The sequence below is a fragment of the Lampetra fluviatilis genome, chromosome 32 (genome assembly GCF_964198595.1).
Source record: "Lampetra fluviatilis chromosome 32, kcLamFluv1.1, whole genome shotgun sequence".
NCBI classification, from domain to species: Eukaryota; Metazoa; Chordata; class Hyperoartia; order Petromyzontiformes; family Petromyzontidae; genus Lampetra; species Lampetra fluviatilis.
In genome coordinates, this window is record NC_136306.1 from 433,349 (window position 1) to 505,437 (window position 72,089).

At 53.8% G+C, this 72,089-nt stretch overlaps 1 protein-coding gene across 1 annotated transcript; it reads left to right on the forward strand.

The window, feature by feature from the left end:
• The first annotated feature begins 14,645 nt into the window (after nucleotides 1-14,645).
• LOC144943608 (dual specificity protein phosphatase 7-like) lies at nucleotides 14,646-37,473 on the forward strand. The gene is made up of 3 exons (XM_078871215.1): nucleotides 14,646-15,211; nucleotides 34,999-35,466; nucleotides 36,086-37,473. Exons 1-3 carry the CDS (start codon nucleotides 14,797-14,799, stop codon nucleotides 36,403-36,405), a joined length of 1,203 nt encoding a protein of 400 aa, XP_078727341.1. The 5' UTR covers nucleotides 14,646-14,796; the 3' UTR covers nucleotides 36,406-37,473.
• Nucleotides 37,474-72,089: the final 34,616 nt, after the last annotated feature.

The window sequence follows — 72,089 nt, forward strand, 5'->3', positions numbered from 1 at the left end:
AGTATCATGCTCCCAACGTAACCCTAGCTGGCTGACACTCTCTCGCTCTCTCAACAGGAGCCCGCACCGCACACTGTGCGTGGTGCCACCGCGCTTAACCAACGCTCACTCAAGCCCCCACTAGGGCTGGTACTACACCCCATGTCCGGGGTGTACGCACAACAATATACATCCCACCGTGGCCTCGCAAGCCTGGCACCACACAGTGACATTCCCAGTCACTACATCACCCCCTACTCCGTAGCACTCACACGTCCCGGCTGTCAAATTCCACTTAACGAAGCAACAACAAAATATATATACAACATAACACATGTGTGCTCCAACAATAACAAACAACCAATAAATACCCAAACCCACCTGTACAATTATACACTGGCTAATAATAAAAATAATGTAGAACAACAACAATAACAATCGCGACATGCACGGCCCCCACAATCAACATCTCCTACCCACAACGTGTAACAATGCTCGTGAGCCCAATGGCGAGCAGGATCAGCCAATTACTCGCTATGAATCACGCAAGCGCGACAACCAATGTCGGTGTGGGAGTGTGCAACGTGCGGGTCTTTGAGCGAGTCCACAATGCCAGGCCTCCAGGGGGGTTGGGCTCGTCCGCCCTGGATGACCCGGGGGAAATGAGCAATCGATCAGACGAAGCCGGCTCCTCATGAAGAGCAGTAGGCTGGACCATCCGACCTTCCATGTCCGGAGCACACGAGGCCGACACGAGCAGCCGTGTATGAGGCATCAATCGCGCAGCACCTGGGGACGGGACAGTAACACTCTCCTGAGGACCGGCATCAGCAGACACATGCCTCAGCTCGTCGAGTACATCCGACACTCGGCCCCTGCGATATGGAGATGAAACAAATTCACATGGCGCAATAAACAGCTTCAGACGAGAGGGGTGAACAAACCAACTTCGCTTACCAAGCCAAATTTGGACACATTGTGGACGCACGACCCGAACAACATCAACCGACCCCCTCTAGGGTTGCAGCAATTTAGGGGATGTGCCCACAGGCACATTCAGACAATGCAACCAGGCCCTGACGCCCGGCAACCAATCACACAGGGAAACACGAGCCCCATTCAGCTGCTCGTTAGCCAACGGTCTGGCTCGGCAGTTGACCCTGGAAGCTTCCCGCGCTTCGGAGAGCTTTTCAAGAGTGAAACGAACAGAATCTTAAATTTTTGACACTTTCACGGCCGGCGTGGCCTACAACTGTACGTCGATGGGAGGATCATATTCCCGTCCATACATCAAAAATAAGTCCCAATCCAGCTGTGACTCGCTGACCAGGTGACTCAACATGGAGGTCAGCATTCTATTCAGGCGTTCGACCATGCCATCCGTCTGCAGATGGTATGGTGACGTGCGCACCTTCTTTGTCCCCAACAAATCGCAAACCTCACGCAGCAGTTTCGAAGAAAATGTTTTACCTTGATCGGTCAAAAGGCGCTCGGGGGCACCCTTATCCAGGACATAGTCATTAAGGAATGCCTCGGTCACAGCTACAGCCGATTGATTCAGGAGCGGGCCAAGTCATAGGCCAGCATGAGAACTACTCAACGCCAACGAGCAAGTATTTGTTGCCTCGCGCAGAAGTTGGAAACGGACTGGGAATATCGAGGGCAACCAGCTCGTTGATTCGCGACACCTGAATGGATTGCAGCGATGGGCAACAAGATTTCACCAGTGGCTTCCACCGTGCACATTGTACACAACCTTTAAGCAAATTTTCAAGGTGCGAGCCCATGGCCGGCCAATAAAAATCCAATTTGAGCACGGCCAGCGTTTTTTGCACCCCCCAGATGCAACAGTCGTTTATGTGTAATGCGAGCGTAAATGGGGTTGCTGCTGGGCTCTGGCCCAATCACACGGCCCGGGGTATTGGGGGGCGGAGCCCGGTATGGGGGGCGTGTGGGAGGGGCCGCCGTTCACCTCGGCTCCAATGGGAAGCGAGGTGAATGGGGGTGGAGCCAGCAGGGCAGTATGGGAAGGCCGGATCTGATGATCCGGAAGGGGAGGTGTCAGGGTCACGTGGGGGAGAAAATATAAGTGGGAGCCCGGAAGATAATTGGGGTCAGTTGTTGGAGTGAAGAAGCGGGACCACGTTGGGTGGCCGCCGCACCATCAGCCACGTGGCTGATGGGGCTTCGGCACACCGTCGGCCAGCGGTGTGCGGAGCGGGGAGGAGCGGAGCGACTGACGGTAGAGCGCGTGCGGGGCGCGCGCAAGAAGGAGCTGACGGGAGAGTGCATGCGGGGTGCGCGCGAGGAGGAGCTAACGGAATAGCGTGCGCGGCACGCGAGAGGAGCGTGCGCGGCACGCGAGAGGAGCGTGCGCGGCACGCGAGAGGAGCGTGCGCGGCACGCGAGAGGAGCGTGCGCGGCACGCGAGAGGAGCGTGCGCGGCACGCGAGAGGAGCGTGCGCGGCACGCGAGAGGAGCGTGCGCGGCACGCGAGAGGAGCGTGCGCGGCACGCGAGAGGAGCGTGCGCGGCACGCGAGAGGAGCGTGCGCGGCACGCGAGAGGAGCGTGCGCGGCACGCGAGAGGAGCGTGCGCGGCACGCGAGAGGAGCGTGCGCGGCACGCGAGAGGAGCGTGCGCGGCACGCGAGAGGAGCGTGCGCGGCACGCGAGAGGAGCGTGCGCGGCACGCGAGAGGAGCGTGCGCGGCACGCGAGAGGAGCGTGCGCGGCACGCGAGAGGAGCGTGCGCGGCACGCGAGAGGAGCGTGCGCGGCACGCGAGAGGAGCGTGCGCGGCACGCGAGAGGAGCGTGCGCGGCACGCGAGAGGAGATGCTGGTCCCTTGTCAGGACCAGCGGAGTGTGAGGAAAAGTGTAGGAGCTGAGGAGGAAGCGCGTGCGAGACGACGCTGGTCCGCGGAGGAGAACAGCGGGGTGCGGAGAAAGAACTTGAATAAAAGACCAACGGAGACCAGCAATGCCTGACGGAGTCTTTTATTACATATGTATGGCCCAAACAACCTCTCCACGCAGAGTGGTAGGGACAACAATAGCGTACCGGTGTTATCCACCATCCCAGTGCATGAGCAGCCCGCCCCGCAGGACAACCAAGACGACATCACGTGTAGCCGCCTCACCGGCAGCCTCTCTGACTCACCGTCGTAATTTATGCAAGGACGCATCTTCTCCTGCAAGCGCCCCCACACCTCGTAGTCCAACCCGATTACCGCATCCCACGTGGCCGGGACGTCGCCTGACCTGCCCATCGTGTCCACGGCGGCCACAACGAGAGGGTGGGGAAGGTTGACTCAGCTGGTCTACAATGACCGGAACCCGAAAAGCCATGCACACCCGCCGCCCGCGGGCAATCGCGACAGGGCATCAGCATTTGTGTGACGAGAACCTTTGCGATACGTAACACGGAACGAAAAATCCTGCAGGATTTCAAGCCAGCGTGATAATTGGTCCGAGGGCTGATCCACACGCAGCACGTATTGGAGCGCTGCGTGGTCGGAGCACACCTCGAAATGTCTGCCATACAGATAAGGCCAGTATTGCTGCACATAAACCACAATGGCCAACAATTCCTGGCGCATAACGCATGATCACTGCTCGGCCGAAGACAGCACACTGCTCCAATAAGCGACCACGTGCTCCACGCCATTGACAACTTGAGATAATATCACTCCAATACCGGTATTACTGGCGTCCGTATCCAAAACGAATGGTAATGAAAAATTGGAATAACGCAGGAGAGGGGCGTGGACCAGCCCATCGCGAATAAAGTGGAACACGGCTTCCTCCTCCTCCCCCCAATGAAATGTTTGTCCCTTAGCAGTCAAGGCATGGAGAGGCTTAGCAATGGATGTGAAGCCGGTGACAAATCGGCGATAATACGAAGCAAAGCCGATAAAACTGCGCACCTCACTCGCCGAGGTGGGTGTCGGCCACGTGCGGAAACACGCGTCTTATCTGGGTCCATAGCGATACCTGATTCGTTCACTATGTGACCCAAATATCGAACCGATTTTTGGAGGAGGTGACACTTCTGTGGTTTAAATTTCAGGTCGGCCGTACACATCTTAAGGAAAACAGCCCGCAGGCGATCCAAATGTTCATCGAACGTACGACCGAAGACAATAACGTCGTCCAAATATATCAGGCACGAATCCCACTGGAGGCCCGCTAAAACCAGCTCCAGCAGACTCTGAAACGTGGCCGGCACGGAGTGGAGGCCCATAGGGAGCCAGTTAAACTCGAACAACCTTTGCGGCATACCAAAGGCTGTCTTGGGCTTGGAAGCCTCATTGAGCGGCAATTGCCAAAATCCCGATAGAAGGTCAAAGGTGGAAAAGAACCATGCTCCCACCAGGGCGTCCAGGGAATCGTCCATATGCGGCAAGGGGTATGCATCCACGACGGAAACCTTACTGAGCTTGCGGAAATCAACACAAACCCACAAGCTGCCGTCGTGCTTCTTGACAAGCACGATCGGGGCACCCCATAAACTGGTGGATGGTGAGATGATGTCCGCGGCCATTATCTCATCAACTGCCACACGAACGTGTTCCTTCTCGGCCGGACTCAAGCGGTAACGATTTTGCCGAATCGGGGCAGCATCGCCCATATCAATATTGTGGCTCAAAAGGGACGTGTGGCCAATATCAAATTTACCTTCACTAAAAATGTCAGAAAATTCATGCAAGAGAGCACGCAGCTTCCCCCTTTGTCACATAGATAAATCGCCGCACTCAGAGCAAAGTTTATCAATTTATCCCTCGTCCACATTCCAGAACCCGCGAGCCTGACCGCCGACCCCAACACTTCCCACCGCATGAAGCATGTGCCAACACGTTACCCTCCTGGATGACCGTTGTGTCCGGCCCGGCATTAAGAACCTGAATGAAAGGTTCTTGGTCCTGGGACACCATTGTCTGGGCTGCTACTAGCGACATACCACGATTAAGTTTCTTGGAGGGCCCCAAAATAACACCCTCATACACAGTGCGCACATTGAGCGGTTTTCGCAACCGGAGGGGCACTAACATTTGTGCACCTTGCGGAATCTGCACTGTTCGGCATGCAATAGCCTGCACCGTTGCGTTAGCAGAAGACATACGAGTCTGCGACGGAAGAAATGCCATACGCCGTCCCGACGGCAATTCCAGACAGCCCTGATCAAGACAAATCTTTAGGGGCATTTTGCCTAGAAAATCGGTCCCGAACAAACACGGGGCGGCTAGGGCCGTAGAAACCAAAACGTGCCCCGATAATTTGACATCGGCGATACGCAACTCAGCCGTAATCCGTCCGATTATTCCCAATGATCCGCCATTGGCGGTAAAACACGGAGCATCCACAGGTTCCAAAATACGACACCGGGGAGGTAAAATGTTATAGATAAGTTCAGAAATAATGGTCGAAGACGCGCCGGTATCAACGAGCATATGGATTTCCACTCCCTCAATAAACCCTAGCACGGCCGACGAACCCGCGGCCGTCGCGACCACTCGATGGGCCAGCTCCGACCACTGATCCGGTCAGAACGGGCGCGCGTCACGAACACGTCCCGACTCCCCCCGAACCCGCGCGACCCCGACCCAAACTGGACCCCCCCCAATGGGTGAAGTGAACACTGGGGCCGAGTGTGGTGTGCGTCGCGACTCGCCTTATGAAGCAGGGAGTCGTAGGAAGAAAGACTCCCCGGGGGCCGCAGTCGAGGAACCCGACAGCCCGACTGGACGTGCCCCGGCAGGCCGCAGTTGTAGCAGATGACCCGGCCACTCCTGGCCTGGGACGATGATGACCTCGCCCGTCGCCGGTCGTCAGCACCCCGATGGACGCCACCATGCTGGTGCAGCGAGCATGCAGGAGCAGGCTCAGTCTCCACGCAGGCCTCCGGTTCTGTGGAGGATGTGGCACACGCCACCAACACCATGTCGTGATGCAGGGTCTGCTGCGCCTGCAGGCACCTGGCGACTTGGAGTGAAGCACAGTATGGAGGTCTTTCGCCACTCCCAGTATCTTCTCGAGGACCAAGGCGTCAAGACTGTCGTGGTCCATTTTAGGGAACGCAGCCTTCGCTAGCGCCAAAAGCGCACTATGGTAGGCGAGAGATGACTCACCCTGCCCTTATGGCGAACTTTTGCTGGGTATTAAGTGGAGGTTCAAAAACAACCGCCATCTGGTCGAACGCCTGTGTGAGGGTGGATCTGTCAGATGGCGGGATGGGAGGAACGCCGCCAAGGCATCGTCGTCGAGGGTGGCGGGCAGCGCTTTCAGCGCCTCTGCCTCTGTCCATCCCGCCAAGTCGGCATTGGTGAGAAATCGCCGCTTAAACGCTACCCAATCGCCTCCAACAATGGCGAGGCGCCATGCACTCAGACGGCATTCTGCTCTGTTGGCAGTGCCTTCACTCCATTGTCAGCGACCGGGGGTGGAATCAGCTCTTCATCGTTTTCATTGTCCGACGCCCATGTACGAACTCTGCGACGTGTAGACATGACTGTCTACCGCTAGCTATTTCCTAGCAAGTTGGCCACTTCCGACACCAGTTGTAGTGAGTCCAACTGAGTCGCAGACGTCTTGGGAGCAACACGTTTTATTAAACTCTTAGCACAACATATTCCAAGCTATTAACAGAACATACTCTCGGGTGGTGACCACCCAACTAACCACACTATGGCGAAACTAGACACGGTTCCACTATCCTGGTCCGGACCACAAGCTGGGTCCCGGACTGCGTGGCTGGAGGCTTCTTCAAGCTTGACGTGGATCTCCTGCCTCTCCAACAGTAAGAACCCCCGAGCCCCTCCCAGAGCCCCCCTTATATCGGGCCGGGCTGGGGCTGGCTCCGCCTCTCGCCCCGCCCACCTTCTCGATCTCTCTCGTCCTTGCCCGAAGGCTCTCAAGAGTTCTTCTTGGACCATATGACCGCCCATTGGCCCCCTCCACCGTTGGCCCCCCTCCAGTATCATCCGGTCACATGTCCCCAGGTCAGCCAGAGTATCATGCCCCCAATGTAACCCTAGCTGGTTGACACTCTCGCTCTCTCAACGGGAGCCCGCACCACACATTGTGCATTGTGCGTGGTACCCGCTTAACCAGCGCTCACCCAAGCCCCCACTAGGGCTGGTACTAGACTCCGTGTCCGGGGTGTACACACAACAATATACATCCCACTGTGGCCTCGCAAGCCCGGCACCACACAGTGACATTCCCAGTCACGACACAATTTTAAGCAAATTTAGGGGTGCCGCAATGTGATTTGTCCTGGGAGGGTCGGCCAATCTCCTGGCACCGGGAAGCCACGGAACTTCCCACCTAGAGGCCCTTCGGATAAAAACCCATTGTGGCAGGTGATCCCCCACCGGGACACTACGTGTGTGTGTGCTGCGTGTGTGTGTGTGTTGCGTGTGTGTGTGTGCTCAGGGTGGGGGGCAGGGGGGAGTTGTGGTGCTTCTTAGGTTTTTTCGGTAAAGTCACGTAGGTAATTTTTTTTTTTTAAATAGTTCGACTTTTCTAATCGAAGCAACCAAACGTCCCTCTCTAAAACCATCGGCGGCAAGACCTCCCAGACTCTATGGTCTTCCCAATATCCATAAAGAAGGCACCCCGCTACGACCCATCGTGTCGACGATCAACTCTCCTACGTACAAACTGGCCCGGTTTCTATCAGATACTCTGCTTCCCTTCACAGGCAATACATCTTTGGCAGTACTCAATTCAACCCAATTAGTCTCTATGGTCAAGTACATGGTACTATCTCCTGATGATATCCTCGTCAGTTTTTATGTAGTATCTCTGTTTACCAAGGTCCCAGTACCTGGCACCCTAACAATAATTGAGGACTTGGTCCAGCATGGATTGAATTCGGATGTACCTGCGCTGGTTAGGCATTGCCTCACCAACACTTATTTTACCTGGAATGGCACCTTCTACAAACAGAATGAGGGTACCCCTATGGGCTCCCCCTTGTCACCAGTGATAGCCAACATGTTCATGGAAAAGTTTGAATCAGACGCCATCCAGACATCCACCCTGCGTCCTTCCCTGTGGAAGAGGTATGTGGATGACACTTTCGTCATTTGGCCACATGGCCTCCCAGCATTGAACCACTTCTTGGACCACATCAATTCCAGACACCCATCCATCAGATTCACCATGGATTTGGAGAAAGATGGTAAACTGCCATTCTTAGATATTCTGTTTGAGAGGAGACCTGACGGATCCTTGGGACATTCTGTCTACAGGAAAGCCACCCACACAGATTCCTACTTGAAACCCGATTCCCACCACCACCCATCTTAGAAGAATTCTCTCATCAAAACGCTATACCACAGAGCTCATGGCATTTCTGACCAACACCACCTGGCCAGTGAATTAAGACATGTACATCGGGCCCTCAGGATGAACGGATACTCTGACCGCACCATCCGCCAAGCTGTTTCTCCCACCATACAGAAACAGCCACATGAAACTCCGATCAAAACTATCACGTTACCATACATAGCAGGCGTGACCAAAAAGATCTCCAAAATTCTAAACAAACATAAGATTCAAGTCCGATTCAATACAGTACATAAAATCCGTGATCTAATTCCATCTGTGAAAGATGTCATTCCTGACTTACAATACCCTGGAGTCTACAAACTGAGTTGCAGTTGTGGTGATTGCTACATTGGAGAAACGAAACGTCATATCTCTGATCGTGTCCGCGAGCACAAGTCAGATCTGAAACACGGCAAAACTTATTCTTCCGCCGTTGCCGATCATTGCTACAACGCTGTGGGCTCTCATGAAATTGTTTTTTCCGAGACTAAGGTGCTCTGCAAGCCTCCTGGCTACCATCAAGGTTTGTACACGAGTCCATCCAAATATACAAACACAGACATAATTTCAACCGTGATGATGGGTACAAACTTAGTAATCATTGGAAAGATGTTATTAACCATGCAAAAAAGATTTAACTACACATATTTGGAGCATTCCTGGTAGCGATTTCAGCTGCATCACCTCTACATAACAATAGGCTCAGTCAACCATTCTACACAACAAAGACTCATTTCCTGGCAGCGATTTAAGCCGCACCACCTCTACATAATAATAGGCTCAGTCAACCATTCTACACAACAAAGACTCATTTCCTGGCAGCGATTTCAGCCGCATCATCTCTACATAACAAAAAGGCTCAGTCCCTTTTACACGCACCTCTACATCATCCGCACCTAGTTTACACAACAAAGGCTCATTCCTAACAGCGTGTTTCAGCCGCACCGAACCTCACAAAAATAATATTCAGGGCCTTCCTTGGCTCCTCCCACCCTCAACCAGTATATATATAAATACTGTTTCTTGGAATTTCTCTCACTTGATCCAGCTATCGTGCTGTGACGGTTCCACCTGAAGACGGAAGCTTGTGTTGCCTCTGAAACGTCGTGATTTTTATTTTATTTTTATTTTACTTTTATTAATTTTACATTTTCTTTTTTACCTACGTGACTTTACCGAAAAGAATATTATAAATATGTTTATGATTGAGAACCAAGAGGGTGCAAGGCTGCAGTACAGGTTTAGAACCACTGCTCTAAGGTGGCAGGCATCAAGCTCTGGACAACGCGTGTATATTTCTTCAAAACAACAAAGTTACGACACATTCAAGCAACTTCATTCACTGCAAGCAGCAAATAAAACTGAAGATCATGCGGGCGGAGCCGGGTGTAGCTGGTGTGCGTGTAGTCACTAGTGAGAAGTGGGTGTAGCTGGTGTGCGTGTTGTCACAAGCACGGAGTGCCGCACTGAAGTGTAAATTCGTGGCGGTGCACCTTTAGGCAAATGTTGCTCAACGTGGGGCAGATGAAGCCGCGCTGAGCGATGACTGCGTGCAAAGGAATTCGCAGAACGAGTTGACCTTAGATGTGTTGAGTCGAGTGCGACGGTTCATGTCACACATCTAGGGCGTGAGTCGCAAACACGGCGGCCCCTGGCTTTGGTGGAAAGTTTGATGGGTCGACGTTTTTGTCATTCCCCTTCTCTGTCGGTCTGTGCGATGGACAAGGGACGATCGTGTGAGCTGTGTAACGCGCCGACCCAACGACAACATTGGGGGCGCGGTCGGGGGTGTTCAACTCGGCACCATAATCTCACGGAGTAGAATCCCCACTGATAGAACGAAGCGATGCGGCGTCACCCAACCCATGAGTGTGTCTGCGCGTGTTGTGCGCGCTTCGTGGGCTAGTGGTAGGCGTTGCGGTGAGCGCCACCCCTGCTACCCGAGTTCGATTCCCACTCACAGCCAACATCAGTGGCGATTATCTGATCGTGATCAATTCAGCCTCAAATAAGTACCTGGTTTGTAAACATCGCCACGATGGAGACAAAGGCGGCCGGGCGTGGAGCTCACCACCCACCCCCCTTTTGTGCTGTTGTATCGGCCTACATAGGTGATGCTCGCTCACAGCACTTGTTAAGGCTATACAGGGGATCTTTGTCTTTGCACGTTGCCGATGTGGTCGATAAAGCGCGGAAAGCCTCGCACCCTGTGGGATGACTCGCGTGACTGAGATGCCAGCACAAGTGACGATGCGACGTGATAGCAAGCTGCGCTGCACTCATATGTGGGCCACGCCTGCGTCGGTGGGGAGTTCGCATGACACAATCTCTCGAGGCGTCCCAGATTGGCACTACTCAGGTTATCAACTCAGATTGAACGACGATGATTGGGTTCATCCCAGACTGGAATGTGTGCACGAAACCTTCAGACTCAAAACGTGAGTTATTGGAAGGCAATTTTAGGATTCGTAATAGATGTTTGGGCTAGGTCACGTATGAATCTGGCCAAATTGTTGTTGTAAAACCCTCCGCCACCTAACATAGCCAAACAAATTTTATTGTCGAGTGAGCAAGTATTTTAATGCGCCACTTATTATTGTTCCAGCTCACTGGTGAGTTGAGGAACAATTTTTACAGCCCAATTTAACGATTAAATGCGTGACTTGTTGATTTAAAATGCGCCAAGCATCATGACGACAATATCCAGTAAGTCAGAATTAAACTTTAACCCTCACCAATAACTCAAACTCCTTTTGATCCTTCAGACTGTGAGCCACGTGCCATTACCATGGGACTGTCCAGTCAAATTGGTTTTGCCACAATAGCAGAACCAATTTTGACAACACCGGGATGGTTTTGCAGTGGGAAAAATCTAGTCACGCCAATGCAATTGAAAGTTCGGGGCAAGAGATGAGTGAAACATCCACTGGACCTCTCGTGGGCAGCAATCAGGGCGGTGATGCGGCCCAGCGGTAGCTCGCTTGCCGCTTGCAGCAGAGGCTCGCGGATCGAGCCCTGTGGCCACCCTGGCTATTAAGGTGGCGAGATTTTAACTACTTCGCCTGGTATACAGGAGGTCGTGGGTTCGATCCCAACTCCCTGCTGTATATTTGGAGTATGCGTGTCTCTTTCCCCATGGTCGCGTGGCTTTTTCTACTGTTCTGGGTTTTCCCTCCAAATTTAGAATCAATGTCACGCGTTTAGAGTATTTGGCTGCTATAAATTTCCACACGATGATAAGCCACTTCGTTGAGCTATTATTTGTGGCCAGGTCGCTTCGGAAAAAGAGCGATATAGCTCAGTGGGCCTTACCATAATATCACGGTTTATAGTTTTATAGTTCCCAATGCATCCCAATGCACTGTCTGCATCACAGTGGGACATGATAGATTCCACGGCGCAAATGACTCAAATAGGCTTACGCATGGCAACATCGCGCCCTACTACCAGACTAAATATGTCTGTGAAACGTAGCGCCTTCGAAATAGCTCTGCACTACAATAATGGTGCGAATACCAAATGTAATAATTATCATTAATATTATGTTTGCACTACATAAGTAATGGTAATAATTATATTTTTTAGCGTCTATCATGCACGCATCATACTTGCCCACTTGGCTTACAATAATTTAACTGGTGTGAATTCTGCAAAATGTTATTGACAATGTAACATAGATGACATAAAGCTGCAGAGGTGTTTGATGACATCGAGAACATTAAGGACGTTACGACATGAGCAGGCGTCCGTGTCACCTTAGAGGAATTGTAGATTATTCTTTTTTAAATGGAACCTTTATTGATATACGCAGCACACTCCCATCACACTTCATATTCCACCCAGCGCAAAGAATCACCGTTGGATATTTCATTGCACTGCGTGTGGGAGAGAGCAGGTCAAGTGACCTCACTCGCCACGAGTGCAACCCACGCCGCGCTGCGCTCGCGTATTCCGTGGGCTGTGTACGTGCGCGGGCGCATGCCGGAGTGCTCGTGCCCGGGTGAATGTTTTGTCTCGGTGGAAATGAGGGATTCTGAGATCGGAAGCGAGAGCCTTCCGTCTAAAGATGGGTGGGGAGGGAAATGAGGGCTGCAGGAGGAGGGAGCCCTGACAGGAAGGAAGGCGGTAAGAGCTGCCGATTGACGGACTGTACAATATCTCGCTTCGCGCAGCCGTTCATTGACGATGCCATTGATTGCTTTGTGAGCTCGGCCCGGTAAACCCAGCCCCGTGATCCCTGCTGGATGATCCCAGTCCCGTGATCCCAGCCCCGTGATCCCAGCCCCGTGATCCCAGCCGTCAGCATAGGAAGCCAAAGAAGGCCATTCCCAGGGTACAGCATGACGAGTGCCCGGTTACAGCGATTTTGTGTCACAGGAAATTTCTGTTGAATCGGAGTGGACAGAAAACCGACGAGAAATTCGTTTTTCTAAGTAATTAAATACCAGTGTTGTGGGTTTTTTTGAAGATGCGATATTAATAAATAAAATGTTGTCAACAAGCCACCTTCAACATTATTAGGGGCACCGCACTGGCGAGATGTTAACTGCCTCGCTTGGTATACAGGAGGTCATGGGTTCGATTCCGACACTGAGCCCTGCTGTATATTTGGAGTTTGCGTGTCTCTCTCCCCGTGGTCGCGTGAATTTGTCTCCGGGTCCTCCGGTTTTTCCCTCCACATTTAGGAATATGCATTTAGAGCATTTGGCTGCTATACGTTTCCACATAATAAGCCACTTTATTGGGCTAACATTTGTGGTCAGGTCGCTTCTGAAAAAAACCTGTATAGGGGCCGTACATAAATGACGTCACGCGATTTTTGACGATTTTTGACCCTCCCTTCTTCGTCACACGGCGTCACAAAAAGTAAGACCCCCCTCAAATATGACGTCACAAAGCTCTGCCCCCCCCCAAAATAAAACATGTTTCAAATCGCTTTAAACTATTGTTATTGTAGTGCGTATTTAATGTGGCGCTGCACTCTGCTTTTGTAGGAGAAAATATTTATTAAAACGTATATTTAATTAAGTAGAACGTGTTGTCTATATTTATTTAAAGTTGCGCATCTTAATGTGACGTCACATTTCTCAATCCCCCCCCCCCCCATCGTCACAAATGTCTGACCCCCCCCCCCCTAGGTGCGTGACGTAATTTATGGACGGCCCCATAGCTAAGTGGGCCTTACCTGGTATAGAAATGCTAGCGTTGTATTTGTATGCTCACGTGTTTTTTCTCTCGTGCTGCTATTAGGTTATTCTAGTTTGTGTGTTACCTTTAACGGTCTACACACGCCACGATGATCCTTTAAAGCCACAGTGGCACCGTTTTACCTTCGGTGACCTCTGACCACTGCGCACGGGGGGGGGGGGGGTTACCAATGGAGGAGGCGCTGCAGACAGTGGATGTGGAAATTGCGTTCAGGAAGGGATCGCCAGAAACTTGAGCTGTGCAGAGGACATGGGTCTGCCGCTGTCTGAATCGCCTGCTCAACAAGTGCAGAGGATCACAGCCTGGGTGTAAAGCAGCAGCAGGAGACTCAGTGTGAATGTTCACGTGACAGACGTGAACACCGAGAGGGGGAGTTGGGGAACGAAGCAAGCAAAGGGGTCAACATTCCTGTCACCCTCGTATCAGTGCTGCCTACCTCATTGCAGACCAATTCAGGCCTTATTGGTCACCCCGTGCTCCTTATAAACTTCAACGTTCAGCCTACAAAGTCCCATCACAAGGGAGAATCGAAAATAAATACATAAAAATAATTGCCCGTATTGAAATGGCTGTACGCTGTATGGACCTGAACACTCAAGAATTGTATTCGCCTTAGCAAAAAAATGATAACATCTGGAAAATGAAGACAATCCTTGCATCGGCCACTGATAGACATAAGATAAATACACGGAGACAGAGACAAGACAGAGGCACAGAGACAAGACAGAACAAGACAGAGACACAGAGACAAGACACGGAGACGGAGAGAGTTCAATCACAACGACGACATCGACAGAACGTTGACGCACAGACTCCACGCAGCGCCGCCGCCGCCTCCTCTCACCCACGTCGAAGCCATGAATGGCTCAGCGTGGCTGCTCTTCCATTCTTAAAACGAGCTGAGCCCGCGAGGGGATGAGGATGGGCGAGGGGAGGTGGGGGGCTCCGTCATTGACTCGGACGCGACGTCAGCGGAGAAACAGCCGCTGCCACCCGCACTGCGAGGAGGAGGCGGTGGCGGAGCCTCCTCCTCCTGCGCGCCCATTGCTCGGCGCGGGGTGACGCGGGCGGAGGGAACGAGAGGAGAGCGGCGAGAGGAGGAGGAGGGGGGGTCGGTGAGTCGGTGAGTCGGGTGACGCGCCAAGCACCGCGCTCGCGGCACTCCACGTCGCAGTCGGTGGACCTCGGAGCGGCGGCACGGCACGGGGTGAGGTGCAGGAGGTGGAGTCACCGCGGCACCGCAGCACGGCTACTCGGGGAGACGCGGCAGAGGCGAGGATGTATGACGGGGGGGAGGAGGACGGACAGGCGGACGGGCGGAGGGAGGCGGGCGGCCGTGCCCGCTCCCCGGAGTGGCTGAGCCGCGGTTTGGAGCGCGGCGCGCCGCCGCTGCTGCTGCTCGACGTGCGCGCCCCGGAGGCGTTCCGCGAGGCGCGGGTGCGCGGCGCGCTCAGCCTCTGCGTGCCCCCGGGGCTCATGCTGCGCCGCCTGCGCAAGGGCTCTCTGCCCGTGCGCTCGCTCATCCCCGAGCAGCGCCACAAGGACGCGTTCGCCCGCCGCTGCAAGAGCCACGCGGTGCTCCTGTACGGGGCGGACAGCGGCGACTGTGGCGAGGACGGCGGCGGCGGCTCCGTGCTGGCGCTCATCCTGAGGCGCCTGCGCGAGGAGGGGTGCGAGGCGTCGTTCCTGCAGGGTGAGGGAGAAGCGATCTCGCACCTCCGCGCACTCGCCCCAGGGAGGTTTGCCGACACGCGCGCTCGGCTCGCCTGTGAAGCAGGGTGAAACAACAAACACAACTCACCCCCCCCCCCCCGTGACCGACGCGGCGTGAAGAGGCCCCTCATCCAGCGGTGGATAGACACGGTGCGGTGATGCGTCGTTAATCTACCGGTCCGTCAACTTGTCGATGCGTCGTGATGTTTATCTGCCCAGCGTTGGGGTATATCCGCGAGTGTGACTGCATTTGTCACATGCCGGGGTGCACGGCGTCCCGTGAACCCGGGCGGTCCCTGAGTGCGACTGCGAGTACGCTGGGTGGTGACTAGCGCAGTCTGCTCGTCTCACGCTGCTTGTCATCCGCGAGCAGCGTGGCTGTCTGGACAACCCTCTCGGACTCAAACGTCAACAACATCCGAGCACCCGTTCACCGAGGGCTGAGCGATGGTGAAGCTCGTTCTACGATCAGCGAAACACACCCCAGCGTGTCCTGAGCGTACCGCGCGTCAGATTTCCCTCCGTCTTTCCAAATAATATACGGGCCCTGTGTCAATCCACTGCTGGATAGAGGCTGTCCCCACACCGGGTCGGTCATCAGGGTTAATGGGGAGCGGTGGTGTAGCGGTTAGCGCTACGCTGCGCTATGAACCCGGCGACCCGGGTTCGATTCCCGTTCACGGCCAACACCAGTGACGATTATCTGAACCGGTCCTGGGCCTCCCCTAGGTCTCAAATGAGTACCTGATGCGTTGTGTAGTAAACAGCGCCACTCGGGAGACAAAGGCGGTCGGGCGTGGTGCTGGCCACCCACTCCCCTCGTGTGCCGTCCCGGCCTTCATAGGTGCTCGCTAACAACACTTGCCCCAACAGTCTGTTAAGGCTACACGGGGGATGTTTTGTCTATGGCCATACTTCACGGGGTGCAGGGCCAGTTCAGATATCGCTCGCCACTGCCGTTAGCCGTGGCCGAGTTCAGGGTGCTGTCGTGACATCATCGATCGTTGTGGGAAAACGTCGCCGCCAATGAATACTTCGGGAAGTGGTGGGCGGGTTACGAACGAAAGGCTGAAAACATTCGACTCGTGTGTACTCGGGGTTTGCAAGGCGTACAGATTGATCCAAACTCCAAATATACAGTAGGTGTCAGGGTCGGGATCGACCCCACGACGTTCTGCATACCAGGCGAGGTAGTTAACATCTCGCCGCCTTGGATGGGCATCACCTGGGGTGGGCACGTGTGGCAGATACTCAAACACAGCAACGAACGGCACTCCGCACACAACCACTCGATGGTCACTTCTTAAACAACCACAGTTGTACATTGTTACAATTTTGAGTGGTTATAGTTGTACGGGACTGAGATGGAAACGTTCACTTCTCTTACATCACATCTCGTTTGACGGGGCAGCTGCCTTCCCTGTGCGGCACAAAGTGACTCGGCAGTCCGGCACGGGTCGGGCACGGGTCGAGGCACGGGTCAGCACGGGTCGAGGCACGGGTCGGGCACGGAGTCTGCCAGTAGGGGGCGATGGTTGCCGTCGTGTAATCCCCATTGTGTAATTTGTCCCGAGGCGAGCCGTGTTCGTTTGTGGGTTCGGCCCACGCAAGAATACAACATGTGGAGAGTCGCATTGGCTAAGAGCAGCGACGCGTTGAGTGGACCAGATCGTTCGACACTGCCCACTGCACGTGAAACACTCACGTCTATTGTCATCTACCACCCATACACAATTGGACCAAACAAGCCATGTGACCACACAATGGGAGTATGTAAATAGTTTGACTCTTCTATTTTTGCGTTTGACGGCAAAATGGTCTAAATAGCAACGTCGAGGCATTCTGGAGAGAGAGAGTTCCAGTAGGTTTGCTCTTCCCCCATCTCTGATGAAGGAATGCAGACTACAGTGGTGTTACGCGACACGCTCCACAGTTTGAGTTGCATGGCCACAATCGCACCACTGTGGCTCTTGTATTTACTTTCCCGTTCACAAACAAACAACAACAAACGTGGTAGCGGCATCGCCCTGCCGATGATCTTTATTTTCGATGCCGAACGCCATAAAACCAAACGCGATCCCCACCCACGGTTGGCCGGGTCTCGCCCGCGTCTTGCCGGCTCAGGGAGAAGCAACAGCCTGGCACCGAGGCCCCGTGCGGCCACCAACGCAGCAGCAGCAGCCGCACACAACCCCAGCGCGCCCCCAACCCAATCCCTGGCTCGTAAACAGCCAGAGGCGAGCTGGGGCTGGAGGGGGGGGCTAGAGGCGCTGGCTCCGCGCCGCGACTCCACCGCGGGGAGAGCCGCCCCCCCCCCCGCGCGTCCTTCCCGCAGGGGTCGCAGCTCAGCAGCGGGCGTAGCGAGGGGACACACACAGCTGTTTACAGCAACTAGCAGGGTGCTCGCCAACAATAGACCACACACACACTCACCACAGGTCACACACACTCACCACAGGTCACACGCACACACTCACCACACTACAGGTCACACACACACTCACCACAGGTCACACACACACTCACCACAGGTCACACACACTCACCACAGGTCACACACACACTCACCACACTACAGGTCACACACACACTCACCACAGGTCACACACACTCACCACAGGTCACACACACACTGACCACAGGTCACACACACTCACCACAGGTCACACACACTCACCACAGGTCACACACACACTCACCACCCTACAGGTCACACACACTCACCACAGGTCACACACACACACTCACCACACTACAGGTCACACACACTCACCACACTACAAGTCACACACACACACTCACCACACTATAGGTCAGACACACACTCACAACACTACAAGTCACACACACACACTCACCACTATACAGGTCACACACACACTCACCACAGGTCACACACTCACCACAGGTCACACACACACACTCACCACAGGTCACACACACACACTCACCACACTGCAGGTCACACACACACACACTCACCACACTACAGGTCACACACACACTCAACCACACTACAGGTCACACACACACACACTCACCACACTGCAGGTCACACACACACACACACTCACCACACTACAGGTCACACACACACTCAACCACACTACAGGTCACACACACACAGACTCACCACTATACAGGTCACACACACACTTAAAACACTGCAGGTCACACACACACACTCACCACACTACAGGTCAGACACACACCACACTACAAGTCACACACACACACACTCACCACACAACAGGTCACACACACACACACTCACCACTATATAGGTCACACACACACTCACCACACTGCAGGTCACACACACACACTCACCACACAGCAGGTCACACACACACACACCCTCACCACACTGCAGGTCACACACACACTCCCCACACTACAGGTCACACACACACACACCACACTACAGGTCACATACACACCTGCAGTGTAATGAGTGTGTGTGTATGACCTGTAGTGTGGTGTGTGTGTGTGTGACTTGCAGTGTGGTGAGTGTGTGTGTGACTTGTTGTGTGGTGAGTGTGTGTGACCTGCAGTGTGGTGAGTGTGAGTGTGACCTGCAGTGTGGTGTGTGAGGGTGTGTGACTTGCAGTGTGGTGAGTGTGTGTGTGTGACCTGTAGTGTGGTGAGTTTGTGTGTGACCTGCAGTGTGGTGAGTGTGTGTGTGACCTGTTGTGTGGTGAGTGTATGTGAGTGACCTGTAGTGTGGTGAGTGTGTGTGTGACCTGTAGTGTGGTGAGTGTGTGTGTGTGACCTGTAGTATGGTGAGTGTGTGTGTGACCTGCAGTGTGGTGAGTGTGTGTGTGTGACCTGCAGTGTGGTGAGTGTGTGTGTGTGACCTGTTGTGTGGTGAGTGTGTGTGTGTGACCTGCAGTGTGGTGAGTGTGTGTGTGACCTGCAGTGTGGTGAGTGTGTGTGTGTGACCTGCAGTGTGGTGAGTGTGTGTGTGACCTGCAGTGTGGTGAGTGTGTGTGTGTGACCTGCAGTGTGGTGAGTGTGTGTGTGACCTGTATTGTGGTGAGTGTGTGTGTGTGACCTGTAGTGTGGTGAGTGTGTGTGTGACTTGCAGTGTGGTGAGTGTGTGTGTGTGTGACCTGTGGTGTGGTGAGTGTGTGTGTGTGTGTGACCTGTAGTTTGGTGCGTGTGTGTGTGACCTCTAGTGTGGTGCGTGTGTGTGTGACCTGCAGTGTGGTGAGTGTGTGTGTGTGAATTGTTGTGTGGTGAGTGTGTGTGTGACCTGTGGTGTGGTGAGTGTGTGTGTGTCCTGTGGTGTGGTGAGTGTGTGTGTGTGTGACTTGTTGCGTGGTGAGTGTGTGTGTGTGACCTGTGGTGTGGTGAGTGTGTGTGTGACCTGCAGTGTGGTGAGTGTGACCTGTAGTGTGGTGTGTGTGTGTGTGACCTGTGGTGTGGTGAGTGTGTGTGTGACCTGTGGTGTGGTGAGTGTGTGTGTGTGTGACTTGTTGCGTGGTGAGTGTGTGTGTGACCTGTGGTGTGGTGAGTGTGTGTGTGTGACCTGTGGTGTGGTGAGTGTGTGTGTGACCTGCAGTGTGGTGAGTGTGAGTGTGACCTGCAGTGTGGTGTGTGAGTGTGTGTGACTTGCAGTGTGGTGAGTGTGTGTGTGACTTGTTGTGTGGTGAGTGTGTGTGTGACCTGCAGTGTGGTGAGTGTGGTGTGTGAGGGTGTGTGACTTGCAGTGTGGTGAGTGTGTGTGTGTGACCTGTAGTGTGGTGAGTGTGTGTGTGACCTGCAGTGTGGTGAGTGTGTGTGTGACCTGTTGTGTGGTGAGTGTATGTGTGTGACCTGTAGTGTGGTGAGTGTGTGTGTGACCTGTAGTGTGGTGAGTGTGTGTGTGTGACCTGTAGTATGGTGAGTGTGTGTGTGCCCTGCAGTGTGGAGAGTGTGTGTGTGTGACCTGCAGTGTGGTGAGTGTGTGTGTGTGTATGACCTGTTGTGTGGTGAGTGTGTGTGTGTGTGTGACCTGCAGTATGGTGAGTGTGTGTGTGACCTGCAGTGTGGTGAGTGTGTGTGTGTGACCTGCAGTGTGGTGAGTGTGTGTGTGTATGTGACCTGTTGTGTGGTGAGTGTGTGTGTGTGAGCTGCAGTGTGGTGAGTGTGTGTGTGACCTGCAGTGTGGTGAGTGTGAGTGTGACCTGCAGTGTGGTTAGTGTGTGTGTGACCTGCAGTGTGGTGAGTGTGACCTGTAGTGTGGTGTGTGTGTGTGACCTGTGGTGTGGTGAGTGTGTTTGTGACCTGTGGTGTGGTGAGTGTGTGTGTGACCTGCAGTGTGGTGTGTGAGTGTGTGTGACTTGCAGTGTGGTGAGTGTGTGTGTGACTTGTTGTGTGGTGAGTGTGTGTGTGACCTGCAGTGTGGTGAGTGTGAGTGTGACCTGCAGTGTGGTGTGTGAGGGTGTGTGACTTGCAGTGTGGTGAGTGTGTGTGTGTGACCTGTAGTGTGGTGAGTGTGTGTGTGACCTGCAGTGTGGTGAGTGTGTGTGTGACCTGTTGTGTGGTGAGTGTGTGTGTGACCTGTAGTGTGGTGAGTGTGTGTGTGTGACCTGTAGTATGGTGAGTGTGTGTGTGACCTGCAGTGTGGTGAGTGTGTGTGTGTGACCTGCAGTGTGGTGAGTGTGTGTGTGTGACCTGTTGTGTGGTGAGTGTGTGTGTGTGACCTGCAGTGTGGTGAGTGTGTGTGTGACCTGCAGTGTGGTGAGTGTGTGTGTGTGACCTGCAGTGTGGTGAGTGTGTGTGTGTGTGTGACTTGTTGTGTGGTGAGTGTGTGTGTGTGACCTGCAGTGTGGTGAGTGTGTGTGTGACCTGCAGTGTGGTGAGTGTGTGTGACCTGCGGTGTGGTGAGTGTGTGTGTGACCTGCAGTGTGGTGTGTGTGTGTGACCTGCAGTGTGGTGAGTGTGTGTGTGACCTGTAGTGTGTTGAGTGTGTGTGTGTGTGACCTGTATAGTGGTGAGTGTGTGTGTGTGACCTGTAGTGTGGTGTGTGTGTGTGACCTGTAGTGTGGTGAGTGTGTGTGTGTGATCTGCAGTGTGGTGTGTGAGGTTGTGTGACTTGCAGTGTGGTGAGTGTGTGTGTGACCTGTGGTGTGGTGAGTGTGTGTGTGACCTGTAGTGTGGTGAGTGTGTGTGTGACCTGCAGTGTGGTGAGTGTGTGTGTGTGACCTGCAGTGTGGTGAGTGTGTGTGTGTGTGACCTGTAGTGTGGTGAGTGTGTGTGTGTGTGACCTGCAGTGTGGTGAGTGTGTGTGTGTGTGTGACCTGTAGTGTGGTGAGTGTGTGTGTGTGTGACCTGCAGTGTGGTGAGTGTGTGTGTGTGACCTGCAGTGTGGTGAGTGTGTGTGTGTGTGACCTGTTGTGTGGTGAGTGTGTGTGTGTGACCTGCAGTGTGGTGAGTGTGTGTGTGACCTGCAGTGTGGTGAGTGTGTGTGTGTGACCTGCAGTGTGGTGTGTGTGACCTGCAGTGTGGTGAGTGTGTGTGTGACCTGTTGAGTGTGTGTGTGTGTGTGACCTGCAGTGTGGTGAGTGTGTGTGTGTGTGACCTATGGTGTGGTGAGTGTATGTGTGTGACCTGTGGTGTGGTGAGCGTATGTGTGTGACCTGTAGTGTGGTGTGTGTGTGTGTGACCTGTAGTGTGGTTATGTGTGTGTGACCTGCAGTGTGGTGAGTGTGACCTGTAGTGTGGTGTGTGTGTGTGACCTGTGGTGTGGTGAGTGTGTGTGTGACCTGTGGTGTGGTGAGTGTGTGTGTGTGTGACTTGTTGTGTGGTGAGTGTGTGTGTGACCTGTGGTGTGGTGAGTGTGTGTGTGTGACCTGTGGTGTGGTGAGTGTGTGTGTGACCTGCAGTGTGGTGAGTGTGAGTGTGACCTGCAGTGTGGTGTGTGAGTGTGTGTGACTTGCAGTGTGGTGAGTGTGTGTGTGACTTGTTGTGTGGTGAGTGTGTGTGTGACCTGCAGTGTGGTGAGTGTGAGTGTGACCTGCAGTGTGGTGTGTGAGGGTGTGTGACTTGCAGTGTGGTGAGTGTGTGTGTGTGACCTGTAGTGTGGTGAGTGTGTGTGTGACCTGCAGTGTGGTGAGTGTGTGTGTGACCTGTTGTGTGGTGAGTGTATGTGTGTGACCTGTAGTGTGGTGAGTGTGTGTGTGACCTGTAGTGTGGTGAGTGTGTGTGTGTGACCTGTAGTATAGTGAGTGTGTGTGTGACCTGCAGTGTGGTGAGTGTGTGTGTGTGACCTGCAGTGTGGTGAGTGTGTGTGTGTGTGTAACCTGTTGTGTGGTGAGTGTGTGTGTGTGACCTGCAGTGTGGTGAGTGTGTGTGTGACCTGCAGTGTGGTGAGTGTGTGTGTGTGACCTGCAGTGTGGTGAGTGTGTGTGTGTGACCTGTTGTGTGGTGAGTGTGTGTGTGTGTGACCTGCAGTGTGGTGAGTGTGTGTGTGACCTGCAGTGTGGTGAGTGTGAGTGTGACCTGCAGTGTGGTTAGTGTGTGTGTGACCTGCAGTGTGGTGAGTGTGACCTGTAGTGTGGTGTGTGTGTGTGACCTGTGGTGTGGTGAGTGTGTGTGTGACCTGTGGTGTGGTGAGTGTGTGTGTGTGTGACTTGTTGTGTGGTGAGTGTGTGTGTGACCTGTGGTGTGGTGAGTGTGTGTGTGTGACCTGTGGTGTGGTGAGTGTGTGTGTGACCTGCAGTGTGGTGAGTGTGATTGTGACCTGCAGTGTGGTGTGTGAGGGTGTGTGACTTGCAGTGTGGTGAGTGTGTGTGTGTGACCTGTAGTGTGGTGAGTGTGTGTGTGACCTGCAGTGTGGTGAGTGTGTGTGTGACCTGTTGTGTGGTGAGTGTATGTGTGTGACCTGTAGTGTGGTGAGTGTGTGTGTGACCTGCAGTGTGGTGAGTGTGTGTGTGTGACCTGCAGTGTGGTGAGTGTGAGTGTGACCTGCAGTGTGGTGTGTGAGTGTGTGTGACTTGCAGTGTGGTGAGTGTGTGTGTGACTTGTTGTGTGGTGAGTGTGTGTGTGACTTGCAGTGTGGTGAGTGTGTGTGTGACTTGTTGTGTGGTGAGTGTGTGTGTGACCTGCAGTGTGGTGAGTGTGAGTGTGACCTGCAGTGCGGTGTGTGAGGGTGTGTGACTTGCAGTGTGGTGAGTGTGTGTGTGTGACCTGTAGTGTGGTGAGTGTGTGTGTGACCTGCAGTGTGGTGAGTGTGTGACCTGTTGTGTGGTGAGTGTATGTGTGTGACCTGTAGTGTGGTGAGTGTGTGTGTGACCTGCAGTGTGGTGAGTGTGTGTGTGTGACCTGCAGTGTGGTGAGTGTGTGTGTGTGTGACCTGTTGTGTGGTGAGTGTGTGTGTGTGACCTGCAGTGTGGTGAGTGTGTGTGTGACCTGCAGTGTGGTGAGTGTGTGTGTGTGACCTGCAGTGTGGTGAGTGTGTGTGTGTGACCTGCAGTGTGGTGAGTGTGTGTGTGACCTGCAGTGTGGTTAGTGTGTGTGTGTGACCTGCGGTGTGGTGAGTGTGTGTGTGACCTGCAATGTGGTGTGTGTGTGTGACCTGCAGTGTGGTGAGTGTGTGTGTGTGACCTTTAGTGTGGTGAGTGTGTGTGTGACCTGCAGTGTGGTGAGTGTGTGTGTGTGACCTGCAGTGTGGTGAGTGTGTGTGTGTGACCTGCAGTGTGGTGAGTGTGTGTGTGTGTGACCTGTAGTGTGGTGAGTGTGTGTGTGTGTGACCTGCAGTGTGGTGAGTGTGTGTGTGTGTGTGACCTGTAGTGTGGTGAGTGTGTGTGTGTGTGACCTGCAGTGTGGTGAGTGTGTGTGTGTGACCTGCAGTGTGGTGAGTGTGTGTGTGTGTGACCTGTTGTGTGGTGAGTGTGTGTGTGTGACCTGCAGTGTGGTGAGTGTGTGTGTGTGACCTGCGGTGTGGTGAGTGTGTGTGTGACCTGCAGTGTGGTGTGTGTGTGTGACCTGCAGTGTGGTGAGTGTGTGTGTGACCTGTTGAGTGTGTGTGTGTGTGTGACCTGCAGTGTGGTGAGTGTGTGTGTGACCTATGGTGTGGTGAGTGTATGTGTGTGACCTGTGGTGTGGTGAGTGTATGTGTGTGACCTGTAGTGTGGTGTGTGTGTGTGTGACCTGTAGTGTGGTTAGTGTGTGTGTGACCTGCAGTGTGGTGAGTGTGACCTGTAGTGTGGTGTGTGTGTGTGACCTGTGGTGTGGTGAGTGTGTGTGTGACCTGTGGTGTGGTGAGTGTGTGTGTGTGTGACTTGTTGTGTGGTGAGTGTGTGTGTGACCTGTGGTGTGGTGAGTGTGTGTGTGTGTGTGACCTGTAGTGTAGTGAGTGTGTGTGTGTGACCTGTAGTGTGGTGAGTGTGTGAGTGTGTGTGTGACCTGCTGTGTGGTGAGTGTGAGTGTGACCTGCAGTGTGGTGTGTGAGGGTGTGTGATTTGCAGTGTGGTGAGTGTGTGTGTGACCTGTGGTGTGGTGAGTGTGTGTGTGTGTGTGTGACCTGTAGTGTGGTGAGTGTGTGTGTGACCTGCAGTGTGGTGAGTGTGTGTGTGTGACCTGCAGTGTGGTGAGTGTGTGTGTGTGTGACCTGCGGTGTGGTGAGTGTGTGTGTGACCTGCAGTGTGGTGTGTGTGTGTGACCTGCAGTGTGGTGAGTGTGTGTGTGACTTGTTGTGTGGTGAGTGTGAGTGTGACCTGCAGTGTGGTGTGTGAGGGTGTGTGACTTGCAGTGTGGTGAGTGTGTGTGTGACCTGTAGTGTGTTGAGTGTGTGTGTGTGTGACCTGTATAGTGGTGAGTATGTGTATGTGACCTGCAGTGTGGTGAGTGTGTGTGATCTGCAGTGTGGTGAGTGTGTGTGTGTGACCTATGGTGTGGTGAGTGTATGTGTGTGACCTGTGGTGTGGTGAGTGTATGTGTGTGACCTATGGTGTGGTGAGTGTGTGTGTGACCTGTAGTGGTGTGTGTGTGTGTGTGACCTGCAGTGTGGTGAGTGTGTGTGACCTGTCGTGTGGTGAGTGTGTGTGTGTGATCTGCAGTGTGGTGATTTTGTGTGTGTGACCTGTAGTGTGGTGAGTGTGTGTGTGTGTGTGACCTGTAGTTTGGTGAGTGTGTGTGTGACCTGCAGTGTGGTGAGTGTGTGTGTGTGACCTGCAGTGTGGTGAGTGTGTGTGTGTGACCTGCGGTGTGGTGAGTGTGTGTGTGACCTGCAGTGTGGTGTGTGTGTGTGACCTGCAGTGTGGTGAGTGTGTGTGTGACTTGTTGTGTGGTGAGTGTGAGTGTGACCTGCAGTGTGGTGTGTGAGGGTGTGTGACTTGCAGTGTGGTGAGTGTGTGTGTGACCTGTAGTGTGTTGAGTGTGTGTGTGTGTGACCTGTATAGTGGTGAGTATGTGTATGTGACCTGCAGTGTGGTGAGTGTGTGTGATCTGCAGTGTGGTGAGTGTGTGTGTGTGACCTATGGTGTGGTGAGTGTATGTGTGTGACCTGTGGTGTGGTGAGTGTATGTGTGTGACCTATGGTGTGGTGAGTGTGTGTGTGACCTGTAGTGGTGTGTGTGTGTGTGTGACCTGCAGTGTGGTGAGTGTGTGTGACCTGTCGTGTGGTGAGTGTGTGTGTGTGATCTGCAGTGTGGTGATTTTGTGTGTGTGACCTGTAGTGTGGTGAGTGTGTGTGTGACCTGTAGTGTGGTGAGTGTGTGAGTGTGTGTGTGACCTGCAGTGTGGAGTGGGTGACCTGCAGTGTGGTGAGTGTGTGTGACCTGCAGTCTGGTGAGTGTGTGTGTGACCTGCAGTGTGGTGAGTGTGTGTGACCTGCAGTGTGGTGAGTGTGTGTGTGACCTGTAGTGTGGTGAGTGTGTGTGACCTGCAGTGTGGTGAGTGTATATGTGACCTGCAGTGTGGTGAGTGTGTGTGTGACCTGCAGTGTGGTGTGTGGGTGACCTATTATGTGGTCAGTGTGTGGACCTGCAGTGTGGTGTGTGTGACCTGCAGTGTGGGGAGTGTGTGTGTGTGACCTGCAGTGTGGTGAGTGAGTGTGTGACCTTGGCGCTGGGAGAAACTAGTGTCCCAACGGCCCGGCTCATCCTGCCCTTCCCGGGTTACCACCCCCAATGGATGTGTCTGCTACGACAGATAAGTGTGCATAGCAATGCTATATACAATTGTAGTAACGCTTATGACTCGTTCACACCGGAGTTGGAGGCACACTTGTTTATTTAACACCACACGTTGTGACATACACACTGAGGGGGTATCGGCCCCCTCACCCGTCTATCTGAGGACACACCTCTAGGCTAACCCTAGCCTGCCTCAGAGTCCTCCTCTCGTGGACTAGGGGAGGCTATCTTGGCCCGACACTGGTCAGTCGGGCCCGGCACTCAGAGTCCAGACCAACCCTGGCTCTGGCTCTGGCACCACGCCACTGACTCGAGCCTGCGCGGTCCTGACAAGGACGGCGTAGCAGGGGGAGACCAGGGCTCTATCTGGGACGTCTTCCGTCTTCTCTTCTTAGCTAACCCAACTCTCCCTAGCCCCCCGATACATTCCCCTTTTATACATCCCCCTCCCTGAGGGGTGGGGCCCCGGGGGATCGTAACGTCCGAAGCGCGGACGTCGTAGAGGGCACCTGCCCGTGCACTGACGTAGCCCCGCCCACTGTGCTAGTTTCCCGTTGGATCCCATACATATCAGCTCGACACATATTCCCTCCGTAAGACCCCTACATCACCCCCCCCTGTACAGCTCGCAGCCGTCCCGGCTGCAACATCGACAATAAAAGTTTATTCAGCCCTCGATACCCCAGCGTGTGCCTCATTTTTTTCAACAATAACGCAACGAGCAGAACACCAGGAAGAAAGAAAAAAATAATCCGACGAACCCCCCCCGCGAATAAATACGAAAACCGTAGGACGAGCGTATATACACGTGTATCTTTACCTGGAGTCCCCCCTTACAATGGTCTGAGCGGGAATCAAATGCGGCCCGCTAACCCCAGCCCTAGATGGGCCGAGCAGGACACCCTGGTCCCCAACACCCTTAGCGAAGGGCCTACGAAGCTTCAGGGGTACCAACATTTGTGCCCCTGGCGGCACGCGAACCGTCTGAACTACAAACGCGGGTACCGTCGCGAGCGCCGAACGATCCGTAGTAGGGGAAGGCAAAAACGCCATCCGCCGTCCCGACGGGAGTTCAATGCAACCCTGATTAATCATGATCCGAATCGGCATTTTGCCCAAGAAATCCGTCCCCAGCAGGCACGGAACCGCCAGCGAGGAGGACACAAAAATAGGGCCGGACAATTTAATATCACCGATCGAAATTTGCGCGCGAATCTGCCCCATGATACCCAGTGAGCCCCCGTTAGCAGCGTAGAATGGCACATTAACCGGTAGCAAGGGACGACTTTGGACAGGGAGAATGTTGTATATTAGTTCCGAAATGATGGTTGCCGACGCACCTGTATCGACGAGGATACGCACTTCGATCCCGTCAATATACCCTACTACGGCCGACGAGCCCGACGGCGCAGCTAGAACGCGATGGGCCAACACGGACCACTGGGCTGGTTCGAATTTGGTCCCCATAGTGGTTCGTGTTGGCCCCATGGCGTGCAATGTTGGCCCCCCGTTCGTTGCGGTGTGTACATGTGTAACGGGTGTGTGCTTTGGCCAAACATGTGGGGTGCCGCGACTCGCCGGGTCATGTCGGTGGAGCTTGGGAGGAGGAGGAGGAGGAGGGCCGGCGTCCCGGCGAGGCGTCGTCCCCCGCTGTCGAGGAGAACGGCACCCCAAGGCGACGTGGCCCCGGACGCCGCAGTTATAGCAGCGCGGGAGCGCAGGTGGTGAAGACGGGCGGTCGGGGCGGGTCGGGCCATCCCGGTCCGCCCGCGCTCCCATCCGTTGCTGCTGTCGGAAGTCGGCGGCGTAGACCTCCTCCGTCGGTGAGGTGACGGCAGCCACCGTACGGCCGGCAGCTGCCCTGCTGGCCTTCCTTCGCTGCGACAGGAGGTTGGCGTGGAGGAGGCGCGCCGCTTGGAGGGAACCCATCTCCACGTCCTCCTGCGCGACGATGGCGACGTCCAGGTCGTCCGCCAGCAGAAGGATCTTCTCGGTGACCATGGCGTCGACGCCTTGGTCATCCATACGAGGGAAGGCCGTCTTTGCGAGCGCCAGAAGGCTGGTACGGTAGGCGAGGGGCGACTCCTTCGCACCCCGCTGGCGGTCGTAGAATCGCTGCCTACACTCGGCCGATGGTCCGTAAACCCCAGCCAGCAATTGCAGCGCCATCTGAAGAGTAGAGCGCTTGTCCCTCGATGCGGACGTAAGAGCGGCGAGGGCGTCGCCGTCCAGGAGCGCCGGTAGTGCGCAGAGGGCTTCGTCGTCTGACCACCCCGCCATCTCTTGGTGCGCGAGGAAGCGCCGCTGAAATCCCCCCCAGTCGCCCTCCTCAGCCACGAACTCCTTCAGCGGGGGTAGTCTTTGGTGTAGTGCCGCGACCGCCGTGGAGGGCCGCACTTTGATGTCCCCGCGACTCGGCCGAGCGTCAGCACGAACGGCAGCTGTAATCGCCTGTCGCGCAGATAGTGACGCTCCGTCCGAAGGCGGTGACGCGGCAGCTCCAGCGGAGTCGATGTCGGACCCCAAGTTGAGGTTGGCCACGCCCTCGGCAGCTGCTGCGGCGATGGCGGGACTTTCAAAAGTGCCGTCGTTAGAAATGGCGGGAAGGTGCAACGGCCGTCGGCTGTCCTCGCCTCGCGGTGGTCCAGCAGCCCCCAGCCGAGTGATGGTCTCGAGTGTGGCGGCAGCAGCGTATAGCAGCTCCGCCAACCTCGCGTGTGCCAGCCGCAGCCCGTCGGACAGCGACTCCCCTTCCTCCCGATGGCCCGGTAAGGACGCATTCGGTCCCGGCTGCTCGTTGGCCCCCTCAGCCGTCTCTGGTACCGCACTTCCCGCGGTGTCCTCCGCCTCCTGTACCCCGGCCCGAGCTGTTCGGCGCGTGTCCATGTTCGTTGTTTACTTCTGACGCCAGATGTAGTAACGCTTATGACTCGTTCACACCGGAGTTGGAGGCACACTTGTTTATTTAACACCACACGTTGTGACATACACACTGAGGGGGTATCGGCCCCCTCACCCGTCTATCTGAGGACACACCTCTAGGCTAACCCTAGCCTGCCTCAGAGTCCTCCTCTCGTGGACTAGGGGAGGCTATCTTGGCCCGACACTGGTCAGTCGGGCCCGGCACTCAGAGTCCAGACCAACCCTGGCTCTGGCTCTGGCACCACGCCACTGACTCGAGCCTGCGCGGTCCTGACAAGGACGGCGTAGCAGGGGGAGACCAGGGCTCTATCTGGGACGTCTTCCGTCTTCTCTTCTTAGCTAACCCAACTCTCCCTAGCCCCCCGATACATTCCCCTTTTATACATCCCCCTCCCTGAGGGGTGGGGCCCCGGGGGATCGTAACGTCCGAAGCGCGGACGTCGTAGAGGGCACCTGCCCGTGCACTGACGTAGCCCCGCCCACTGTGCTAGTTTCCCGTTGGATCCCATACATATCAGCTCGACACATATTCCCTCCGTAAGACCCCTACACAATGTCTGACAACGACGCTGCACATGTGACGACGTCGTTCGTGCAGAAGAGAACGTCGCTTTGAATTTTGTTTGATTTTTACGTAGGGCCAGATTTAGCAATTAAAGTAGGGGGCCCCTATATTTTTTTTAAATTGACATTTCGGGACCCCCCTCCCTCCCCGTCGCCCATTGAGATTTCTCTAAATACGCCTCTGTTAGAACATTTCCTGCTTTGGAATCGTAGCTTGAATCTTGACTTGAATAGGAGGCAGCTCACACGTGCAGTTTGCTTGATGCGATCTGCGGAGTCAGCACCCCCCCCCCCCCGTTGTAAATTATCGGATGACAGGGAGGTCATGACTGGACAAGGTGTATCACAGGTAGTGGGTGTCATTCACACACAATAGCAAGCCTTCCTGTTATCATCTTTAGTCGTCAGTGGAAACCCAATCATGGCGAGAGATCGCGTGAACACATCTCCAACCATTCTATCAACGACCACCATGAGGATTAAAGCCTCATGGTCGTTCATCGGGGCAGTGCCGGATTAAGCTAGTGCAGGGCCTTCTGCATATGTTATAAAGGGGCCCTAAATAAAAACAAACATAAATATTAAAACACTAATTTTTATCTTGCATAGTAAAGTAATTTTATTTTTTCATTTTCTATACAGCCAGATAATACGACAAAATGCTAACATTAAACACCCAGGCATTCATAAAAGTTGAAGGCAGTATAGTACTATGGTAATAGAGCAAGTGCAGAATCACTGCCTCAGCAGTATGCCTGCTGTATTTTTCACCTGAAGACGATTGCTTGTGTTGCGATTAAAACGTCGTGATTTTCTATTATTTTTCTATCTACCTGACTTTACCGAAAGACCCAGAGTACGCAATTGATAGCTTGAAAGCATTTAGCACAGGGCCTTGAAAGTGCGGGGCCTGTAGCATACTGTATGTAGCTACTTTTGCTACTAGGATAATCCAGCACTGCATCGGGGGGTTTAACCATACTTCACCACGCTGGTCAGTCCAGGTTGGTGAAGTCCGGGAGGAAGACCAGTGTTGATATCGCGTGTCGGTGACGTCAGCCTTGACCTAGAATTGCAAACTCGGTTAGCCGAGTCCACAGCCAACCACTGGCCTGTAACAGACTGTTGGGGCAAGTGCTGTCAGCTGGCACCTCTGAAGGCCGGCACAGCGCACGAGGGGGGTGTGGGTGGCCAGCACGCCACACCCGTAGACAACAGGGACGAGATCACCCCGGGGGGGTGTTCATGAGACGTTTACCTCCATGCGGCCACGAGCCCCCAGCTCATGGGCCTGGTGCACGGTCGGCCAATCATGGATTGCACGGCGTACACAAAGGGGCAAACGGAAAGTTCTGAGGACCATTTTGTTTAAAGAAGCCTGTCATGGCCAGCATTCGTTATGGTGTCCGCAAGCCTTTTCCTGCCGATATCAGGAAGTTGCGGCGGAGGCTGCTGTGGTGGTGGCGTTGGAGTTTCGGTGGTGAACAGAATTCATCGGCCCAATCTCTCGTCTCGGAAGGTGCCACAACAACTCGGCCTTTCCACGTTAAAATTGCGTTAACGAGGAAAGGCCGAGTGCCACCGTGCCGTGTTGAACCGGCAGTTCCACTCTCTGCAGACGACATTGCTCCACGGTTCGGTGATTAGGGGATTGCAAAAAAAAATCCCTCGTGTTGTAACCACCCGACAAACGATGTCTCAGGATGTCGCAAGCGCTTCCTTCGCGGTCTTGTAAATCGCGTGGGGTCACGGCTGACCACCCATGATGCAGCACGCAGAACCAGAATGTCCAGTTCTGCTTCTCGCCTTTATTCAAACAAAGTGAGCCCCGACTCTTTAAGCCGATCATCATCGCCACCTTCTCCTGAGACTTTGCTGCTCGAAGCAGCTTTCCGCGTTTGTTGAGCCCTGGCGAAACCGCCCAGGGTCCCCAACACCTGTGGAGGCCCACGCGCGCTCTCAAAGTTCCGCGGACGCTGACCACACACACGGATTCAGCAGAGACTTCGTTCGTTGCCATTGATTTTCATACTCCCGAAAGCACAGCAACAAAACCACCCCAGCGTCAGGCCCTGGTGCGAGTTGTATGCGAGTGGTGCACTGCGTCTTTGGGCCTCCCCTCGGTCGACTCGGCCTAAAATGAGTACTTGGTGTGTAAACATCGCCACTGGGGAGACAAAAGGTGCCCGTGCGTGGGGCTGGCCACCCACCCCCTCGTGTGTTGTGCCGGCCTTCAGAGGTGCTCGCTAACAGCACTTAGCCCCAACAGTCTGTTAGGGTTTTACGGGGGGTCTTTGGATGTATGTTGAACTTCTTTCGCACCGTACATAGCCAACCGCAAGGCTCAAAGAACAGAGACAAATCAAATCACGGCCCCCAGATCGTGATGTGTTCAGTTGAGGATATATTACTCGTCACTTTTGATGTCTGCCCATTGTTCATGTGACAGAGAGAGATTTTTATCGTGCCAATAGATAACTTACAACAAAAAAAAATCCTGTTCTTAAAATGTCACAAAACCGACGTAAAAAAACCAGAACACAGATTTTTATAAAATCTTTGCTCAGCTTTTTTGTAATTCTAGAAATGTGAACAAATTCCTCCGGCGTGAACAGTGTACAGTGCAGTGGACCTCTCTATCTGTGGCGACTCTAGGGCCAGAGGCCTTTCCGGCTATGCTTCGAGTATTTCGATTTTTTTTTGTGAAACCCAACCTAGTCGTTTTCAGGGAGCCTTTATTGCATACCCAGAATTGTGGCTTACTGGAGTCCAGCTTCCGGGAGGTTTGACCATGCGTTGTATGTACGTTGAACTTCTTTCGCATCGCACGTAACCTACCGTGCCAATCGGAGGCGGTGCGGGAGAAGGACAACTAACTAAACACACGCAAAAAATTGAGGGACTCTGAATGATCTATGCGAGGGTGGCCGGTAACTATGGTGTTCATTGCCACGGTGGCGAGATGTTAACTACCTCGCTTGGTATGCAGGAGGCTGTGGGTTCAATCCCGACCCTGACGCCTGTATATTTGGAGTTTGCGTGTCTCTCTCCCTGTGGTCGCATGGATTTTTATCCGGGTCCTCCAGTTTTTCCCTCCACGTTTAGAATCAAGATCACGCTTTTCGAGTGTTTGACTGCGATACATTATCACATGATAAGCCACTTCGTCGAACTATCATTTGTGATGGCTAGGTCGATTCTGAAAAAATTAACCCGTAAAAACAAAGTTTTTCACTATAAATCCTTTATATGCGTGGCATGGGTTTTATCTTATTATTCATTTATGTTTTTCTTGAGTAAGAGTTTCACTTTTATCACATTGGTATTTTAAATTAAATATGATTTTTTTTTTTCCTAAAAAGTGGAAAATTTTGGAAAAAATTTTTCACGAAAATAAATTGTCACGCACAACGAGTATGTGTGCAAAATTTCAGCTCGATTGGATCACGGGAAGTGGGTTAAAAAACGACCGAAAGATTTGCACGGTCGTAAGCACGCAAGCAAGCAAGCAAGTGAACTTAATATAAAGGATTTAAAAAGAAAAAGAGCTACACAGCTAAATGGGTCTTACCTGGTAAAATAAAAAATAGTTTGTAGATTTATAGTCCTGACGCTAGGGTGATTCGTGTGGAGTCAACCACCGTTTATGATTCACGATACAGTTTCAGGTGAGGCCATGTAAACAACTACGACCACCCACCCCCACACAGCCGAATAGATAAAAAACCGCCACGTGCGCAAGATTTTAACGAAGCCTATTTTTTGTTTCCATCATAGTTTCACCTCACCAGTTAGCAGAAGGACAATTGCCATAACCGAATTTCACCATTCATGGGACGACATGATGCGCGACGTGGAAGTTCATGGTGACCAATGTGGTATGGATGGATTGAGGATGCCCCTGGTGTGGGAGAAGGAAAGGGGAGCCTCTACGGGGACTCTGGGAGATAGGAGGGCAGAATGGAGGTCAGCGATATAAGAGACTCAAAATGGGATGTGTGTGTGTTGAACTTAGTTCGCACCATATGTGGCCAACCGTGCTCATCGGAGGTACGGGGGGAGGGGGTGGGCAACAAACTAAACACAAAAAGCAGTTTACCGCGTAGTAGTAGTAGGCTTTGGAGACCAATGTTATCCAAAGAAAAGTTTTTTTTGCGTTAGCTCGCGTAAATATAAATGTGCCATTAAGACCGAAACAGGAAGACTTTTTCACAATTCTGGCAAATTGCCTGATGAAGCTGGTTGTAATCACCAGCGAAACGTTGAGCTTAAATTGTAAATGTTGTGGGTTCACGCTTCAACACACCGGTGTGCTGAAGTAGTAATTGGCACTTTTGTTTACATGACAAATCTCACTAATTGGCTTGGGTGGGTTAAATGACACATTTATATTTGCGTGAACTAACCCAACAAAAACCTTTATTATGGACAAAAAGCAGTTAGAAAGAATTAAAGGATGAGGGGATAGGTGGGAAAGAGGAAAGGGCAGAACACCACAAGTGTCACTTGTGGTAGTTGCTCGGGCCCCCTTGTATTGCCGAGAGCCTCTTGAACACGGGGTGGACGTCAGGGAATGTGACACAGCTCTGGCTCTCTGCTTCGCTGCTGCACCGTGTGCTTAACTGCGGTTGCATGCTCACTTCATGGGAGCGCGTCTCCGAGGGGCTGGTCCCGCATGGCGGCTGTGTTCTTATATCGGCTTGTTCGCCTGTGCCGCCTCCTTACTTGGGCCAGGGCGAAGTTAGAAACGGTCACTTTAAAGTCATCCAGCAGCTCTGTCGCTAAATCCGCAAGCTGCTTGATGGGCGAGCAAACTGAGTCGAGTTTAACTTGACGAAAACTCAAAAGACCAGGACGAATGTTAATAAAGTAAAGAATGGAGCAATACAACTTGCATCTAAGAGAGAAGGGGCAGTAGCTAGTTTATACGCTCTAAAGAGGATCAATCACCAATGAGCATGCACCGACCAGTGTGGTGAGGTATGGTCAGAACCCCAGGCTAGTGCCGAAACGGCATGGCGAAGCCTTCAACCAGCAGTAGATTGACAAAGGGCTGTAAGTTCCCACCGTGATGTTGTGTATCCCACACCTGTGTCTGTAAGATAGCCATTGCGACGCGTATCCTTATCCTCACGTTGTTGTCGTCGTTCTCTGTCGACAGGCGGCTTCGACGGCTTTAGGAATGCGTACCCGCAGCACTGCGAGGCGAGCAACGTGTGCGCGCCCAGCTCCAAGTGTCCTTGCGCTCCCGGCTGCCCCACAGCGCTGAGCCTCAGCAGCCTCGCCATCAGCTCCGATTCGTCCGATGGAGACTCCGACGTGGCCAGCGCATCCGCCGAGGACTCGTCCTCGTCCTCCTCCTCGCGGTTCTCATCTGAGGAGGGCAGCCCGGCCCCGCCGATGCAGTGCCCCATCCAGATCCTGCCCCACCTCTTCCTGGGCTGCGCGCAGGACTCGTCAAACATGGAGGCGCTGGCCCAGCACGGCATTCGCTACATCCTCAACGTGACGCCCAATCTGCCCAACACCTTCGAGTGCATCGCCGACTTCAAATATAAGCAGATACCCATCTCCGATCACTGGAACCAGAACCTGTCACAGTTCTTCCCAGAGGCCATCGCCTTCATTGGTGAGTGCATCTTCAAGCGTCGGCCAACAGAACGATAAGAACGCGCATTTATCCATAAGAAAGTTTTTTTTTGGTTAGATCACGTAAATATATAAATGTGTTGTTAAACCCGCCATTACCCGACACAGCCAAGAATTAAGGTTTGTCACGTAAGCAGAACATGCCAATTCGTTACTAGTACAGCACACCGGTGTTTTGGAAAGCAATTCCACAACATTTACAATTTGAGTACGATGTTTTGCCAATAATTACAACCGGCATCATCAGGCGGCAGCCAGATGTGTGGAGAAACCCTCCTGTTTCGTTCCATATTTATATTTACGCGACCTAACCCAAAACACCTGTATTATGGATGATATTGGTTGCAAAAGCTTACATGATAAACTGACGTGTATTTATCGTGGCGAATTCTATATTTAGCCAATGTTTACGCTTGTTAACTGAGGCGATGGTGTTGCGTTTCAAGCCATATGGTGCGCATCCGATATCTGCACGGTGTGTGCGCTGCGTCGCTGTTCCGATATAACCGTGGTCTCTATGTGAGGCCTGGTCAAATAAGCCCGTGAGCGCGGTTGAAGGAAAACGATGTTCACATTTACTTTCTTTCTCCTCTTTTCAGACGAGGCCCGGAACAAACAGTGTGGCGTGCTGGTTCATTGCCTGGCCGGCATCAGCAGGTCGGTGACGGTCACCGTGGCCTACCTCATGCAGAAGCTCAGCCTGCCCCTCAACGACGCCTACGACTTCGTGAAGCACAAGAAGTCCAACATATCGCCCAACTTCAACTTCATGGGGCAGCTGCTGGACTTCGAGCGCCGCCTTGGCCTCGGCAGCCCGGCGCCATGCGACAACCGGCGCAGCCGCGAGCTCCGTCTCTTTTTTACGACGCCCGCCAGTCACAACGCTTTCGGTCTGGTGGAGGCCATCGAGTCCACGTGAGGTCCCGGGGCGGGACTCGGCTCACTGCGCGGATTTCTTGAAATCCGATCGCCGTTGTCGTCATCGTCGTCGTAGCCACCACCGCTTAATTGTGCCGAGCGTCACCAAGTGCTCGGTCTTCGAGGCAGGACGGTGGTCGTGTGGCGGCGTTTGGCTAGAAGCACAATGAGCGCTTGATTGAATGGTTAACTTCATAGGGTCTGATCTCTGAATAGTCAAATGTGGTTTAATTTTGAAGGTGTGGCCATCTGAATGACAGCTTTTTAGGTCCTTTGATGTACCGTTGTCAGATTCGTGTAAATTGAACAGCCAGAAATCTGGAATAGATGTTATTTTTTTGAAGACAACTGTTTAAAATGGATACTTAAGTGTTTTGTGAAGAAAGACATTGAAACACGTTTTAATCTGTAAATACTTTTGGATTGTATCACCACTTTCATATTGCCTGTGTGATAGCCAACATCTCGTACGGTGAACAAATGTCATTTTCGGCAATCCCACGATCGGCAGAGCCTCAGGTCGGGGAGCAGCCCCCGGGAGATGAGAAACCACTGCTCACCGCGTCTGCTCAACCAGGCCCCCATTGACCTAACTCTGCCGTAATGCGGCGCGTCTCTACGACCCGGCGTTGGTCGAGGTGTAAACCTGTTGACCGGTCACAAAAGTGTAGCTGCGTGGATCACACCGTCCCTGGCTCGGTGGCTGGCGGTGGCGATCGCTCCAAGAGGCACTTCTGAGACGAAACCGACGCTGCGCAAGTCGATTCTTCATCGGGGCGATCTTCACCCCTTAACCCTGCAAGAGGCGTGCTGTGAAAAGCCACGCAGAATGTTTTGCAAACCGTTATTGCCATAGGTAAGCGTGTTAGTTTCGTGACTTTGTATATGGGGCGGCCCAAACATTGGGACTCCTACATAAAAATGAAACTTTGTTTTTCTGCATGAGACCTCCTGTGTCGTCGGGATGCAGCTCCGTGTTTTCATGTTAGCAGCTGCAACTCCGCTTTTAAAAGCGATCGCGCGCTCACACATTTCCCTAAACATCGGGGACATTTGTACAGAGGTGAAATCAAAGATGTATATCTTGTACAAATAAAACATATTTTGAGTATAAATAAAATCGGCCGTGTTTCTGAATGATCCTTCGAAGGTTCCCGTTCTCCACAGTGGAAAAAAAGCATAGCCGGCCCATTGTTGGCACAGGGCGGCCAAGGGTGAGGTTTGGCCGCGTCGGGTGGAGGTGGGGTGTACGACACATTTACAGAATCTGAATATTTATTTATTTTACATTCACACGATCTCACAAAACCATCGGCGGCAAGACCTCCCAGACTCTATGGTCTACCCAAAATCCATAAAGAAGGCACCCCGCTACGACCCATCGTGTCGACGATAAACTCTCCTACGTACAAACTAGCCCGTTTTCTATCAGATACTCGGCTCCCCTTCACAGGCAAGACCTCTTCGGCAGTACTCAACTCAACCCAATTAGTCTCTATGGTTAAGGACATGGTACTATCTCCTGATGACATCCTCGTCAGCTTTGATGTAGTATCTTTGTTTACCAAAGTCCCAGTACCGGACACCCTAACAATAATTGAGGACTTAGTCCAACATGGATTGAATTCTGATGCACCTGCGCTGGTTAGGCATTGCCTCACCAACACCTATTTTACCTGGAATGGCACCTTCTACAAACAGAATGAGGCTACCCATATGGGCTCCCCTTTGTCACCAGTTATAGCCAACATGTTCATGGAAAAGTTTGAATCAGACGCCATCCAGACATCCACCCTGCGTCCTTCCCTGTGGAAGAGGTATGTGGATGACACTTTCGTCATCTGGCCACATGGCCTCCCAGCATTGAACCACTTCTTGGACCATCAGATTCACCATGGAAGTGGAGAAAGACGGTAAACTACCATTCTTGGATATTCTGTTTAAGAGGAGGCCTGACGGATCCTTGGGACATTCTGTCTACAGGAAAGCCACCCACACAGATTCCTACTTGAAACCGGATTCCCACCATCACCCATCTCAAAAGAATTCTCTCATTAAAACGCTATACCTCAGAGCCCATGGCATTTCTGACCAACACCACCTGACCGGTGAATTAAGACATGTACATCGGGCCCTCAGGATGAACGGATACTCTGACCGCACTATCCGCCAAGCTGTTTCTCCCACCACACAGAAACAGCCACATGAAACTCCGACCAAAACTATCACGTTACCATACATAGCAGGCGTGACCAAAAAGATCTCCAAAATTCTAAAAAAACATAAGATCCAAGTCCGATTCAGTACGGTGCATAAAATCCGTGATCTGATTCCATCTGTGAAGGATGTCGTTCCTGAATTACAGTATCCTGGAGTCTACAAATTGAGTTGCATTTGTGGTGATTGCTACATTGGAGAAACGAAACGTCATGTTTCTGATCGTGTCCGCGAGCACAAGTCAGATCTGAAACACGGCAGAACTGATTCTTCGGGCGTTGCCGATCATTGCTACAACTCGGTGGGCTCTCATGAAATTGTCTTTTCCGAGACCAAGGTTCTCTGCAAACCTCCTGGCTACCATCAAAGGTTTGTACACGAAGCCATACAAATATACAAACACAGACATAATTTCCACCGTGATGATGGGTACAAACTTAGTAATCATTGGAAAGATGTTATCAACCACGCAAAAAAGACTTAATTACACATTTTTGGACCATCTTATCTGACAGGCACTATTTTACTTTACTTTACCGAGCGTTAACATCTCCAGTGTTTAACAGTACTCTCTTCATTGTTCAGCCAGCACTGGTATAAACATGGGCATTTTCGTTATTTTCTATCATGTGTATCAACAGGTGCTTGTACACACACATGTCCACGTACACTTGCACCACACTCTCTTTTGGCCTCCCCTCCCCCTCTTTGTCCAATGCGTTGGCGTGTGCAGCAGTAGTTGCTTGCGCACAACCATGTCCACGCCGACGACGTGTACCACGTCGTGCATTCTTTTGGCCCCGCCCCCCCCTCCCCCTCCCGATGCGTTCTACGTGGCACGATGTGCCGTCTTTGAGCCCCGCCCCCCTCCCTCCCGATACGTTCCATTCATTGGCTACCACATTCTGATGAGCTCCGCCCCCCTCTCCTCCCCCCTCAACTTGCTTTTAAGGGATTACATCTGAATCATTGCCTCACTTGATGCAGCAAATCTGGCTGTGACGGTCCCACCTGATGACGGAGACTTGTGTTGCCTCCGAAACGTCGTGATTTTTATTTTATTTTGCTTTCATTAATTTTAATGTTTTACCTACGTGACTTTACCGAAAAAACCTAAGAATGTGACACTCTCCCCGCGTGAACTGTGACACTCTCCCCACGTGAACTGTGACACTCTCCCCACGTGAACTGTGTCACTCTCCTCACGTGAACTGTGTCACTCTCCTCACGTGAACTGTGTCACTCTCCCCGCGTGAACTGTGTCACTCTCCCTACGTGAACTGTGTCACTCTCCCCGCGTGAACTGTGTCACTCTCCCCGCGTGAACTGTGACACTCTCCCACGTGAACTGTGACACTCTCCCCACGTGAACTGTGTCACTATCCCCACGTGAACTGTGTAACTCTCCTCACGTGAACTGTGACACTCTCCCCGCGTGAACTGTGTTACTCTCTCTGCGTGAACTGTGTCACTCTCCCCGCGTGAACTGTGACACTCTCCCCACGTGAACTGTGACACTCTCCTCGCGTGAACTGTGACACTCTCCCCGCGTGAACTGTGACGCTCTCCTCGCTTGAACTGTGACACTCTCACACGTGAACTGTGACACTCTCTCCACGTGAACTGTGTCACTCTCCCCACGTGAACTGTGACACTCTCCCCACGTGAACTGTGACACTCTCCCCGCGTGAACTGTGTCAGTCTCCCCACGCGAACTGTGTCACTCTCCCCACGTGAACTGTGACACTCTCCCCACGTGAATTGTGTCACTCTCCCCACGTGAACTGTGACACTCTCCACGCGTGAACTGACACTCTCCCCACGTGAACTGTGACACTCCCCACGTGAACTGTGTCACTCTCCCCACGTGAACTGTGTCACTCTCCTCCCGTGAACTGTGACACTCTCCCCACGTGAACTGTGTCACTCTCCCCACGTGAATTGTGACACTCTCCCCACGTGAACTGTGTCACTCTCCTCCCGTGAACTGTGTCACTCTCCCCGCGTGAACTGTGTCACTCTCCCTACGTGAACTGTGTCACTCTCCCCGCGTGAACTGTGTCACTCTCCCCACGTGAACTGTGACACTCTCCCACGTGAACTGTGACACTCTCCCCACGTGAACTGTGTCACTATCCCCACGTGAACTGTGTAACTCTCCTCACGTGAACTGTGACACTCTCCCCGCGTGAACTGTGTTACTCTCTCTGCGTGAACTGTGTCACTCTCCCCGCGTGAACTGTGACACTCTCCCCACGTGAACTGTGACACTCTCCTCGCGTGAACTGTGACACTCTCCCCGCGTGAACTGTGACGCTCTCCTCGCTTGAACTGTGACACTCTCACCACGTGAACTGTGACACTCTCTCCACGTGAACTGTGTCACTCTCCCCACGTGAACTGTGACACTCTCCCCACGTGAACTGTGACACTCTCCCCGCGTGAACTGTGTCAGTCTCCCCACGCGAACTGTGTCACTCTCCCCACGTGAACTGTGACACTCTCCCCACGTGAATTGTGTCACTCTCCCCACGTGAACTGTGACACTCTCCACGCGTGAACTGACACTCTCCCCACGTGAACTGTGACACTCCCCACGTGAACTGTGTCACTCTCCCCACGTGAACTGTGTCACTCTCCTCCCGTGAACTGTGACACTCTCCCCACGTGAACTGTGTCACTCTCCCCACGTGAATTGTGACACTCTCCCCACGTGAACTGTGTCACTCTCCTCCCGTGAACTGTGTCACTCTCCCCACGTGAACTGTGTCACTCTCCCCACGTGAACTGTGTCACTATCCCCACGTGAACTGTGTCACTCTCCTCCACGTGAACTGTGACACTCTCCCCACGTGAATTGTGACACTCTCCCCACGTGAACTCTAACACTCTCCTCACGTGAACTGTAACACTCTCCCCGCGTGAACGGTGTCACTCTCCCCACGTGAACTGTGACACTCTCCCCACGTGAACTGTGGCACTCTCTCCACGTGAACTGTGTCACTCTCCCCGCGTGAACTGTGACACTCTCGCCACGTGAAGTGACACTCTCCCCACGTGAACTGTGTCACTTTCCCCACGTGAACTGTGTCACTCTCCCACGTGAACTGTGACACTCTCCTCCCATAAACTGTGTCACTCTCCCCACGTGAACTGTGTCACTCACCCCAGGTGAACTGTGACACTCTCCTCCCGTGAACTGTGACACTCTCCCCACGTGAACTGTGTCACTCTCCCCACGTGAACTGTGTCACTCTCCCCACGTGAACTGTGACACTCTCCTCCCGTGAACTGTGTCACTCTCCCCACGTGAACTGTGTCACTCTCCCCACGTGAACTGTGTCACTCTCCCCACGTGAACTATGACACTCTCCCCACGTGAACTGTGACACTCTCCCCACGTGAACTGTGTCACTCTCCCCACGTGAACTGTGTCACTCTCCCCGCGTGAACTGTGACACTCTCCCACGTGAACTGTGACACTCTCCCCACGTGAACTGTGTCACTCTCCCCATGTGAACTGTGTCACTCTCCTCACGTGAACTGTGACACTCTCCCCGCGTGAACTGTCACTCTCCCCACGTGAACTGTGACACTCTCCTCACGTGAACTGTGTCACTCTCCCACGTGAACTGTGTCACTCTCCCCACGTGAACTGTGTAATTCTCCCCGTGTGAACTGTGTCACTCTCCCCACGTGAACTGTGTCACTCTCCCACGTGAACTGTGTCACTCTCCCCGCGTGAACTGTGTCATTCTCCCCGCGTGAACTGTGACGCTCTCCTCGCGTGAACTGTGACACTCTCACCACGTGAACTGTGACACTCTCTCCACGTGAACTGTGTCACTCTCCCCACGTGAACTGTGACACTCTCCCCACGTGAACTGTGACACTCTCCCCGCGTGAACTGTGTCAGTCTCCCCACGCGAACTGTGTCACTCTCCCCACGTGAACTGTGACACTCTCCTCACGTGAACTGTGTCACTCTCCCACGTGAACTGTGTCACTCTCCCCGCGTGAACTGTGTCATTCTCCCCGCGTGAACTGTGACGCTCTCCTCGCGTGAACTGTGACACTCTCACCACGTGAACTGTGACACTCTCTCCACGTGAACTGTGTCACTCTCCCCACGTGAACTGTGACACTCTCCCCACGTGAACTGTGACACTCTCCCCGCGTGAACTGTGTCAGTCTCCCCACGCGAACTGTGTCACTCTCCCCACGTGAACTGTGACACTCTCCCCACGTGAATTGTGTCACTCTCCCCACGTGAACTGTGACACTCTCCCCGCGTGAACTGACACTCTCCCCACGTGAACTGTGACACTCTCCTCACGTGAACTGTGTCACTCTCCCACGTGAACTGTGTCACTCTCCCCACGTGAACTGTGTAATTCTCCCCGTGTGAACTGTGTCACTCTCCCCACGTGAACTGTGTCACTCTCCCACGTGAACTGTGTCACTCTCCCCGCGTGAACTGTGTCATTCTCCCCGCGTGAACTGTGACGCTCTCCTCGCGTGAACTGTGACACTCTCACCACGTGAACTGTGACACTTTCTCCACGTGAACTGTGTCACTCTCCCCACGTGAACTGTGACACTCTCCCCACGTGAACTGTGACACTCTCCCCGCGTGAACTGTGTCAGTCTCCCCACGCGAACTGTGTCACTCTCCCCACGTGAACTGTGACACTCTCCTCACGTGAACTGTGTCACTCTCCCACGTGAACTGTGTCACTCTCCCCGCGTGAACTGTGTCATTCTCCCCGCGTGAACTGTGACGCTCTCCTCGCGTGAACTGTGACACTCTCACCACGTGAACTGTGACACTCTCTCCACGTGAACTGTGTCACTCTCCCCACGTGAACTGTGACACTCTCCCCATGTGAACTGTGACACTCTCCCCGCGTGAACTGTGTCAGTCTCCCCACGCGAACTGTGTCACTCTCCCCACGTGAACTGTGACACTCTCCCCACGTGAATTGTGTCACTCTCCCCACGTGAACTGTGACACTCTCCCCGCGTGAACTGACACTCTCCCCACGTGAACTGTGACACTCCACACGTGAACTGTGTCACTCTCCCCACGTGAACTGTGTCACTCTCCTCCCGTGAACTGTGACACTCTCTCCACGTGAACTGTGTCACTCTCCCCACGTGAATTGTGACACTCTCCCCACGTGAACTGTGTCACTCTCCTCCCGTGAACTGTGTCACTCTCCCCACGTGAACTGTGTCACTCTTCCCACGTGAACTGTGTCACTCTCCCCACGTGAACTGTGTCACTCTCCTCCACGTGAACTGTAACACTCTCCCCACGTGAATTGTGACACTCTCCCCACGTGAACTCTAACACTCTCCTCACGTGAACTGTAACACTCTCCCCGCGTGAATGGTGTCACTCTCCCCACGTGAACTGTGACACTCTCCCCACGTGAACTGTGACACTCTCCCCACGTGAACTGTGTCACTCTCCCCGCGTGAACTGTGACACTCTCGCCACGTGAAGTGACACTCTCCCCACGTGAACTGTGTCACTCTCCCCACGTGAACTGTGTCACTCTCCCACGTGAACTGTGACACTCTCCTCCCATAAACTGTGTCACTCTCCCCACGTGAACTGTGAAACTCTCCCCAGGTGAACTGTGACACTCTCCTCCCGTGAACTGTGACACTCTCCCCACGTGAACTGTGTCACTCTCCCCTGGTGAACTGTGTCACTCTCCCCACGTGAACTGTGACACTCTCCTCCCGTGAACTGTGACACTCTCCCCACGTGAACTGTGTCACTCTCCCCACGTGAACTGTGTCACTCTCCCCACGTGAACTGTGTCACTCTCCCAGCGTGAACTGTGTCATTCTCCCCGCGTGAACTGTGACGCTCTCCTCGCGTGAACTGTGACACTCTCACCACGTGAACTGTGTCACTCTCCCCACGTGAACTGTGTCACTCTCCCCAAGTGAACTGTCACTCTCCCCACGTGAACTATGACACTCTCCCCACGTGAACTGTGTCAGTCTCCCCACGCGAACTGTGTCACTCTCCCCACGTGAACTGTGTCACTCTCCCCATGTGAACTGTGACACTCTCCCACGTGAATTGTGACACTCTCCCCACGTGAACTGTGTCACTCTCCCCATGTGAACTGTGTCACTCACCTCACGTGAACTGTGACACTCTCCCCGCGTGAACTGTCACTCTCCCCATGTGAACTGTGACACTCTCCTCACGTGAACTGTGTCACTCTCCCACGTGAACTGTGTCACTCTCCCCACGTGAACTGTGTAATTCTCCCCGCGTGAACTGTGTCACTCTCCCCATGTGAACTGTGTCACTCTCCCCGCATGAACTGTGTCACTCTCCGCGCGTGAACTGTGTCACTCTCCCCACGTGAACTATGACACTCTCCCCACGTGAACTGTGACACTCTCCCCACGTGAACTGTGTCACTCTCCCCACGTGAACTGTGTCACTCTCCCCGCGTGAACTGTGACACTCTCCCACGTGAACTGTGACACTCTCCCCACGTGAACTGTGTCACTCTCCCCATGTGAACTGTGTCACTCTCCTCACGTGAACTGTGACACTCTCCCCGCGTGAACTGTCACTCTCCCCATGTGAACTGTGACACTCTCCTCACGTAAACTGTGTCACTCTCCCACGTGAACTGTGTCACTCTCCCCATGTGAACTGTGTAATTCTCCCCGCGTGAACTGTGTCACTCTCCCCATGTGAACTGTGTCACTCTCCCCGCATGAACTGTGTCACTCTCCGTGCGTGAACTGTGTCACTCTCCCCACGTGAACTGTGTCACTCTCCTCACATGAACTGTGTCACTCTCCCACGTGAACTGTGTCACTCTCCCCACGTGAACTGTGTCACTCTCCCCACGTGAACTGTGTCACTCTCCCCGCATGAACTGTGTCACTCTCCGCGCGTGAACTGTGTCACTCTCCCCACGTGAATTGTGTCACTCTCACAAGTGAACTGTGTCACTCTCCCACGTGAACTGCGTCACTCTCCCTGCGTGAACTGTGACACTCTCTCACGTGAACTGTGACACTCTCCCCGCATGAATTGTGTCACTCTCCCCGCGTGAACTGTCACTCTCCCCACGTGAACTGTGTCACTCTCCCCACGTGAACTTTGACACTCTCCCCACGTGATCTGTGTCACTCTCCCCACGTGAACTGTGACACTCTCCTCACGTGAACTGTGTCACTCTCCCACGTGAACTGTGTCACTCTCCCCGCGTGAACTGTGTCATTCTCCCCACGTGAACTGTGTCACTCTCCCCGCGTGAACTGTGACACTCTCCCAAAGTGAACTGTGTCACTTTCCCCACGTGAACTGTGTCACTCTCCCCACGTGAACTGTGTCACTCTCCCCGCGTGAACTGTGACACTCTCCCCACGTGAACTGTGACACTCTCCCCACGTGAACTGTGTCACTCTCCCCATGTGAACTGTGTCACTCTCCCCACGTGAACTGTGACACTCTCCCCGCGTGAACTGTGCCACTCTCCCCACGTGAAATGTGTCACTCTCCCCACGTGAACTGTGTCACTCTCCCCACGTGAACTGTGACACTCTCCCCACGTGAACTGTGACACTCTCCCAACGTGAACTGTGTCACTCTCCCCACGTGAACTGTGTCACTCTCCCCGCGTGAACTGTGACACTCTTCCCACGTGAACTGTGACACTCTCCCCACGTGAACTGTGTCACTCTCCCCACGTGAACTGTGTCACTCTCCTCACGTGAACTGTGACACTCTCCCCACGTGAACTGTCACTCTCCCCACGTGAACTGTGACACTCTCCTCACGTGAACTGTGTCACTCTCCCACGTGAACTGTGTCACTCTCCCCACGTGAACTGTGTAATTCTCCCCGCGTGAACTGTGTCACTCTCCCCACGTGAACTGTGTCACTCTCCCCGCATGAAGTGTGTCACTCTCCGTGCGTGAACTGTGTCACTCTCCCCACGTGAACTGTGTCACTCTCACAAGTGAACTGTGTCACTCTCCCACGTGAACTGTGTCACTCTCCCTGCGTGAACTGTGACATTCTCTCACGTGAACAGTGACACTCTCCCCGCGTGAATTGTGTCACTCTCCCCACGTGAACTGTGTCACTCTCACAAGTGAACTGTGTCAATCTCCCACGTGAACTGTGTCACTCTCCCCGCGTGAACTGTGTTACTCTCCCCGCGCGAACTGGGTCACTCTCCCCGTGTGAACTGTGACACTTTCCCCGCGTGAACTGTGTCACTCTCCCCACGTGAACTGACACTATCCCCGCGTGAACTGTGTCACTCTCTCACGTGAACTGTGTCACTCTCCCTGCGTGAACTGTGTAATTCTCCCCGCGTGAACTGTGTCACTCTCCCACGTGAACTGTGACACTCTCCCTGCGTGAACTGTGTGATTCTCCCCGCGTGAACTGTGTCACTCTTCCCGCGTGAACTGTCACTCTCCCCATGTGAACTGTAACACTCTCCCCACGTGAACTGTGTCACTCTCCCCGCGTGAACTGTGACACTCTCCCCACGTGAACTGTGTAACTCTCCCCACGTGAACTGTGTCACTCTCCCCGCGTGAACTGTGTCACTCTCCCCGCGTGAACTGTGACACTTTCCCCGCGTGAACTGTGTCACTCTCCCCACGTGACCTGACACTCTCCCCGCGTGAACTGTGTCACTCTCCCACGTGAACTGTGTCACTCTCCCTGCGTGAACTGTGTAATTCACCCCTCGTGAACTGTTTCACTCTTCCACGTGAACTGTGTCACTCTCCCCGCGTGAACTGTATCACTCTCCCCACGTGAACTGTGTAACTCTCCCCACGTGAACTGTGTCACTCTCCCCGCGTGAAAAGTGACACTCTCCCCACGTGAACTGTGTCACTCTCCACACCTGAACTGTGTCACTCTCCCCACGTGAACTGTGTCACTATCCCGACGTGAACTGTGTAACTCTCCCCACGTGAACTGTGTCACTCTCCCCACGTGAACTGTGACACTCTCCCCACGTGAACTGTGCCACTCTCCCCACGTGAACTGTGTCACTCTCCCCACGTGAACTGTGTCACTCTCCCCATGTGAACTGTGACACTCTCCCCGCGTGAACTGTGACACTCTCCCAACGTGAACTGTGTCACTCTCTCCACGTGAACTGTGTCACTATCCCCACGTAAACTGTGTCACTCTCCCCACGTGAACTGTGACACTCTCCCCACGTGAACTGTGTCACTCTCCCCACGTAAACTGTGTCACTCTCCCCGCGTGAACTGTGACACTCTCCCCACGTGAACTGTGACACTCTCCCCACGTGAACTGTGTCACTCTCCCCACGTGAACTGTGTCACTCTCCCCACGTGAACTGTGACACTCTCCCCACGTGAACTGTGTCACTCTCATATGCGAACTTTGTCACTCTCACAAGTGAACTGTGTCACTCTCCCACGTGAACTGTGACATTCTCCCCGCGTGAACTGTGACACTCTCCCCACGTGAACTGTGTCACTCTGCCCACGTGAACTGTGTCACTCTCACAAGTGAACTGTGTCACTCTCCCACGTGAACTGTGTCACTCTCCTCGCGTGAACTGTGACACTCTCCCCACGTGAATTGTGTCACTCTCCCCACGTGAACTGTGTCACTCTCCCACGTGAACTGTGTCACTCTCCTCACGTGAACTGTGTCACTCTCCCTGCGTGATCTGTGTAATTCTCCCCACGTGAACTGTGTCACTCTCCCCGCGTGAACTGTCACTCTCCCAACGTGAACTGTAACACTCTCCCCACGTGAACTATGCCACTCTCCCCACGTGAACTGTGACACTCTCCTCACGTGAACTGTTTCACTCTCCCACGTGAACTGTGTCACTCTCCCCACGTGAACTGTGTCACTCTCCCCGCGTGAACTGTGACACTCTCCCCGCGTGAACTGTGTCACTCTCCCCGCATGAACTGTGTCACTCTCCCCACGTGAACTGTGTCACTATCCCCACGTGAACTGTGTAACTCTCCCCACGTGAACTGTGTCACTCTCCCCGCGTGAACTGTGTCACTCTCCCCACGTGAACTGTGTCACTCTCCCCATGTGAACTGTGACACTCTCCCCGCGTGAACTGTGTCACTCTCCCCACGTGAACTGTGACACTCTCCCCACGTGAACTGTGTCACTCTCACATGTGAACTGTGTCACTCTCACAAGTGAATTGTGTCACTCTCCCACGTGAACTGTGACATTCTCTTCGCGTGAACTGTGGCACTCTCCCCACGTGAACTGTGTCACTCTCCCCACGTGAACTGTGTCACTCTCACAAGTGAACTGTGTCACTCTCCCACGTGAACTGTGTCACTCTCCCCACGTGAACTGTGTCACTATCCCCACGTGAACTGTGTCACTCTCCCCACGTGAACTGTGACACTCTCCCCACGTGAACTGTGTCACTCTCCCCACGTAAACTGTGTCACTCTCCCCGCGTGAACTGTGACACTCTCCCCACGTGAACTGTGACACTCTCCCCACGTGAACTGTGTCAATCTCCCCACGTGAACTGTGTCACTCTCCCCACGTGAACTGTGTCACTCTCATATGTGAACTGTGTCACTCTCACAAGTGAACTGTGTCACTCTCCCACGTGAACTGTGACATTCTCCCCGTGTGAACTGTGACACTCTCCCCACGTGAACTGTGTCACTCTGCCCACGTGAACTGTGTCACTCTCACAAGTGAACTGTGTCACTCTCCCACGTGAACTGTGTCACTCTCCCCGCGTGAACTGTGACACTTTCCCCGCGTGAACTGTGTCACTCTCCCCACGTGAACTGTGTCACTCTCCCCGCGTGAACTGTGTCACTCTCCCACGTGAACTGTGTAACTCTCCATTCGTGAACTGTGTAATTCTCCCTGCGTGAACTGTGACACTCTCCCCACGTGAACTGTGTCACTCTCCCCGCGTGAACTGTGACACTCTCCCCACGTGAACTGTGTCACTCTGCCCACGTGAACTGTGTCACTCTCACAAGTGAACTGTGTCACTCTCCCGCGTGAACTGTGTCACTCTCCCCGCGTGAACTGTGACACTTTCTCCGCGTGAACTGTGTCACTCTCCCCACGTGAACTGTGTCACTCTCCACGCGTGAACTGTGTCACTCTCCCACGTGAACTGTGTAACTCTCCATTCGTGAACTGTGTAATTCTCCCTGCGTGAACTGTGACACACTCCCCACGTGAACTGTGTCACTCTCCCCGCGTGAACTGTGACACTCTCCCCACGTGAACTGTGTCACTCTCCCTGCGTGAACTGTCTAATTCTCCCTGCGTGAACTGTGACACTCTCCCCACGTGAACTGTGTCACTCTCCCACGTGAACTGTGTCACTCTCCCCGCGTGAACTGTGACACTCTCCCCGCGTGAACTGTGACACTCTCCCCACGTGAAATGTAACACTCTCCCCACGTGAACTGTGTCACTCTCCCCACGTGAACTGTGACACTCTCCCCACGTGAACTGTGACACTCTCCCCACGTGAACTGTGTCACTCTCCCCGCGTGAACTGTGACACTCTCCCCGCGTGAACTGTGACACTCTCCCCACGTGAACTGTGTCACTCTCCTCCCGTGAACTGTGACACTCTCCCCACGTGAACTGTGTCACTCTCCCCACGTGAATTGTGACACTCTCCCCACGTGAACTGTGTCACTCTCCTCCCGTGAACTGTGTCACTCTCCCCACGTGAACTGTGTCACTCTCCCCACGTGAACAGTCACTCTCCTCCCGTGAACTGTGACACTCTCCCCGCGTGAATTGTGACACTCTCCCCACGTGAACTGTAACACTCTCCTCACGTGAACTGTAACACTCTCCCCGCGTGAACTGTGACACTCTCCCCACGTGAACTGTGACACTCTCCACACGTGAACTGTGACACTCTCCCCACGTGAACTGTGTCACTTTCCCCGCGTGAACTGTGACACTCTCCCCACGTGAAGTGTGACACTCTCCCCACGTGAACTGTGTCACTCTCCCCACGTGAACTGTGTCACTCTCCCACGTGAACTGTGACACTCTCCTCCCGTAAACTGTGTCACTCTCCCCACGTGAACTGTGTCACTCTCCCCACATGAACTGTAACACTCTCCTCCCGTGCCCGTGAACTGTGACACTCTCCCCACGTGAACTGTGTCACTCTCCCCACGTGAACTGTGTAACTCTTCACACGTGAACTGTGTCACTCTCCCCACGTGAACTGTGTCACTCTCCCTGCGTGAACTGTGACACTTTCCCACGTGAACTGTGACACTCTCCCCACGTGAACTGTGTCACTCTCCACACATGAACTGTAACACTCTCCTCACGTGAACTGTAACACTCTCCCCGCGTGAACTGTGACACTCTCCCCACGTGAACTGTGACACTCTCCACACGTGAACTGTGACACTCTCCCCACGTGAACTGTGTCACTTTCCCCGCGTGAACTGTGACACTCTCCCCACGTGAAGTGTGACACTCTCCCCACGTGAACTGTGTCACTCTCCCCACGTGAACTGTGTCACTCTCCCACGTGAACTGTGACACTCTCCTCCCGTAAACTGTGTCACTCTCCCCACGTGAACTGTGTCACTCTCCCCACATGAACTGTAACACTCTCCTCCCGTGCCCGTGAACTGTGACACTCTCCCCACGTGAACTGTGTCACTCTCCCCACGTGAACTGTGTAACTCTTCACACGTGAACTGTGTCACTCTCCCCAAGTGAACTGTGTCACTCTCCCTGCGTGAACTGTGACACTTTCCCACGTGAACTGTGACACTCTCCCCACGTGAACTGTGACACTCTCCCCACGTGAACTGTGTCACTCTCCTCACGTGAACTGTGACACTCTCCTCCCGTGAACTGTGACACTCTCCCCACGTGAACTGTGTCACTCTCCCCACGTGAACTGTGTCACTCTCCCCACGTGAACTGTGACACTCTCCTCACGTGAACTGTGTCACTCTCCCACGTGAACTGTGTCACTCTCCCCACGTGAACTGTGTAATACTCCTCACGTGAACTGTGTAACTCTTCACACGTGAACTGTGCCACTCTCCCCACGTGAACTGTGTCACTCTCCCTGCGTGAACTGTGACACTTTCCCACGTGAACTGTGACACTTTCCCACGTGAACTGTGTCACTCTCCCCACGTGAACTGTGTCACTCTCCTCACGTTAACTGTGACACTCTCCCCGCGTGAACTGTCACTCTCCCCACGTGGACTGTGACACTCTCCTCACGTGAACTGTGTCACTCTCCCACGTGAACTGTGTCACTCTACCCACGTGAACTGTGTAATTCTCCCCGCGTGAACTGTGTCACTCTCCCCGCGTGAACTGTGTCACTCTCCCCGCGTGAACTGTGACACTCTCCCCACGTGAACTGTGTCACTCTCCCTGCGTGAACTGTGTAATTCTCCCTGCGTGAACTGTGACACTCTCCCTACGTGAACTGTGTCACTCTCCCCGCGTGAACTGTGTAATTCTCCCCGCGTGAACTGTGACACTCTCCCCACGTGAACTGTGTCAATCTCCCACGTGAACTGTGTCACTCTCCCCGCGTGAACTGTGTCACTCTCCCCGCGTGAACTGTGCCACTCTCCCCACGTGAACTGTGACACTCTCCCCACGGTGAACTGTGACACTCTCCCCGTGTGAACTGTGTAATTCTCCCCGCGTGAACTATGTCACTCTCCCACGTTAACTGTGTCACTCTCCCCGCGTGAACTGTGTACTTCTCCCCGCGTGAACTGTGTCACTCTCCCCGCGTGAACTGTGTCACTCTCCCCGCGTGAACTGTGACACTTTCCCCGCGTGAACTGTGTAATTCTTCTCACGTGAACTGTGTCACTCTCCCCACGTGAACTGTGTCACTCTCCCCACGTGAACTGTGTCACTCTCCCCACGTGAACTGTGTCACTCTCCCCACGTGAACTGTGTCACCCTCCCCGCGTGAACTGTGTAATTCTCCCCGCGTGAACTGTGTCACTCTCCCCGCGTGAACTGTGTCACTCTCCCCGCGTGAACTGTGACACTTTCCCAGCGTGAACTTTGTCACTCTCCCCACGTGAACTGTGTCACTCTCCCCGCGTGAACTGTGTCACTCTCCCACGTGAACTGTGTAACTCTCCATTCGTGAACTGTGTAATTCTCCCTGCGTGAACTGTGACACTCTCCCCACGTGAACTGTGTCACTCTCCCCGCGTGAACTGTGACACTCTCCCCACGTGAACTGTGTCACTCTCCCTGCGTGAACTGTGTAATTCTCCCTGCGTGAACTGTGACACTCTCCCCACGTGAACTGTGTCACTCTCCCACGTGAACTGTGTCACTCTCCCCGCGTGAACTGTGCCACTCTCCCCACGTGAACTGTGACACTCTCCCCACGGTGAACTGTGACACTCTCCCCGCGTGAACTGTGACAATCTCCCCACGTGAAATGTAACACTCTCCCCACGTGAACTGTGTCACTCTCCCCACGTGAACTGTGACACTCTCCCCACGTGAACTGTGACACTCTCAAAACGTGAACTGTGTCACTCTCCCCGCGTGAACTGTGACACTCTTCCCGCGTGAACTGTGACACTCTCCCCACGTGAACTGTGTCACTCTCCTCCCGTGAACTGTGACACTCTCCCCACGTGAACTGTGTCACTCTCCCCACGTGAATTGTGACACTCTCCCCACGTGAACTGTGTCACTCTCCTCCCGTGAACTGTGTCACTCTCCCCACGTGAACTGTGTCACTTTCCCAACGTGAACTGTGTCACTCTCCCCACGTGAACGGTCACTCTCCTCCCGTGAATTGTGACACTCTCCCCGCGTGAATTGTGACACTCTCCCCACGTGAACTGTAACACTCTCCTCACGTGAACTGTAACACTCTCCCCGCGTGAACTGTGACACTCTCCCCACGTGAACTGTGACACTCTCCACACGTGAACTGTGACACTCTCCCCACGTGAACTGTGTCACTTTCCCCGCGTGAACTGTGACACTCTCCCCACGTGAAGTGTGACACTCTCCCCACGTGAACTGTGTCACTCTCCCCACGTGAACTGTGTCACTCTCCCACGTGAACTGTGACACTCTCCTTCCGTAAACTGTGTCACTCTCTCCACGTGAACTGTGTCACTCTCCCCACATGAACTGTGACACTCTCCTCCCGTGAACTGTGACACTCTCCCCACGTGAACTGTGTCACTCTCCCCACGTGAACTGTGTCACTCTCCCCACGTGAATTGTGACACTCTCCCCACGTGAACTGTGACACTCTCTCCACGTGAACTGTGTCACTCTCCCCACGTGAACTGTGTCACTCTCCCCACGTGAACTGTGACACTCTCCTCACGTGAACTGTGTCACTCTCCCACGTGAACTGTGTCACTCTCCCCACGTGAACTGTGTAATTCTCCTCACGTGAACTGTGTAACTCTTCACACGTGAACTGTGTCACTCTCCCCACGTGAACTGTATCACTCTCCCTGCGTGAACTGTGACACTTTCCCACGTGAACTGTGACACTCTCCCCACGTGAACTGTGTCACTCTCCCCACGTGAACTGTGTCACTCTCCTCACGTGAACTGTGACACTCTCCTCCCGTGAACTGTGACACTCTCCCCACGTGAACTGTGTCACTCTCCCCACGTGAACTGTGTCACTCTCCCCACGTGAACTGTGACACTCTCCTCACGTGAACTGTGTCACTCTCCCACGTGAACTGTGTCATTCTCCCCACGTGAACTGTGTAATTCTCCTCACGTGAACTGTGTAACTCTTCACATGTGAACTGTGTCACTCTCCCCACGTGAACTGTGTCACTCTCCCTGCGTGAACTGTGACACTTTCCCACGTGAACTGTGACACTCTCCCCACGTGAACTGTGTCACTCTCCCCACGTGAACTGTGTCACTCTCCTCACGTGAACTGTGACACTCTCCCCGCGTGAACTGTCACTCTCCCCACGTGGACTGTGACTCTCTCCTCACGTGAACTGTGTCACTCTCCCACGTGAACTGTGTCACTCTACCCACGTGAACTGTGTAATTCTCCCCGCGTGAACTGTGTCACTCTCCCCGCGTGAACTGTGTCACTCTCCCCGCATGAACAGTGTCACTCTCCGCGCGTGAACTGTGTCACTCTCCCCACGTGAACTGTGACACTCTCCTCACGTGAACTGTGTAATTCTCCCTGCGTGAACTGTGACACTCTCGCCACGTGAACTGTGTAACTCTCCCCACGTGAACTGTGTAATTCTCCATGCGTGAACTGTGACAGTCTCCCCACGTGAACTGTGTCACTCTCCCCGCGTGAACTGTGACACTCTCCCCACGTGAACTGTGTCATTCTCCCCACGTGAACTGTGTAATTCTCCCTGCGTGAACTGTGACACTCCCCCCACGTGAACTGTGACACTCTCCCCACGTGAACTGTGTCACTCTCCCCGCGTGAACGGTGACATTCTCCCCGCGTGAACTGTGACACTCTCCCCACGTGAACTGTGTCACTCTCCTCCCGTGAACTGTGACACTCTCCCCACGTGAACTGTGTCACTCTCCCCACGTGAATTGTGACACTCTCCCCACGTGAACTGTGTCACTCTCCTCCCGTGAACTGTGTCACTCTCCCCACGTGAACTGTGTCACTCTCCCCACGTGAACTGTGTCACTCTCCCCACGTGAACTGTAACACTCTCCTCACGTGAACTGTAACACTCTCCCCGCGTGAACTGTGACACTCTCCTCACGTGAACTGTGTCACTCTCCCACGTGAACTGTGTCACTCTCCCCACGTGAACTGTGTAATTCTCCTCACGTGAACTGTGTAACTCTTCACATGTGAACTGTGTCACTCTCCCCACGTGAACTGTGTCACTCTCCCTGCGTGAACTGTGACACTTTCCCACGTGAACTGTGACACTCTCCCCACGTGAACTGTGTCACTCTCCTCACGTGAACTGTGTCACTCTCCCACGTGAACTGTGTCACTCTACCAACGTGAACTGTGTAATTCTCCCCGCGTGAACTGTGTCACTCTCCCCGCGTGAACTGTGTCACTCTCCCCGCATGAACAGTGTCACTCTCCGCGCGTGAACTGTGTCACTCTCCCCACGTGAACTGTGACACTCTCCTCACGTGAACTGTGTAATTCTCCCTGCGTGAACTGTGACACTCTCGCCACGTGAACTGTGTAACTCTCCCCACGTGAACTGTGTAATTCTCCATGCGTTAACTGTGACAGTCTCCCCACGTGAACTGTGTCACTCTCCCCGCGTGAACTGTGACACTCTCCCCACGTGAACTGTGTCATTCTCCCCGCGTGAACTGTGTAATTCTCCCTGCGTGAACTGTGACACTCTCCCCACGTGAATTGTGACACTCTCCCCACGTGAACTGTGACACTCTCTCCACGTGAACTGTGTCACTCTCCCCACGTGAACTGTGTCACTCTCCCCACGTGAACTGTGAAACTCTCCTCACGTGAACTGTGTCACTCTCCCACGTGAACTGTGTCACTCTCCCCACGTGAACTGTGTAATTCTCCTCACGTGAACTGTGTAACTCTTCACACGTGAACTGTGTCACTCTCCCCACGTGAACTGTATCACTCTCCCTGCGTGAACTGTGACACTTTCCCACGTGAACTGTGACACTCTCCCCACGTGAACTGTGTCACTCTCCCCACGTGAACTGTGTCACTCTCCTCACGTGAACTGTGACACTCTCCTCCCGTGAACTGTGACACTCTCCCCACGTGAACTGTGTCACTCTCCCCACGTGAACTGTGTCACTCTCCCCACGTGAACTGTGACACTCTCCTCACGTGAACTGTGTCACTCTCCCACGTGAACTGTGTCACTCTCCCCACGTGAACTGTGTAATTCTCCTCACGTGAACTGTGTAACTCTTCACATGTGAACTGTGTCACTCTCCCCACGTGAACTGTGTCACTCTCCCTGCGTGAACTGTGACACTTTCCCACGTGAACTGTGACACTCTCCCCACGTGAACTGTATCACTCTCCCCACGTGAACTGTGTCACTCTCCTCACGTGAACTGTGACACTCTCCCCGCGTGAACTGTCACTCTCCCCACGTGGACTGTGACTCTCTCCTCACGTGAACTGTGTCACTCTCCCACGTGAACTGTGTCACTCTACCCACGTGAACTGTGTAATTCTCCCCGCGTGAACTGTGTCACTCTCCCCGCGTGAACTGTGTCACTCTCCCCGCATGAACAGTGTCACTCTCCGCGCGTGAACTGTGTCACTCTCCCCACGTGAACTGTGACACTCTCCTCACGTGAACTGTGACACTCTCCTCCCGTGAACTGTGACACTCTCCCCACGTGAACTGTGTCACTCTCCCCACGTGAACTGTGTCACTCTCCCCACGTGAACTGTGACACTCTCCTCACGTGAACTGTGTCACTCTCCCACGTGAACTGTGTCACTCTCCCCACGTGAACTGTGTAATTCTTCTCACGTGAACTGTGTAACTCTTCACATGTGAACTGTGTCACTCTCCCCACGTGAACTGTGTCACTCTCCCTGCGTGAACTGTGACACTTTCCCACGTGAACTGTGACACTCTCCCCACGTGAACTGTGTCACTCTCCCCACGTGAACTGTGTCACTCTCCTCACGTGAACTGTGACACTCTCCCCGCGTGAACTGTCACTCTCCCCACGTGGACTGTGACTCTCTCCTCACGTGAACTGTGTCACTCTCCCACGTGAACTGTGTCACTCTACCCACGTGAACTGTGTAATTCTCCCCGCGTGAACTGTGTCACTCTCCCCGCGTGAACTGTGTCACTCTCCCCGCATGAACAGTGTCACTCTCCGCGCGTGAACTGTGTCACTCTCCCCACGTGAACTGTGACACTCTCCTCACGTGAACTGTGTAATTCTCCCTGCGTGAACTGTGACACTCTCGCCACGTGAACTGTGTAACTCTCCCCACGTGAACTGTGTAATTCTCCATGCGTGAACTGTGACAGTCTCCCCACGTGAACTGTGTCACTCTCCCCGCGTGAACTGTGACACTCTCCCCACGTGAACTGTGTCATTCTCCCCGCGTGAACTGTGTAATTCTCCCTGCGTGAACTGTGACACTCCCCCCACGTGAACTGTGACACTCTCCCCACGTGAACTGTGTCACTCTCCCCGCGTGAACGGTGACATTCTCCCCGCGTGAACTGTGACACTCTCCCCACGTGAACTGTGTCACTCTCCTCCTGTGAACTGTGACACTCTCCCCACGTGAACTGTGTCACTCTCCCCACGTGAATTGTGACACTCTCCCCACGTGAACTGTGTCACTCTCCTCCCGTGAACTGTGTCACTTTCCCCACGTGAACTGTGTCACTCTCCCCACGTGAACTGTGTCACTCTCCCCACGTGAACTGTAACACTCTCCTCACGTGAACTGTAACACTCTCCCCGCGTGAACTGTGACACTCTCCTCACGTGAACTGTGTCACTCTCCCACGTGAACTGTGTCACTCTCCCCACGTGAACTGTGTAATTCTCCTCACGTGAACTGTGTAACTCTTCACATGTGAACTGTGTCACTCTCCCCACGTGAACTGTGTCACTCTCCCTGCGTGAACTGTGACACTTTCCCACGTGAACTGTGACACTCTCCCCACGTGAACTGTGTCACTCTCCCCACGTGAACTGTGTCACTCTCCTCACGTGAACTGTGACACTCTCCCCGCGTGAACTGTCACTCTCCCCACGTGGACTGTGACTCTCTCCTCACGTGAACTGTGTCACTCTCCCACGTGAACTGTGTCACTCTACCCACGTGAACTGTGTAATTCTCCCCGCGTGAACTGTGTCACTCTCCCCGCGTGAACTGTGTCACTCTCCCCGCATGAACAGTGTCACTCTCCGCGCGTGAACTGTGTCACTCTCCCCACGTGAACTGTGACACTCTCCTCACGTGAACTGTGTAATTCTCCCTGCGTGAACTGTGACACTCTCGCCACGTGAACTGTGTAACTCTCCCCACGTGAACTGTGTAATTCTCCATGCGTTAACTGTGACAGTCTCCCCACGTGAACTGTGTCACTCTCCCCGCGTGAACTGTGACACTCTCCCCACGTGAACTGTGTCATTCTCCCCGCGTGAACTGTGTAATTCTCCCTGCGTGAACTGTGACACTCCCCCCACGTGAACTGTGACACTCTCCCCACGTGAACTGTGTCACTCTCCCCACGTGAACTGTGTCACTCTCCCCACGTGAACTGTGTCACTCTCCCCACGTGAACTGTAACACTCTCCTCACGTGAACTGTAACACTCTCCCCGCGTGAACTGTGACACTCTCCCCACGTGAACTGTGACACTCTCCCCACGTGAATTGTGACACTCTCCCCACGTGAACTGTAACACTCTCCTCACGTGAACTGTAACACTCTCCCCGCGTGAACTGTGACACTCTCCCCACGTGAACTGTGACACTCTCCCCACGTGAACTGTGACACTCTCCCCACGTGACCTGTGTCACTCTCCCCACGTGAACTGTGTCACTCTCCCACGTGAACTGTGACACTCTCCTCCCGTAAACTGTGTCACTCTCCCCACGTGAACTGTGTCACTCTCCCCACATGAACTGTGACACTCTCCTCCCGTGAACTGTGACACTCTCCCCACGTGAACTGTGTCACTCTCCCCACGTGAACTGTGTCACTCTCCCCACGTGAACTGTGACACTCTCCTCCCGTGAACTGTGACACTCTCCTCACGTGAACTGTGTCACTCTCCCACGTGAACTGTGTCACTCTCCCCACGTGAACTGTGTAATTCTCCTCACGTGAACTGTGTAACTCTTCACACGTGAACTGTGTCATTCTCCCCACGTGAACTGTGTCACTCTCCCCGCGTGAACTGTGACACTCTCCCACGTGAACTGTGACACTCTCCCCACGTGAACTGTGTCACACTCCCCACGTGAACTGTGTCACTCTCCTCACGTGAACTGTGACACTCTCCCCGCGTGAACTGCCACTCTCCCCACGTGGACTGTGACACTCTCCTCACGTGAACTGTGTCACTCTCCCACGTGAACTGTGTCACTCTCCCCACGTGAACTGTGTAATTCTCCCCGCGTGAACTGTGTCACTCTCCCCGCGTGAACTGTGTCATTCTCCCCACATGAACTGTGTCACTCTCCGCGCGTGAACTGTGTCACTCTCCCCACGTGAACTGTAACACTCTCCTCACGTGAACTGTGCAATTCTCCCTGCGTGAACTGTGACACTCTCCCCACGTGAACTGTGTAACTCTCCCCACGTGAACTGTGTAATTCTCCCTGCGTGAACTGTGACACTCTCCCCACGTGAACTGTGACACTCTCCCCACGGTGAACTGTGACACTCTCCCTGCATGAACTGTGACACTCTCCCCACGTGAACTGTGTCACTCTCCCCACGTGAACTGTAACACTCTCCACACGTGAACTGTGTCACTCTCCCCACGTGAACTGTATCACTCTCCCCGCGTGAACTGTGTCACTCTCCACACGTGAACTGTGTCACTCTCCCACGTGAACTGTGTCACTCTCCCCCCGTGAACTGTGTCACTCTCACAAGTGAACTGTGTAACTCTCCCCACGTGAACTGTGTGATTCTCCCCGCGTGAACTGTGACACTCTCCCCACGTGAAATGTAATACTCTCCCCACGTGAACTGTGTCACTCTCCCCACGTGAACTGTGACACTCTCCCCACGTGAACTGTGTCACTCTCCCCACGTGAACTGTGTCACTCTCCTCCCGTGAACTGTGACACTCTCCCCGCGTGAATTGTGACACTCTCCCCAACGTGAACTGTAACACTCTCCTCACGTGAACTGTAACACTCTCCACGCGTGAACTGTGACACTCTCCCCACGTGAACTGTGACACTCTCCCCACGTGAACTGTGACACTCTCCCCACGTGAACTGTGTCACTTTCCCCACGTGAACTGTGACACTCTCCCCACGTGAAGTGTGACACTCTCCCAACGTGAACTGTCACTCACCCCACGTGAACTGTGTCACTCTCCCACGTGAACTGTGACACTCCCCTCCAGTAAACAGTGTCACTCTCCCCACGTGAACTGTGTCACTCTCCCCACGTGAACTGTGACACTCTCCTCCCGTGAACTGTGACACTCTCCCCACGTGAACTGTGTAACTCTCCCCACGTGAACTGTGTCACTCTCTCCGCGTGAACTGTGACACTCTCCCACCTGAACTGTGACACTCTCCCCACGTGAACTGTGTCACACTCCCCACATGAACTGTGTCACTCTCCTCACGTGAACTGACACTCTCCCCGCGTGAACTGTCACTCTCCCCACGTGGACTGTGACACTCTCCTCACGTGAACTGTGTCACTCTCCCACGTGAACTGTGTCACTCTCCCCACGTGAACTGTGTAATTCTCCCCGCGTGAACTGTGTCACTCTCCCCGCGTGAACTGTGTCACTCTCCCCACATGAACTGTGTCACTCTCCGCGCGTGAACTGTGTCACTCTCCCCACGTGAACTGTAACACTCTCCTCACGTGAACTGTGTAATTATCCCTGCGTGAACTGTGACACTTTCCCCACGTGAACTGTGTAACTCTCCCCACATGAACTGTGTAATTCTCCCTGCGTGAACTGTGACACTCTCCCCACGTGAACTGTGTCACTCTCCCCGCGTGAACTGTGACACTCTCCCCACGTGTACTGTGTCACTCTCCCCGCGTGAACTGTGCCCCTCTCCCCACGTGAACTGTGACATTCTTCCCACGGTGAACTGTGACACTCTCCCCGCATGAACTGTGACACTCTCCCCACGTGAACTGTGGCACTCTCCCCACGTGAACTGTAACACTCTCCACACGTGAACTGTGTCACTCTCCCCACGTGAACTGTGTCACTCTCCCCACGTGAACTGTGACACTCTCCTCACGTGAACTGTGTCACTCTCCCACGTGAACTGTGTCACTCTCCCCACGTGAACTGTGTAATTCTCCTCACGTGAACTGTGTAACTCTTCACATGTGAACTGTGTCACTCTCCCCAAGTGAACTGTGTCACTCTCCCTGCGTGAACTGTGACACTTTCCCACGTGAACTGTGACACTCTCCCCACGTGAACTGTGTCACTCTCCCCACGTGAACTGTGTCACTCTCCTCACGTGAACTGTGACACTCTCCCCGCGTGAACTGTCACTCTCCCCACGTGGACTGTGACTCTCTCCTCACGTGAACTGTGTCACTCTCCCACGTGAACTGTGTCACTCTACCCACGTGAACTGTGTAATTCTCCCCGCGTGAACTGTGTCACTCTCCCCACGTGAACTGTGTCACTCTCCCCACGTGAACTGTGACACTCTCCTCACGTGAACTGTGTAATTCTCCCTGCGTGAACTGTGACACTCTCGCCACGTGAACTGTGTAACTCTAACCACGTGAACTGTGTAATTCTCCATGCGTGAACTGTGACAGTCTCCCCACGTGAACTGTGTCACTCTCCCCGCGTGAACTGTGACACTCTCCCCACGTGAACTGTGTCATTCTCCCCGCGTGAACTGTGTAATTCTCCCTGCGTGAACTGTGACACTCCCCCCACGTGAACTGTGACACTCTCCCCACGTGAACTGTGTCACTCTCCCCGCGTGAACGGTGACATTCTCCCCGCGTGAACTGTGACACTCTCCCCACGTGAACTGTGTCACTCTCCTCCCGTGAACTGTGACACTCTCCCCACGTGAACTGTGTCACTCTCCCCACGTGAATTGTGACACTCTCCCCACGTGAACTGTGTCACTCTCCTCCCGTGAACTGTGTCACTCTCCCCACGTGAACTGTGTCACTCTCCCCACGTGAACTGTGTCACTCTCCCCACGTGAACTGTAACACTCTCCTCACGTGAACTGTAACACTCTCCCCGCGTGAACTGTGACACTCTCCCCACGTGAACTGTGACACTCTCCCCACGTGAATTGTGACACTCTCCCCACGTGAACTGTGTCACTCTCCCCGCGTGAACTGTGACACTCTCCCCACGTGTACTGTGTCACTCTCCCCGCGTGAACTGTGCCCCTCTCCCCACGTGAACTGTGACATTCTTCCCACGGTGAACTGTGACACTCTCCCCGCATGAACTGTGACACTCTCCCCACGTGAACTGTGGCACTCTCCCCACGTGAACTGTAACACTCTCCACACGTGAACTGTGTCACTCTCCCCACGTGAACTGTGTCACTCTCCCCACGTGAACTGTGACACTCTCCTCACGTGAACTGTGTCACTCTCCCACGTGAACTGTGTCACTCTCCCCACGTGAACTGTGTAATTCTCCTCACGTGAACTGTGTAACTCTTCACATGTGAACTGTGTCACTCTCCCCACGTGAACTGTGTCACTCTCCCTGCGTGAACTGTGACACTTTCCCACGTGAACTGTGACACTCTCCCCACGTGAACTGTGTCACTCTCCCCACGTGAACTGTGTCACTCTCCTCACGTGAACTGTGACACTCTCCCCGCGTGAACTGTCACTCTCCCCACGTGGACTGTGACTCTCTCCTCACGTGAACTGTGTCACTCTCCCACGTGAACTGTGTCACTCTACCCACGTGAACTGTGTAATTCTCCCCGCGTGAACTGTGTCACTCTCCCCACGTGAACTGTGTCACTCTCCCCACGTGAACTGTGACACTCTCCTCACGTGAACTGTGTAATTCTCCCTGCGTGAACTGTGACACTCTCGCCACGTGAACTGTGTAACTCTAACCACGTGAACTGTGTAATTCTCCATGCGTGAACTGTGACAGTCTCCCCACGTGAACTGTGTCACTCTCCCCGCGTGAACTGTGACACTCTCCCCACGTGAACTGTGTCATTCTCCCCGCGTGAACTGTGTAATTCTCCCTGCGTGAACTGTGACACTCCCCCCACGTGAACTGTGACACTCTCCCCACGTGAACTGTGTCACTCTCCCCGCGTGAACGGTGACATTCTCCCCGCGTGAACTGTGACACTCTCCCCACGTGAACTGTGTCACTCTCCTCCCGTGAACTGTGACACTCTCCCCACGTGAACTGTGTCACTCTCCCCACGTGAATTGTGACACTCTCCCCACGTGAACTGTGTCACTCTCCTCCCGTGAACTGTGTCACTCTCCCCACGTGAACTGTGTCACTCTCCCCACGTGAACTGTGTCACTCTCCCCACGTGAACTGTAACACTCTCCTCACGTGAACTGTAACACTCTCCCCGCGTGAACTGTGACACTCTCCCCACGTGAACTGTGACACTCTCCCCACGTGAATTGTGACACTCTCCCCACGTGAACTGTAACACTCTCCTCACGTGAACTGTAACACTCTCCCCGCGTGAACTGTGACACTCTCCCCACGTGAACTGTGACACTCTCCCCACGTGAACTGTGACACTCTCCCCACGTGACCTGTGTCACTCTCCCCACGTGAACTGTGTCACTCTCCCACGTGAACTGTGACACTCTCCTCCCGTAAACTGTGTCACTCTCCCCACGTGAACTGTGTCACTCTCCCCACATGAACTGTGACACTCTCCTCCCGTGAACTGTGACACTCTCCCCACGTGAACTGTGTCACTCTCCCCACGTGAACTGTGTCACTCTCCCCACGTGAACTGTGACACTCTCCTCCCGTGAACTGTGACACTCTCCCCACGTGAACTGTCACTCTCCCCACGTGAACTGTGTCACTCTCCCCACGTGAACTGTGACACTCTCCTCACGTGAACTGTGTCACTCTCCCACGTGAACTGTGTCACTCTCCCCACGTGAACTGTGTAATTCTCCTCACGTGAACTGTGTAACTCTTCACACGTGAACTGTGTCATTCTCCCCACGTGAACTGTGTCACTCTCCCCGCGTGAACTGTGACACTCTCCCACGTGAACTGTGACACTCTCCCCACGTGAACTGTGTCACACTCCCCACGTGAACTGTGTCACTCTCCTCACGTGAACTGTGACACTCTCCCCGCGTGAACTGCCACTCTCCCCACGTGGACTGTGACACTCTCCTCACGTGAACTGTGTCACTCTCCCACGTGAACTGTGTCACTCTCCCCACGTGAACTGTGTAATTCTCCCCGCGTGAACTGTGTCACTCTCCCCGCGTGAACTGTGTCATTCTCCCCACATGAACTGTGTCACTCTCCGCGCGTGAACTGTAACACTCTCCTCACGTGAACTGTAACACTCTCCCCGCGTGAACTGTGACACTCTCCCCACGTGAACTGTGACACTCTCCCCACGTGAACTGTGACACTCTCCCCACGTGACCTGTGTCACTCTCCCCACGTGAACTGTGTCACTCTCCCACGTGAACTGTGACACTCTCCTCCCGTAAACTGTGTCACTCTCCCCACGTGAACTGTGTCACTCTCCCCACATGAACTGTGACACTCTCCTCCCGTGAACTGTGACACTCTCCCCACGTGAACTGTGTCACTCTCCCCACGTGAACTGTGTCACTCTCCCCACGTGAACTGTGACACTCTCCTCCCGTGAACTGTGACACTCTCCCCACGTGAACTGTGACACTCTCCCCGCGTGAATTGTGACACTCTCCCCACGTGAACTGTAACACTCTCCTCACGTGAACTGTAACACTCTCCACGCATGAACTGTGACACTCTCCCCACGTGAACTGTGACAATCTCCCCACGTGAACTGTGACACTCTCCCCACGTGAACTGTGTCACTTTCCCCGCGTGAACTGTGACACTCTCCCCACGTGAAGTGTGACACTCTCCCAACGTGAACTGTGTCACTCTCCCCACGTGAACTGTGTCACTCTCCCACGTGAACTGTGACACTCCCCTCCAGTAAACAGTGTCACTCTCCCCACGTGAACTGTGTCACTCTCTCCACGTGAACTGTGTCACTCTCCCCGCGTGAACTGTGACACTCTCCCACGTGAACTGTGACACTCTCCCCACGTGAACTGTGTCACACTCCCCACATGAACTGTGTCACTCTCCTCACATGAACTGACACTCTCCCCGCGTGAACTGTCACTCTCCCCACGTGGACTGTGACACTCTCCTCACGTGAACTGTGTCACTCTCCCACGTGAACTGTGTCACTCTCCCCACGTGAACTGTGTAATTCTCCCTGCGTGAACTGTGTCACTCTCCCCGCGTGAACTGTGTCACTCTCTCCACATGAACTGTGTCACTCTCCGCGCGTGAACTGTGTCACTCTCCCCACGTGAACTGTAACACTCTCCTCACGTGAACTGTGTAATTATCCCTGCGTGAACTGTGACACTTTCCCCACGTGAACTGTGTAACTCTCCCCACATGAACTGTGTAATTCTCCCTGCGTGAACTGTGACACTCTCCCCACGTGAACTGTGTCACTCTCCCCGCGTGAACTGTGACACTCTCCCCACGTGTACTGTGTCACTCTCCCCGCGTGAACTGTGCCCCTCTCCCCACGTGAACTGTGAAATTCTTCCCACGGTGAACTGTGACACTCTCCCCGCTTGAACTGTGACACTCTCCCCACGTGAACTGTGGCACTCTCCCCACGTGAACTGTAACACTCTCCACACGTGAACTGTGTCACTCTCCCCACGTGAACTGTGTCACACTCCCCACGTGAACTGTGTCACTCTCCCCACGTGGACTGTGACACTCTCCTCACGTGAACTGTGTCACTCTCCCACGTGAACTGTGTCACTCTCCCCACGTGAACTGTGTAATTCTCCCCGCGTGAACTGTGTCACTCTCCCCGCGTGAACTGTGTCACTCTCCCCACATGAACTGTGTCACTCTCCGCGCGTGAACTGTGTCACTCTCCCCACGTGAACTGTAACACTCTCCTAACGTGAACTGTGTAATTATCCCTGCGTGAACTGTGACACTTTCCCCACGTGAACTGTGTAACTCTCCCCACATGAACTGTGTAATTCTCCCTGCGTGAACTGTGACACTCTCCCCACGTGAATTGTGTCACTCTCCCCGCGTGAACTGTGACACTCTCCCCACGTGTACTGTGTCACTCTCCCCGCGTTAACTGTGCCCCTCTCCCCACGTGAAATGTGACACTCTCCCCACTGTGAACTGTGACACTCTCCCCGCATGAACTGTGACACTCTCCCCACGTGAACTGTGGCACTCTCCCCACGTGAACTGTAACACTCTCCACACGTGAACTGTGTCACTCTCCCCACGTGAACTGCATCACTCTCCCCGCGTGAACTGTGTCACTCTCCACACGTGAACTGTGTCACTCTCCCACGTGAACTGTGTCACTCTCCCCACGTGAACTGTGCCACTCTCACAAGTGAACTGTGTAACTCTCCCCACGTGAACTGTGTCACTCTCCCCGCGTGAACTGTGACACTCTCCCCACGTGAAATGTAACATTCTCCCCACGTGAACTGTGTCACTCTCCCCACGTGAACTGTGACACTCTCCCCACGTGAACTGTGTCACTCTCCCCACGTGAACTGTGTCACTCTCCCCACGTGAACTGTGTCACTCTCCTCCCGTGAACTGTGACACTCTCCCCGCGTAAATTGTGACACTCTCCCCACGTGAACTGTAACACTCTCCTCACGTGAACTGTAACACTCTCCCCACGTGAACTGTGTCACTCTCCCCACGTGAACTGTGTCACTCTCCTCCCGTGAACTGTGACACTCTCCCCGCGTGAATTGTGACACTCTCCCCAAGTGAACTGTAACACTCTCCTCACGTGAACTGTAACACTCTCCCCGCGTGAACTGTGACACTCTCCCCACGTGAACTGTGACACTCTCCTCACGTGAACTGTGACACTCTCCCAACGTGAACTGTGTCACTCTCCCCACGTGAACTGTGTCACTCTCCCACGTGAACTGTGACACTCTCCTCCCGTAAACAGTGTCACTCTCCCCACGTGAACTGTGTCACTCTCCCCACGTGAACTGTGACACTCTCCTCCCGTGAACTGTGACACTCTCCCCACGTGAACTGTGTCACTTTCCCCATGTGAACTGTGTCACTCTCCCCACGTGAACTGTGTAATTCTCCTCACGTGAACTGTGTCACTCTCCACACGTGAACTGTGTCACTCTCCCCACGTGAACTGTGTCACTCTCCCCACGTGAACGATGACACTCTCCCCACGTGAACTGTGACACTCTCCCCGCGTGAACTGTGTCACTCTCCCCACGTGAACTGTGTCACTCTCCCCGCGTGAACTGTGACACTCTCCCACGTGAACTGTGACACTCTCCCCACGTGAACTGTGTCACTCTCCCCACGTGAACTGTGTAACTCTCCTCACGTGAACTGTGACACTCTCCCCGCGTTAACTGTCACTCTCCCCACGTGAACTGTGAAACTCTCCTCACGTGAACTGTGTCACTCTCCCACGAGATCTGTGTCACTCTCCCCACGTGAACTGTGTAATTTTCCCCGCGTGAACTGTGTCACTCTCCCCGCGTGAACTGTGTCACTCTCCCCGCGTGAACTGTGACACTCTCCACACGTGAAATGTAACACTCTCCCCACGTGAACTGTGTCACTCTCCCCACGTGAACTGTGTCACTCTCCACACATGAACTGTGTCACTCTCCCACGTGAACTGTGTCACTCTCCTCACGTGAACTGTGTCACTCTCACAAGTGAACTGTGCAACTCTCCCCACGTGAACTCTGTCACTCTCCCCGCGTGAACTGTGACACTCTCCCCACGTGAAATGTAACACTCTCCCCACGTGAACTGTGTCACTCTCCCCACGTGAACTGTGACACTCTCCCCACGTGAACTGTGTCACTCTCCCTACGTGAACTGTGTCACTCTCCCCACGTGAACTGTGTCACTCTCCTCCCGTGAACTGTGACACTCTCCCCGCGTGAATTGTGACACTCTCCCCACGTGAACTGTAACACTCTCCTCACGTGAACTGTAACACTCTCCCCGCGTGAACTGTGACACTCTCCCCACGTGAACTGTGTCACTCTCCCACGTGAACTGTGACACTCTCTTCCCGTGAACTGTGACACTCTCCCCACGTGAACTGCGCCACTCTCCCCACGTGAACTGTGTCACTCTCCGTACGTGAACTGTGACACTCTCCTCCCGTGAACTGTGACACTCTCCCCACGTGAACTGTGTCACTTTCCCCACGTGAATTGTGTCACTCTCCCCACGTGAACTGTGTAATTCTCCTCACGTGAACTGTGTCACTCTCCACACGTGAACTGTGTCACTCTCCCCTCGTGAACTATGACACTCTCCCCACGTGAACGATGACACTCTCCCCACGTGAACTGTGACACTCTCCCCGCGTGAACTGTGTCACTCTCCCCACGTGAACTGTGTCACTCTCCCTGCATGAACTGTGACACTCTCCCACGTGAACTGTGACATTCTCCCCACGTGAACTGTGTCACTCTCCCCACGTGAACTGTGTAAATCTCCTCACGTGAACTGTGACACTCTCCCCGCGTTAACTGTCACTCTCCCCACGTGAACTGTGACACTCTCCTCACGTGAACTGTGTCACTCTCCCACAAGATCTGTGTCACTCTCCCCACGTGAACTGTGTAATTCTCCCCGCGTGAACTGTGTCACTCTCCCCACGTAAACTGTGTCACTCTCACAAGTGAACTGTGTCACTCTCTCACGTGAACTGTGTCACTCTCCCCGCATGAACTGTGACACTCTCTCTGCGTGAACTGTGACACTCTCCCCGCGCGAATGGTGTCACTCTCCCCACGTGAACTGTGTCACTCTCCCACGTGAACTGTGTCACTCTCCGCGCGTGAACTGTGTAATTCTCCCCGCGTGAACTGTGTCACTCTCCCCGCGTGAACTGTGTCACTCTCCCCGCGTGAACTGTGACACTTTCCCCGCGTGAACTGTGTCACTCTCCCCACGTGAACTGACACTCTCCCCGCGTGAACTGTGTCACTCTCCCACGTGAACTGTGTCACTCTCCCTGCGTGAACTGTGTAATTCTCCCCGAGTGAACTGTGTCACTCTCCTACGTGAACTGTGACACTTTCCCTGCATGAACTGTGCAATTCTCCCCCCGTGAACTGTGTAATTCTCCCACATGAACTGTGTCACTCTCCCCACGTGAACTGTGACACTCTCCCCGCGTGAATTGTGACACTCTCCCCGTGTGAGTTGTGACACTCTCCCCAAGTGAACTGTGTCAGTCTCACACGTGAACTGTGTCACTCTCCCACGTAAACTGTGTCACTCTCCCCGCGGGAACTGTGTCACTCTCCCCGCGTGAACTGTGACACTTTCCCCGCGTGAACTGTGTCACTTTCCCCACGTGAACTGTGACATTCTCCCCACGTGAACTGTGTCACTCTCCCCGCGTGAACTGTGACCCTCTCCCCGCGTGAATTGTGACACTCTCCCCGCGTGAACTGTGACACTCTCCCCACGTGAACTGTGTCACTCTCACAAGTCAACTGTGTCACTATCCCACGTGAACTGTGACACTCTCCCCGCGTGAACTGTGTCACTCTCACAAGTCAACTGTGTCACTCTCCCCACGTGAACTGTGTCACTCTCACAAGTCAACTGTGTCACTCTCCCATGTGAACTGTGAAACTCTCCCCACGTGAACTGTGTCACTCTCACAGGTAATCTGTGTCACTCTCCCCACGTGAACTGTGACACTCTCCCCGCGTGAACTGTGTCACTCTCACAAGTGAACTGTGTCATTCTCCCACGTGAACTGTGTCACTCTCCCCGCGTGAACTGTGACACTCTCCCGCGTGAATTGTGACACTCTCCCCGCGTGAATTGTGACACTCTCCCCACGTGAACTGTTTCAGTCTCACACGTGAACTGTGTCACTCTCCCACGTGAACTGTGTCACTCTCCCCGCGTGAACTGTGTTATTCTCCCCACGTGAACTGTGTCAGTCTCACACGTGAACTGTGTCACTCTCCCACGTGAACTGTGTCACTCTCCCCGCATGAACTGTGACACTCTCCCCGCGTGAACTGTGACACTCTTTCCGCGTGAACTGTGACACTCTCCCCACGTGAACTGTGTCACTCTCCCCACGTGAACTGTGTAACTCTCCTCACGTGAACTGTGACACTCTCCCTGCGTTAACTGTCACTCTCCCCACGTGAACTGTGACACTCTCCTCACGTGAACTGTGTCACTCTCCCACGAGATCTGTGTCACTCTCCCCACGTGAACTGTGTAATTCTCCCCGCGTGAACTGTGTCACTCTCCCCACGTGAACTGTGTCACTCTCCCCGCATGAACTGTGTCACTCTCCGCGCATGAACTGTGTCACTCTCCCCACGTAAACTGTGTCACTCTCACAAGTGAACTGTGTCACTCTCCCACGTGAACTTTGTCACTCTCCCCGCGTGAACTGTGACACTCTCTCTGCGTGAACTGTGACACTCACCCCGCGTGAATTGTGACACTTTCCCCGCGTGAACTGTGTCACTCTCCCCACGTGAACTGTGACACTCTCCCCACGTGAACTGTGTCACTCTCCCCGCGTGAACTGTGACCCTCTCCCCGCGTGAATTGTGACACTCTTCCCGCATGAACTGTGACACTCTCCCCACGTGAACTGTGTCACTCTCACAAGTCAACTGTGCCACTCTCCCACGTGAACTGTGACACTCTCCCCGGGTGAACTGTGTCACTCTCACAAGTCAACTGTGTCACTCTCCCCACGTGAACTGTGTCACTCTCACAAGTCAACTGTGTCACTCTCCCACGTGAACTGTGACACTCTCCCCACGTGAACTGTGTCACTCTCACAAGTAAACTGTGTCACTCTCCCCACGTGAACTGTGACACTCTCCCCGCGTGAACTGTGTCACTCTCACAAGTGAACTGTGTCATTCTCCCACGTGAACTGTGTCACTCTCCCCGCGTGAACTGTGTCACTCTCCCCACGTGAACTGTGTCACTCTCACAAGTGAACTGTGTCATTCTCCCACGTGAACTGTGTCACTCTCCCCGTGTGAACTGTGACACTCTCCCCGCGTGAATTGTGACACTCTCCCCGCGGGAATTGTGTAATTCTCCCCACGTGAACTGTGTCAGTCTCACACGTGAACTGTGTCACTCTCCCACGTGAACCGTGTCACTCTCCCAGCATGAACTGTGACACTCTCCCCGTGTGAACTGTGACACTCTTTCCGCGTGATCTGTGACTCTCTCCCCCCGTGAACTGTGTCACTCTCACAAGTCAACTGTGTCACTCTCCCACGTGAACTGTGTCACTCTCCCCACGTGAACTGTGACACTCTCCCTGCGTGAACTGTGTCACTCTCACAAGTCAACTGTGTCACTCTCCCCCCGTAAACTGTGTCACTCTCACAAGTCAACTGTGTCACTATCCCATATGAACTGTGACACTCTCCCCACGTGAACCGTGTCACTCTCACAAGTGAA

Bases quoted from the DNA above. Each gene is read 5' to 3' on its own strand.
- LOC144943608 (XM_078871215.1), top strand. From the start codon at position 14,797: ATGTATGACGGGGGGGAGGAGGACGGACAGGCGGACGGGCGGAGGGAG. The intron at 15,212-34,998 runs GTGAGGGAGAAG...CTCTGTCGACAG, and splicing joins CGAGGCGTCGTTCCTGCAGG to GCGGCTTCGACGGCTTTAGG. The intron at 35,467-36,085 runs GTGAGTGCATCT...TCCTCTTTTCAG, and splicing joins AGAGGCCATCGCCTTCATTG to ACGAGGCCCGGAACAAACAG.